Here is a 52,016-nt window from a genome sequence, read left to right as displayed (position 1 = left end):
AACAACTAACCAGCTAGGTTTGCCCTCATATTCATACACCCCGGCAGCCATTAATCAAAGTACTCAAGCCTTTTGTCCAGCCCAGGAACTAACCAATGGAATCTTTGTCCTAACTGCCAGGCAGGGTCCTCTGCCTCAGGGCACAAATTTACCTATAAAGGTAGGCCCCAGCCTCATACACATCGTGCAAGCTTCCTGGCTTCTCCCTTAGGGTCACTTCCCTGAGTCTCTCTCTGTTCACACTTGCTCACTTTCCTGGATCCACAAGCGCTGTTCCACATCTCTCTCTCTGGGCTGATGATGCGGGACATTTAAAGCTTCTCTCTAGACACCCCCTCTACAGGAGATTCGGTTTCGTTTTCTCAGCCATGCCGGACGCTCCTCTCGGCTGGTCCGGGAGGAAACGACCGGGCACCCTGACCGGGTGGCTGATCCGCAAGGATTAGCCCCCAGGACTCCCAGGGAGGGAGCCAGGGTCCGGGACGCGGCGGGAAGAACTCCCCGAAATCAATGCGGGGGGGAATTGCCCGTTTGTCCCTATGGAGGCCGGCAGATGTGCGCGGCGCCTCGAGTGCCGCCGGGCAACGAGAAACGGCAAGTAAAAGAAACAGGCGGAAGCCTGTAAACAAGCGAATCCCTTCTGTTTTACAAGAGTTTGTGAAGGAGAGGTTGATCTGAAGAAGACTCGCTCTTCCCCTTCGTTGAGTTCCAGAATTTTGTTGGCGCCCCCCCCCAAATGGCAGCAAAGAAGCAAAGTCCCGCTCTTGGTAAGTCAATCTCGGCTACTTTGAAGGGGGAGTCGCTCGAAGAGTTGGTGCGCAGGGCGGTGGTGGAAGCCATAAAACCCTTTGTTGACAAGCTGAACGAAACTGATCAAAGGGTGGGTTTAATTGAAAGCGAGGTGAAAACCATTAAGGCAGCAGCGGGGGGGGGCAGAAAAGTCTGCTCTGGAAAGTGCGTCACTTGTGAAGGCTACAAAAAAGGAGCTGAAGTTGGTGGAGAACCAGCTGATCGGGCTACAGGTGGAACGAACGCAGACAATTTTGCGTCTCCAAAACGTGAAAGAGGAGGAAAATGAGGATCTGTGGGATTTGGTCTCGGAACTACTGGCGACACCCGCGAGGACGACTAAAGAAGAGGTTAAAAGCGCCATTTTGGAGGTCCGTCGGGCTTCTTCAAAATATGCAACAAAGCGACAGTTGCCTCGTGAGATCATTATTGACTTTTCATCTAAAAAGATTCGGGACACCATCCTATATAACTCATACAATGCGGATTTGGACTTTATGGGTTTGAAAGTCAAGACTTTGAAGGACGTTCCATTTCTAGTCCGGAAACGGCGTTTTAAATATAAAAAGTTTGCAGCTCTTCTGAGGGACCATGGAATAAAGTACAAATGGTTATTCCCGGAAGGAATATGGTTCAGATATAAAGATCAGGCCTATAAGATAGTATCAGAAGATCAACTAAAGGATTTTGAGAATAAAAACCCAGAACTCTGCTGCACCAAGAACGAAGAAAAGGAGGAGCCGGAGGGGGGGGGAGGAGGAGGAGAGCATCGCAACAGCAGTTGCACAGAGAGAACTGCGTTCGGGACCTAGAAGGGGGAGGAAAGTTTAATCAGAATTTGAAATGTTTATTCTCTGTATGATTAACCACTCCATCATTACTCTATGGAGCTATTTTTGTATTATGACAGTATGAAGGGAAACATTGAAGTGTAGTGTTTAGTGTTTGTAGTTCATTCCCCCCCTTTTCTTTTTCCACCCCCCTTTGTCCCTTCCCTCTCCCCTTTCCTTGTGATAGTCTGGTGTAGTGTCTTGTAGTTATGAAAATAAAAAAAAATTATATAAAAAAAAATAGACACCCCCTCTACAGGATAGGTAGATATAATTACTCCCTTTTACTCTATTTCCACACCTTCAGCTATATTTCCTAGGACTCTGTGTGGGTGGGTGTGCGTGATTATTTTCCCCCAGTAATTTGTGTACATGTGCATAAAGTTCTGTTCTTTAAGTTATTGATTGATTTGAAGCACCAGACTCGCTTGGCTTATTGGGATTGGGACCCCATAGACAAAGGTGATTCAATTCCAGTTACCACCTTTCGTATAACCGTCTTCCTTGCCAGCTAATTCCCCCCATAAATCATATTTAAGCAAGGAGACCACTTCAGGTAACAGAGTCTCCTGAGGGCTCTCTGTTCCTAGACCTCAGAAAGAGTCAGCCAGTCGCTGAGTGCCAAGATTCCAGGTTGTCGTGCTCCACCAGCAAAGCTATCCCTTAGCTTCAAGGATAGACCTGAGTACTCTCCTCCTAGGCCTGAGTCTAAAATCCCCCTCTGCCTTCCAAGGGGTGCCACCCAGGGCCAATTCTGCATCCCAGCTGCCCACCAGGCAACCAGGAAGGTGCTGCTCGTTCCTCACCACCAGGGGAATGGAAGCCGGCGGGCGTTCTGTCAGGCTGGGGTCACTGCAGGGCTTGGATGTGACCTGCACTCAGGGCCAAGGAAATGCTTTGCACCTGACCAGATGCCAGCAGGCAGAAGGCCTGGCTCCAAGAGGGTCCTCACGTGGGTCCTTTTGGTAAGCAGCAGCTGCAGAAGAATCCCCCTCCCTCCCATGCTGACTTTTCTCCCCTCGTGCCCTGAAGTTTCATCCCTCAGACCGAGAGCCTGCCTGCCTACATCTTGCAAGAGATGCTATTGAGCTAGTGCCCGTCCATTCATTTTCCTTTACGGCCTTGCAGTCGCACCCCCTCCCTGCCTGCTGTGCCCTTCTGTTTACTCGCGTTGGACTGGGGGTCACTGTGGGGCTCGCAGGTGCCCTTCCCCTTTGGACTGCCTTTGCCTGCGGCTTGCTGGCCCCTGCCCACGGCCAGCCCCGGGCCCCGTGCTGTAGAGTGGGGGGCAGAGGCCCCTGCGGGCGGTGACCCAAGGGTTCTTGGGCGTCCTGAGGGCGGCACGGCCCCTGCCTGCCTCTTGCAGCGAGGATGCAGTGCGTGCGCCGGCCACCCAGGCAACAGGTGGGGTGGGGCTTCATTTCTTCCCCGCCAAATCAGCGGGCAGCCGGAGGAGATTGACAAGCAGTTGCTAGGCGATGGCAGCGTCTCCCTCCCAGAGGGACCCACGGGCTTTGCGCTGGCTGGTCGGCGCGTCCTGCAAAACAACTCGCCTCCTTGAGGGGCGCCCAGCCGGCCCGAGTGGCACGCAGCCTGAGCTGTCGGCAGCCGGGCACCTTCCGCGGTGGCCCAGGGCACGGCGGCAGGGTCGGGAGAGCAGCGCAGCCCCTGAGAGCGCCTCCTGGACACGCGGCCAGATGGGCGGCAGGCAGGCGCGGGAGGCTGAGAAGCCCCCTAGCCCCGCCCAGGAAAGCGCCGCCGGACATGCCCTGCCAGGCTGCCTGCCCGTCTTGGCGGGCCACAAAAAACTCTGTAGCGGGCTGCAATTTGCCCACCCCTGCCCTATGGCAGTATAGAATTAGCTGGTTGCTGGTCACCAGGGGCAGGTAGGAATTTTCCCTCCTTTTCCCAAATTGGGAGAGCTGTTTTTCACCTACCTTACATTGTTATCTGGGTGTGATATTTGAATTAGTGGAGCTGTTACCTAGGTTTCTGACAGGTTAGATTTAGGTAGACATAGCGAGCCAGTGAACACCCTTGGCACATCCCCATTGGTGGGGAATTGGGGTCTTAGGGATCGACTGGCAAGCTTCACAGCTGCCAGCTGAGAGGACAGACTGCCTGTGGGACCCCCTGTATAAGTCCTTTTCTCAGGCTGCATGGCTTGAGGTGTTTGGAGCTTTAAGGGGGGAGCCATTTGCCTATCTGGCTGGATTACAGTATTTTGCATGGATTGCTCACACCTGGCACAGTGGGTGCTCATCCGAACAGTTCGAGGAGGAAGCCCAGAGGAAATTGCTTGGCTTGACCTGTACCACTAGTATGCTCTTGCCATTATTAAGTTTAATGTTGGTCAATAAATGGCCAAGTTTTATACCCAAATCTTGTGTCTGTCTTTTCATTCTGAACGGGGGGTGGAATATATCCAGTCCTTCATGTGCATCTTTTACATGTTGAATACAACTCTCCCTGAATCCACTGCCTCCACTCATCACAGTACACTTTAGTTGGACAAAAGTCCATGATGTAAAACACAAGCATGTATCCTTCCCAAGGGTGATGTCATTCCCTAGGAATATGCATTTTTATTATGGCATACTTTTCCCTGATGGAAACAATTAGGTATCTGGGAGACAATCTGTAATTCTATGCACCTTTCCACCTATGGCAGCAACTGAATTATAAAACTAAATTGTTCCCTGAGAATTCCAGTTACACTATTATCTGAACATGGGACAGGTAGATTTTTGGATCATCCCCAATGAAGAGAAAAAGAGAAACACGGATTGTAGGTTTCCTTCTGAGTTTATATTTTTTTATCTGATTTCATCTATATGAATGCATTCTGTGTAGACCAGCTCAAGCAGGGAACCGGGGTTTCTAGGTAAGTTTCCTGACTAAAATAATGGGTTTAAACTAACGCTTCAGGAAATGATAATTACAGTAGACAAATGCACAGTAACTTAGCAGTCTCTGCTTCAGATGAACACAAGATGAGATGGATGTAAAATAGCAGAGGGAGGGGGGACTTGACAAGAATCGTTCGTGAAGAATGGTAAATTTAGATTGAGGACTTGATGGTCTTACGGGACTCCTGTTTAGATGGCAATGATTACTGGTATGCAAAACTAAAGCCTGCTATTGCCTTCTGCAATGCACTTCTTCTGATGCACCAAGTTAATACCAGCCTGCTAATCATACTAATTGCCAAGCCCTGCCACTATGGGACATTGTGGTTATGGGCCGATTTTTGTTCATGACTTGTAAGTTTTGTAGTCCTGATTCACTCACTGTGTTCCTTATACTTACGCTAAGAAGGAACAGTTCCATAGACCCCAAATAATGCTACCTTGTAAAAGAGAGAACATAAGAACTGGAATGCAATGTAAAATATATGGATTGGCACTTAAAACTCCTGTCCTCAGTTTCGCCAAGAAACTGTTTGATGAAAGTCTATTAGAGGAAATATCTACACTGACAAGGCCCAGTCCTTATAAGCAGCTTGTACTTGTCTTCACATTGGATGAGTGCTATTTGACCCAGTTCTTAGCACCCCATAACTCATGTAGAATTACAGGGATTGAGTCAGTTATTGCCACCCCAGTCGGAATGAAGAGGCAGACACAGGAGTTGAAACAAAAGGGCCACTTTATTAATATAACATCAACCATTAAATATGGCAAGGGCTAACTAGGGGTACAGGTCAAGCCATGGGATCACCCCAGGACCACCGCCTTGACCTGTCTGGGCGAGCCCCACAGCCCCGGGTAGGAGCCATCCATGTAATGGCTTTTCCCCGGCCAGCCAGGCAAAATGGTTCTCCCCTTCAAGCTCCTAAAGCCTCAGCCATACAGCATGAGGGAAGGACTTACACATGGGGTTCACTGCAGGCAGTCTCCAGGTGGTAGTAGCCATCACAAGCATACCATCCACTCCTGGTAGACCCCATTTCCCCACCAATGGGGAATTGCCAAGGGGTGCTCACCAGCCCACTCCCTATCCCCAAACTCTCTCCTGCCAGTGACTTGTAACGATGCACCACCATTGCCAATTACCTCAAACCTTTGCCTGCAGTGCAAGGTAGGCAAAAAACCACCTCTCCCACCTTGCCAATATGGGGAGAGGAGAAAAAATTCCTACCTGTCTCTGGGAACAGCAGCCGGCTAATCCTGCACTACTACAGGGTGAGGTGGGTGGGCCGAGCACGCAGAGCAACTGCCAGCAGGGAGGGCGGAGCCGTCTTCTGAAGGTTTTGTCTCCACCCCCGCCCCCCCAGCTATATCCCCATATGCCTGAGAGATGTCTCTGCCTGCTTCTCCTTCCGAAGTGGCAAAGTACGGTCCCCAGCTCAAGCCACTGTGTGGCAGCCGGGAGTACCACATTTTTGGTCCATTCAGCGTCAAGATGCAGGGGTTCTTTTTACTGAAATTCTTTCATAAATGCCAGGTAGAAGAATCCCATACATAGTTCTGCCTTTTTCCCTGTGTAATACGTAGTAAGACTTAACTTATGCACTGCCTTCTTTAGTGTACATTCTTCAAAACTGAGGGTTGATGAGTGCTCAAGAGGATGTCGTGAATATGAGGTAAAATGTACCCATAGAATATTGAAGGGAACTTGACGCACCTGCCATTTTCATTGGACTGCAATAACCTGAACTTCACCCAGAAATGCAATATCTGAGTCCAGTAGCACCTTAAAATGTGCACAAGATATCCAGTGCATAAGCTTTCGAGATTCAAAGCTTCCTTCTTCAAATATTTGTATCATACAAAGGGAGCTTCAACTCTCAAAAGCTCATACCCTAGAAATCTTGCTGGTCTTTTAAGGTGCTTCTGGACTCAAATCTTGCTCTTCTAATGAAGAAAATTTTAGATACCTACTTGCTCCCTGAAATGTAGCCATTGAACCATATTTAACTCAATTATTTTGTTTTTGCAGTTTTTATTTTTTCTGAACAAAGAAATGGAAAATCAGACCACAGTGACTTATTTTGTCCTCTTGGGATTTTCATACAACCCACCAGTACAGATTTTCCTCTTTTTGACATTTTTATTTATGTATGCAACAACCCTGCTGGGAAACACAGTGATTATGACAATAATAGTAAGCAACGATCACCTCCGGAGCCCCATGTACTTCTTCCTGAGTCACCTGTCTTTCCTCGATATCTGCTTCTCTTCAGTCACTGTGCCAAAGTTGTTACTTAACTTCTGTTCAAGCCAGACAATATCATACAGTGGCTGTATTGCCCAGATGTTCTTAATCCTTCAGACAGGATGGACTGAAGTTTATATTCTTTCAGCAATGGCTTTTGACCGATACACTGCTATATGCAAGCCCCTTCACTATGTGCAAATCATGAGCAGAATGTTCTGCAGATGTCTGGTGGGAGGTGCATGGGGCATTGGATACATATATGCTATGGTGAATGCTTTACCTGTATTAAAACTAACATTCTGTGGTCAAAATGTTATCAGGCACTTCAGCTGTGAACACCCATCTTTACTTGCTTTGTCCTGCACAGAAACTTTCCCAAATGTGGTTACTTTCTTCATTTCTGGATCTACTATAGTTGTTTCTTCAATCCTAGTTATTCTGTTCTCCTATGTCCACATTGTCTCCACTGTCCTGAAGATGCAGTCAACAGAAGCGAAAAAGAAAACTTTCTCCACGTGCAGTGCCCACCTTATTGTTGTGGTGCTATATTATGCTACAGGCTCTTTTAGGTATCTGCGGCCAAACTCTGCTTCTTCAAAAATTCTGGATGATATTTTCTCTATCCAGTATAGCATTACAACACCCATGTTGAACCCTATTATCTACAGCTTGAGAACCAGGGAAATCAGAGAGATCTTAAAGAAGTTAATGGGTTACAAATCATTGATGTCTCATGTTATGTAAAATGTTATTAAATAGTAACCAAATCAATAAAAAGACACTAATAAATAAATGTTTTGACAATCAACTGATTTCAAAATATTGGTGCTTTGTTTTCAGTAGACCTGAACTTACTTGAGTTGTGCTCCATATCTGTTTAAGATATTTTAATCCTACAATGATTTTTAATGGATTTCTGCCACTTTAATTTATAGTGAACCCTGACCTGGATAGCCCAGGTGAGCCTGATCTCATCTGGTCTCAGAAGATAAGCAGGGTCGGCCTTGGTTAGTAATTGGGTGGGAGACCTCCAACGAAAATCAGGGTTGTAGAGGCAGGCAATGGAAATCCACCTCTATTTATCTCATGCCAAGAAAATCATAAGTCAACTATAACTTGAGGGCAATCTCTACCACGAATTTATAGTGAGCTTAGAGGTCTATGCACATGTTTATCAGTTAATGACTACTAAGGGGACAATTTAGGTCTAACTGCTCTCTCGAATTTCCTCCAAAGTCTTTTCTTCTCCTCTTGATCTTCTGGCATATCCTACAACTTATTTTTTTGTTTCTATTCACTGATCATAATGTGAATAAGCTGGAGGAGAATATCAATGATGAACAAACCACAGTAAAGAGAGGACAGTCACTGTAATTGTTGACTCTGAAAGTAGCCGAAGCAGAACATTTCCAGGGGACTCAATACCGCCACCATTCTCACATTGCTTCTGTTTTTCCCCCTGAGAGAACCTGAAATTTGCAAAGTCCACATCTAGTAGACCCACTGTGTTCTAAGGCCCCTAGAGCTGGAAGCCAGTACTGGGCAGAATATAGTAGCTGCTGAATTCTAAGAAAAGCCAAACAAAGGTAAGAAGAAATGGGAGTAAACCATACACAGGCATAAAAAATGGATGTGAAAAGATGTCAATGCCAGAGATTCCAAGGGGACAAGAAGATGGAGGATTTATTCCAGTCTTGTGGGAATCACCTTTGTCGATGAACATTTTCTTGCCTGGAATCTTTAAGAGCTTCCTGCCATCAACCAGGAAGCCTCTATTTGCATTTCAGAACATGCTCTGTGTTGGGTTGCTAGTTCAAAATTGGTGTCACAGTACTGCTGGTGGTATTCTGCTGGTGTTACCATCAGGAGAGATGAGAAATTGGAATTCTTCCTTACATTTGTACTGTGTGTTTGGGGGTGTTATGTAAGATTTGTGTCAGCTCATAAATTAATCATACAGTGAGAATGGTTATTTGACTTCTAGATGTAAGTGGACTGTGTGATATGGGGTCATCCCGTTAATCACTTCTTATTTTAAGTATGAGCCAGCAGCCTACCAAAGGCTCAGTCATGGAAGAAATGAGTCTGAATCTCCAAGATGATCAGATGATCCAAGATGGACTAGAAACAGAAGGGGACAGTCTTTCTTGCAAGCCCATGTTCTATTATGGCATTTTGGAAATAAAATAAAACTTTTTCCTCCATGACTCATAAGATTTTATATATCAGATGAGATCATTTGTGGAAGGGTCCTAAAGATGGTACATAGTATTATCAAACAAAGCTTTTCTGTCTGAGCCAAATGAAATAGTCTGTGAGACAGAGTTCAGTTCTCCCAGGCTTCTTACTGTAGATGATTTCATTTTTCATACTAAGGCCAGATTTTCATTTATAGCACCTGTATGGCCATATAATATGGCCTGTTCCTCAAAAAAATGGTTTATCACGCACTAATATTAGCTTTCTACATAAAAGAGGAGTCTGGATGGGTGAGAATTTAAGCCACACTCAAATTCATGGCATTTCTGTGACTTGCAATGGGGGAAGAAGAATGTCAGGATTCAGCCTTCCTTTTTCTGGTGAGCCTGCTTTAGAAAGGAAGTGTTTACTGGAATGTAAGGGGTATATTTTGACCCACAGCTTTCTACCTTGGGATCCTTGTTACATTCCCGGAGGGGGGGGGCAGTAGTGGACTCCTGATAGTTAACCATCTCCTATCCCATATTCCTCTGATTTTATTAGTGGTTTTCAAAACTCTGTATGTCAGTGGAATGCGAAACTTTCATTTAGGGCCAAGCTACAAGTGACAAATGACACTTGAATGGCAAGTGTATTTCTCCCTGTTCACTTGCCCTCCACTCAATCCACTTGCCAGGCAAGTGTCTTTCGTGTAGCTTGGCCCTTAGATGCCAGTAGGCTCTACTTACTTCCCCGCTGCATCCCCATATGATGCAATATAGAAGAATGTGTCTTTTGAATTGCACAATATTAGAGGTAGGCATGAACCGAAATATGAACCAAAATTCATCATCAACCGAGGTGGATCGTGGTTTGCGAACTGATGGTTAGTCAGACCACATTTCTGATGAACTGCCATGAACTTTAGGCCAGTTTGTTCGGTTTGTTTTTCAGTTCATCACTGCAGACAGCCTGGTGCCAATCAATCAGTTTCCTAGGCAATGGGAGGATGGGCTTTATGCAGACCTTCTGACCTAGAAGTGACTTTTTCTGACCCAGAAGTGACATTTTCATGAACTAAAAGAACCAGTTTGTGAACCAAGACAAGTTCTGAAAGTTCATGGTTCGTGGTTCATGAAATGTGATGAACCATGAACCGCAAGTTTCTTTTTTTCCCGCTTCATGCCCACTTCTACACAACATTCTTGCACTTCCGTCCCATATTGAGTTGCAATATACCACAGAGTTGATAAATGCTACTTCCCTGCATCACTGCTCTGTTTTGAGCTCATTTGGAGTACTGTGGCTTGACTAGAGCAGAAAGTATCATCTGTAGTGATTAAAATCCTATCTCTGCATTCAGGTCTCTGGATTCCCTTTTTGTGAGTTTGTAAATGAACCCAAGCTCAGCAATCTCATGTTGTGATCTGCCCTTTAAGGATCTTTGTCTGAAGATAGCCTCTTCTACATCAGCTCTGGAATGTCCTGGAAATGTTATCCCTCTGGTTTTTGAGTGTTGTGATTTTTAATGGCAGATTTACGTCCATTTATTCTTTTGTGAATAAAGATTTCTCTCCAATGATTGTGAGAGAAGAGTATCAACCAGCATTGGTTGCAAGCCGTTGATGAGGCATTGAACTGGTTTGAGCTGAGACCTGTATGTGACCACCAGTGGCATTTTTTATTGTTCTGTTTGGGCCTGTCTTGTAGCAGGTCATCCTTTGATATTCTTCTGGCTATGTAGATCTGTTGTATTAGTACATCACATGGTTCTTACAATTCCAAAATTGTCTGTTGCATATCTTGCAAGTGAGAGAGAATTGTGAGGGGATCTAGTCCCAAGAAGATAGGTGGAAGGAGCTGTGTATGTTGATCCTGGAGAGAAAATGACTATAGCTATCTTCAACTATTTGAAGGGCTATCATATAGAGGATAGAGTGGAGTTGTTTTCTGTTACTCCAGAGGGACATGCCAAAGACAGCAGGTTAGAATTAAACCAAAATAAATTTTGACTGAACATTAGGAAGATGTTCTTGACAATAAGAGCAGTTCCTCAGTGGAGCAGGCTTCCTTGGGACATGGTGAGCTCTCCTTCCTTAGAGATTTTTAAGTAAAGGCAAGAAGTCCATCTGTCAGCAGTGCTGATTCTATAACTAGGTATAAAATCAGGCAGATGTTGAGAAGGAGGGCTGGAAGGAATAAGTGAGGATTTGACTTTTTTTACTCTTTCTTATGTGGCCAGGGTAATGCCGATCACCACTTTGGGATCAGGAAGGAATTTTCCTTCAGGCCAGATTGGCCAGGAAGCCTTCATCAGGGCATTGAACAGGGATCACTGAGGGAATAAAGAGGAGGTAGCAGTGGATTTTTGTGTGTGTGCGGGGGTGGAATAAATGAGCCTTTGTGATACCTTCCAGCCATGGACCAGAGAGTACACTTATCCATGACCTTGATACCATATGACAGGATCACTGAAACGAACTAGGCAACACCTGCTTTTCTTATATTAATATATGAAATAAATATTCTGTAGTGAGGTACATAAAATATATCCAATACTTCATGTGGATATTTTACATTTTGAATCCAACTCTTCCTGAGACCACTGCCCCTCCTCACCACACCACACTTTTGGGGGGAGGAGTCCATGGTGTAAAACATATGCATGTATCCTTCCCAAGGGCGATGTTGTCCCCTCAGAACATGCATTTTTTATTACGACATACTTTTCCCAATGGAAACAATTAGGTGTCTAAGAGAAAATCTGAGATTCTATGAACTTTCTCACCTATGGGAGCAACTGAGTTATAAAACTGAAATGTTACCTGAGAATTCCAGTTAGACAATTATCTGATCATGGGATCATTAGTTTGGATCATCCACAACGAAGAGAAAAAGACTGGTTATAGGTTTCCTTTGGCCTTTATTTTTTCCTCTGATTTTATCTATAGGAATGCATTGTATATAGACCAGCCCAAGCAGGGAACCAGAGATTCTAGGTAAGTTTCCTGACTAAAGCAATGGGTTTAAACTAATACTCCAGGATTTGGAAATTAAAGTAAACAGTAGCTTGGCAATCTTTATGTCAAGTGAGCACAAGATGGGGTGGATGTAAAATAGTAGGGAGACAGGAGATGTGCCAAGAATTTCCATTAGTGAAGATTGGTGAGTTTAGACTGTGGACTTATAAAATGAATATTTTCTTCCATATACATGTCTCCCTTATAGTCACCTAATAATAGTGGGGACTTGTGGGATACACTGCTGATATAGAATATTCCAATAAGAATACTAATAACCTTAGCTAACTTCACTTAGCATATCTGCATATTATTGATGCTTGCATATTAATCAAATATGTCCTTGACTGTTACAATAAGCACATATGCACATATATCTAGTAGAATCAAAGTATATAAGCATCTGATTCTACCTTTATGCATGCATATCCATATGGATCTGTCTCTCTTCCTCTCACTCATACAAAGGGGTCATTGATAGAGTCCCTCCCTGCCCCATAACTGTGTGCACTCCCATGGACAGATGGGTTACCAACTGTACTTTAGTGAAATGTATGATGACCATAATGTCTACCCTTCATTAGATGATGCTCCAAAGTGGTCCCCTGTAAAAACTGGACAGATTGAATCTCTCATTAGCAGATTGAAGATCGCCAAAGCTCCAGGCATTGATGGCATCCCACCAGAACTTTTGAAAGAGAATAAAGTCTGGTGGGCCTCCTTTCTAGCTCCCCCTTTTACATATATTGATAATACAGGCTGTAACCCCAAGTCTTGGGGTATAGCCATAGTGGTTCCACTATATAAGAAGGGTATGAAGGAGGATCCCTCCAATTACAGACCAATCAGCCTGTTAAATATTATAAGCAATCAGCCTGTTAAATATTATAAGCAAGCTTTATGCATGTCATCTATTAGAATAATTCAAGGCTTGGTTAGAACAAGAAAATATACTGGCTGATGAACAGGCGGGCTTTAGGTCAGGCAGGTCCACGCTTGACCGTTCTCTGACTTTACAGCATCTTATTGAAAAATACTCAGCCAAGGGAACAATATCATTATACGCTGCTTTTGTTGACCTTAAGTCTGTGTTCGATTCAATATCTAGACCTCGGCTTTGGAATAAGCTCCTATGTGCAAATATAGACAAAAGACTTCTGTTCTTATTGTGGGCCTTGCATGAACATACCTTCCTAAGAGTTAGATATAGTAGACTTGGTCAGCTCACTGACTCCATTAGAACTCTAAGAGGTGTTAGACAGGGTTGCCTACTAGCCCCAGTCTTATTTAGTTTCTACATCAATAATATGGTTAGCTGGCTCAGTACTCTAGATCTTCACCCCTCTAAACTGCCAGTTTATCGATATGTTTAAACTTTTCAGCCAGTTAGGTGGCTTTCATTGTAATTTTGCCAATGAATCCAAAGGGATAACATTTTCTGTATTTGCTTTAGAAGGAAAGAAGAATGGGTCTCTGGGTACCTTTTTGCCCTTGCCTAAAATCTTCTTCATTGCTTGTACAACCAACACATTTTTCTCCTTTATTAGACTTCATTCTCTGTGTGTGTTCATTTCTGTTAATAGTTACACAGACACACATATTTTTGTGTACAACAGACTTGATGGTCTTGTCGGGCCCCTGTTTAGATGGTAATAATTATTTGTATGCAAACTACAGCCTACTATTTCCCTCCGCAAGGTACCTATTATGATGCACCAAGTTAAAGTCAGCTTGCTAATCATATACATTGCCAGGTCCTGCACCATGGGACATTGTAGTTGTGGGCCATTTTTTTTTAATGACTCACTTTTTGCAGTCCTGATTCACTCACTGTGTTCCTTATATGTAGGCTGACAAGGAACATTTCCATGGACCCCAAGTAATGCTGACTTGTAAATGAGAAAATATAAGAACTGGAATGTAATGTAAAATCCTTGGATCTGGGCCTAAAGCTCCTGTCCTCAGTTTTATGGAGAAAACGTTTCCTGTTTCATGAAAGTTTTGTCTATTAGAGCAAACACCTGCACCGACAAAACCCAGTTAACTTATAAGCAGCTTGTCCTTCTCTTCTTTCTGACCCAGGCATTAGAACTCATGTAAAACTATAGGGGTTCTGTCAGACATTGGTTCAGTAACATCAAGATGTAGGGGTTTTTTTTTTACTGAAATTCCTTGATAAACGCTGGATAGAAGGATCCCATACATAGTTCTCCCTCACCCTTATGCCCTGCCATCTCTACTATATAATCTGACAAACAGAGCTTCAAGTCTCAAAAGCTCACACCCTAGAAATATTGTTAGTCTTTCAATGTGCTATTGGACTCAAATCTTGCTCTTACTCAGATGGCAGCCCATCTGCACCCTGAAAAGTATCCTTCATACCCTATTAACACAATCATTTTATTTGTTTTTGCAGTTTACATTTTTGCTGAAGAAGGAAATGGATAATCAGACCACAGTGACTTATTTTGTCCTCTTGGGATTTTCATACAACCCACCAACCCAGATTTTCCTCTTCTTCATTTTTTCATTTATATATGCAACAACTGTGTTGGGAAACACAGTGATTATGACAATAATATGGAGCAACGATCACCTCCGGAGCCCCATGTACTTCTTCCTGAATCACTTGTCTTTCCTCGATATCTGCTTCTCTTCAATCACTGTGCCAAAGTTATTAGTTAACTTAAATTCCAGCCAGACAATATCATATAGTGGCTGCATTGCCCAGATGTTCTTAATCCTTCAGTCAGGGTGCACTGAAATTTATATTCTTGCAGCAATGGCTTTTGATCGATACACTGCCATATGCAAGCCCTTGCATTATGTGCAAATAATGAATAGAGTGTTTTGCAGATGGCTGGTGGGAGCTGCATGGGCTATTGGATCCACACATGCTATGGTGAATTCATTACCTATATTAAAACTAACATTCTGCAGTCAAAATATCATCAGGCACTTCAGCTGTGAACAGCCATCTTTACTTGCTTTGTCCTGCACAGAAACATTCTTATGTGTCATCACTTCTTTTATTTCTGGTTTTACAATAGGAGTTTCTTCATCCCTTGTTATCGTTTACTCCTATTTCCACATTGTCTCTACTGTCCTGAAAATGCAGTCAGCAGAGGCAAAAAAGAAGACCTTCTCCACTTGCAGTGCCCACCTTATTGTCTTAATTTTGTACTATAGTACAAGCTGTACTAGGTATATGAGACCGACCTCTGTCTCCTCAGCAATTCTAGATGAACTTTTCAGCATCCAGTATAGTATTTTGACCCCAATGCTGAACCCCATTATTTACAGCTTGAAAACCGGGGAAATAAGAGAAGCCTTAAAAAAACTATTGGGATACAAACCATTGAGGTCTTGTGTTTTGTAAACTGTTGTTACGTAGTAACTAAACTCATAAAACTATTCAAACCATTGCATTCTAAGACAATCCAGTCAAAGGCCTAAAGAAATCGGGGGCAAACCATGCACATATTTAAAAGAAGGGAATGAAGAGATGTCACTCCATTTGCATTTCAAACCATATTCTATGTTGGATTACTAGACCAAAATTGGTGATGCAGCACTGCTGGTGGTATTCTGCTGGTGTTGCCATCAGCAGATACAATACATTAGAATTCTCCCTCATATTTGTATTGTGTGTTTGGGGGTGTTATATAAGTTTTCGTGTCAACCCATCAATTAAGCACACAATGAGAATGGGTGATTTGACTTGTACATGTAAGTGGACTCTTTGATATGGGAATGTCCCTTAATCCCCTCTTATTTTATGTACGAGCCAGCCACCTACTGAGGGCTCAATCATGGAAGAACTAAGTCTGAATCTCCAAAGGAGCTCTTCCCTTCTTGCAAGCCCATTTTGTATTTTGGCATTTCAGAAACAAAATAGATCTTTTTCATCCATGACTTATAAGAGTCTATGTATCAGATGGAATGATGTGTGGAAGTGTCCCAAAGTTTGGTACATGATGTTATCAAACACAGCTTTCTTGTCTAAGCCAAATGAAATAGTCTTTAGGACAGAGTTCATATCTCCCAGACTTCTTACTGTAGATTATTTCAATTTCCATACCAAGGCCAGCTTTTCATTTATAGCATCTGTGGCAAGTATGGCCATATCATAGATGTTCCCCGTCCCTCAAAAAACTTATTTCTGAAATAAAAGGCAAAGTTTCTCTCTCACACTAAAATTAGCTTTTCTCCATGAAAGCATAAAGAGTCCAGTAGCACCTTTAAGAATAACCAACTTTATTGTAGCATAAACTTTTTAGAACCACAGCTCTCTTCATCAGATGCATTAAAGGTAAAAGGTAAAGGTAGTCCCCTGTGCAAGCAACCAAGTCATTACTGACCCATGTGGGGACGTCTCTTCATGACGTTTTCTTGGCAGATTTTTTTTTACGGGGTGATTTGCCATTGCCTTCCCCATTAAGAATGAAGAATTTAAGCCGCACTCAAATTCATGCCAGTTCTCAGTTCTGTGACTTGCAGTGAGAGAAGAAGAATATCAAGATTAAGCCTTCCCTTTCTGTTGAGCCTGCTTTGAAAAGGAGCTGTTTACTGGATTGAGGAGTTGTATTTTGGCCCACTGCAGCTACTTTGTGATCTCTGTTACATGCCCAGAGTGGGGAAGGAATATTATCCAGTGGATCCCTGAGAGTCAACTGCCTCATATCCCAAATTACTCTGAACTTATCAGTGGTTTGCAAAACATTGTGCTTCAGTGGAATGCAACACTTTCATTTGCATGCAAGTAGGCTCTACTGTGAGCAGTCTGTCTAGCCTCCACCATTTTTAATAACTGCTTATGATATAAAATCATACGCTTCTGAATCCAATGTGCTTTATGCCACAATAAGCCAAATTGATCAGCAGGCCAAAACTTTGTCAGCTCCTTCCTCGGAGACTGAAACTCACATACCATGCCAATGGAATGCCAAGTTATTAGGCGTCCTTGTCTCCTGCCTCCCACGCCTTTGAGCAAAGCTCTATTGACAAGTTAGGTGCTTGAGGGCTCTGAACTTCCCATCTCCCCTCGAACATTCCAATCTCCTTTCTCCCCATTGAACACATCCCAGCTAAGATCCTGTCCCTCAATCAAGGACCATCAATCAGCTCTGAGAATATTTAATCAAAACTCTAAATTCAATTTCCAAGCTTGGAGACGTTCAATTAAAGTTACAGTTTCTTTGTTAAGCACCAGGAGCAAGCAAACTTCCTCCTTTGTCATGCCCTGCAGCACCAATCAAGGTAATCAAACCTTTGTCCATCCCAGAAGATGACCTTTAAGGTCTTTTGTCTTACTGGCTGAAGTCACTCTTCAGCCTCAGGGTCTATTTTTCCTATAAAAAGGCTGGCTCTGCCCCAGCCAAATTGTGCAGTATGGTGCACACCTACTGGAATCCAAGCACTGCTACCTCAGAGACCCTCTGAGCCTGTCATGGCAGACAACGGTGGCTGTTTGAAGCCCTCTTCCTCATCGGACTTCTGTCATCTGACTTCTCTCATCTGATTATGCAAACTCCAATCTCTATTCCAACTTTTACCTACTTTTCCTAGGGACCTCGTATGCTTGTGAATCTACTGGTGTGTGTTTGAAATTCTCTGTTAATAAAGCAATCTTTAATTTGGAACTATACCTGCTTTGTTGGTTTCCTCTGGGAAGGGGCCTCGTAAAAATTGATGGAAAATCTCACTTGTTACTCCTCTTACTAAGCCTTCTCCTTGCTGCTAATTCTCCCCGTCTTGCAAGGAGACCAATTCCGGTAACACTACTCACTTCCCCCTGCATCCCTGTATGATGCAATATAGAACAATGTCAATTTTGAATTGCACAACATTCTTGCACATTCATTCCAAATTGAATTCTAATATACTGCAGAGTTGATACATGCTATTTCACTGCACCACTTTTCTGACTGGAGCTCATTTGGAGTACTGGCTTGACTAGAGCAGAAATTATCTTCTGTAGTGGTATGAGAATTCTATCTCTCCATCCTGGATTTTTTTTTTTTTGCCTTCACTGGAGCATTGAGCAGGGACCACTGAGGGAATGGACGGGGTAGTTGTGGGTTTCCTGTATAGTGGAGGGGGTTTGACTAGATGACTCTTAGAGTTAACTTTCAGTCTTATAATCCTATTCTTTTGGGATGTCAGGTAGGGTTCTACTAGAGCCACCATATTAAACAAGCTTTGCAAAACCACATGCAGTGGAGTTTTTGCCAGCCTGTATGTCATTGCACATGGTCAGAATGAATTATAGAGGCTGATCCAATTTCATCCACCTAGTCTCTCACTGAACCATTAGGTCCACCACTACCACCCCCAATAAAGATGGCAGCCAAGGTTTTCCACACAAACATGAACATGAGTGTGCATGTTTCCTTGCAGGAATGGACTTTATCATTCTTACCTGACCTTGATATTATATACTGGGAGAACTGAAATGAACTATCTTCATCTGTTTTTCTTATATCAACAGATGAGAAAAAACATTCTGTAGAGAGGTACATAAAGTATATCTTGTACGTCATGGTAATGTTTTACATTTTGAATGAAACTTTTCCTGGGTCTAGTCCCCCCCTAATCCGCACATCGCACTACACTTCAGTTGGGCAAAAGCCCATGGTGTAAAACACACGCATGTATCCTTCCCAAAGGTGATGTTGTCCCCTCAGAATGTGCATTTTTATTACAACCAACTTTTCCCCGATGGAAACAATTAGCTGTCTGGGAGACAATCTGTGATTCTATGCACTTTCCCACCTATAGCAGGAACTGAACTATAAAACTAAATTGTTACCTGAGAATTCCAGTTAGACTGATCATGAGATGGGCAGATTTTTGGATCATCCCCAATGAAGAGAAAAAGAGAAATATAGATTGTAAGTTTCCTTCGTTTTTTTTAAAAAAATCTAATTTCATCTATATGAATACATTCTGTAAAGACAAGCTCAAGCAGAGGACAAGAGATTCTAGGTAAGTTTCCTGAATAAAGCAATGATTTTAAACTAATTCTCAGAATTTAGAAATTAAAGTAGACAGATGCACAGTAACTTACCAGTCTCTGTTCCATATGAACATGGGGTGGTTGTAAAATAGCAGGGGGAGGGGGGACTTGACAAGGATCTTTGTTAGTGAAGATTGGTGAATTTAGATTGTGTCTTATGGGAGCCCTGTTTAGATGGTAATAATTATTTGTATGCAAAACTGCAGTCTGTTACTACCTTCCACAATGAATCTCTTCTCATGCACCAAATTAAAACCAGCCTACTAATCATATAGATCACCAAACCCTGTCACCATGGGATATTGTGGCCATTTTTTGTTCATGAATCGTAAGCTTTGTAGTCCTGATTCACTCACCGTATTCCTTATACTTAGGCTAACAAGAAACATTTCCACAGACTCCAAGTAATGCTGACTTGTAAATGAGAAAATGTAAGAACTGGAATGTAATGTAAAATACAAGGATTGGGGCTTAAAACTCCTGTCCTCAGTTTCATTGAGAAAACTTTTGTTGTTTCATTAAAATCTTGTATATTAGAGGAAATACCTGCACTGACAAGGCACAGTGCACTTACAATCGGCTTGTACTTGTCTTCACATTGGATGGGTGCTATCTGACCCAGGCATTAGCACAATTCATCTCACGTAAAACTGTACAGTTGAGTCAGTCATTTTTGGCCCATTGAGTATCAAGAAGTAGTTTTTCTACTGAAGTTTCTTCATAAATGCTGGATAGGAGAGTCCCATACATAGTTTTCCTTCTCCCTTATGTCCTGCTAATTTGGTCTAGTGGTTAAGAGCAGCGGCACTGTAATCCGGAGAACTGGGTTTGATTCCCCACTCCTACATTTGAAGCCAGCTGGGTGACCTTGCCTCAGTCACAGCTCTCTTAGAGCTCTCTCAGTCCCACCCACCTCACAACATGATAGTTGTGGGGATAATAATAACATACTTTGTAAACTGCTCTGAGTGGGTGTTAAGTTGTCTTGAAGGGTGGTATATAAATCAAATATTATTATTATTATTATTATTACTGTACATTCTTCAAAAGTGAGAGTTGATGAGTGCTAAAAGGATGTCATGAATATGGGGTAAAATATACCCACATAATATTGAAGGGAACTTGACACACCTATCATTTTCATTAGACTGCCATAACCTCAACTGCACCCTGGAATGCAATATTTGAGAACACTACCACTTTAAAATACCAACAAAATATCCAGAGTATGAGCTTTCGAGAGTCAAAGCTCCCTTACTCTAATATTTGTATCTGACAAAAGGAGCTTCAATTCTCAAAAACTCATACCCTAGAAATCTTGATGGTCTTTTAAGGTGTTACTGGACTCAAATCTTGCTCCTCTGCAGACTAATATAGCTACCCACCTGCAACCTGAAATGTATCCACTGTACCCTATTTAACTCAATCATTCTATTTGTTTTTGCAGTTTAAATTTTTGCCGAAGAAGGAAATGGAAAATCAGACCACATTGACTTATTTTGTCCTCTTGGGATTTTCATACAACCTACCAGTCCAGATTTTCCTCTTCTTGATGTTTTTATTTATCTATGCAACAACTGTGCTGGGAAATACAGTGATTATAACTATTATAACAACCAACAATCACCTCCGGAGCCCCATGTACTTTTTCCTGAGTCACCTGTCTTTCCTCGATATCTGTTTCTCTTCAGTCACTCTGCCAAATTTGCTACTTAACTTCTATTCAAGCCAGACAATATCATACAGTGGCTGTATTGCCCAGATGTTCTTAATCCTTCAGTCAGGGTGGACTGAAGTTTATATTCTTGCAGCAATGGCTTTTGACCGATACACTGCCATATGCAAGCCCCTTCACTATGTGCAAATAATGAACAGAGTGTTTTGCAGATGGCTGGTGGGAGCTGCATGGGTCATTGGATACATGTATTCTATGGTGAATTCATTACCTATATTAAAACTAACATTCTGTGGTCAAAACGTTATCAGGCACTTCAGCTGTGAATACCCATCTTTACTTGCTTTGTCCTGCACAGAAACATTCCTGTATGTGACCACTTTTTTCATATCTGGTTTTACAATAGGAGTTTCTTCATCCCTTGTTATCCTTTGCTCCTATGTTCGCATTGTCTCTACTGTCCTCAAGATGCAGTCAGCAGAGGCAAGAAAGAAAACTTTCTCCACTTGCAGTGCCCACCTTATTGTTGTAATTTTGTACTATGGTACAGGCTGTACTAGGTATATGAGGCCCATGTCTGTCTCCTTAGCAATTCTAGATGAACTTTTCAGCATCCAGTATAGTATTTTGACCCCAATGCTGAACCCCATTATTTACAGCTTGAAAACCAGGGAAATAAGAGAAGCCTTAAAAAAAATATTGGGATACAAACCATTGACATCATGTATAGCTTAAAATGTTACTACATAGTAATTGAACCCATTAAACTATTCGAACTGCTGAATATTAAAACAATCCAGTCAAAGGTCAGAAGAAATGGGGGCAAGACATGCACATTGCACAGGCTTAAAAGAAAGGAGTGAAGAGATGTCAGTGCCAGATATTCCAAGAGGACAAGAGCATGGAGAGTTTATTCCAGCTCTGTGAGAATCATCTTTGTCAATAAAAGTTTTCTTGCGTGGAATATTTATGAGCTTCGAACCATCCCTTGACCATGAAGCCTCTATTTGCATTTCATACTATGCTGTAGGTTGGATTGTTAGACCAAGACTGATGTTGCAGCACTTCAGATGGTATTCTGTTGGTGGTAACATCAGAAGATACCACAAATTGGAATTCTCTCTTACATTTTACTGTGTGGTTGGGGGTGTTATGTAAGTTGTGTCAGCCCATAGATTAATCATACAATGGGAATGGGTTAATTGACTTATAGATGTAAGTGGATGTATGAGATGGGATGATGTGTGGAAGGGATTGTGGAATTTGGTCCAAGGTGTAAGGAAATCTCCATCATCTGTTTTTCTTATATCACTATATGAAATAAGCATTCTATAGGGAGGGACAGAAAATATATTCACTACTTAATATGGATGTTTTTTTTGTTTTTTTTTGAGTGCCCCTAAATTCTACTCTTATACGCCAGAGAATAAAAGCTCTCTGTATTTACTGTCTCCACCCCATGCATAATTTTATTTACCTCTCCTATTCCCGCCTCCCTTAGTCATCTTCTGTTCTAAACTGAAAGGTCTCAGATGTTCCGAAGGCATTGGACTGTCATTTTATACTGAAATGGTTGTGTAACTATTGATTGCTTTGGTATATACCATTTATTAATATTGGAGCCTATTAAGAAGTAGATTATGAAATGGGACTGAAGATATGCTTGCACTGCCCATTGGCTCTTGAATTTGTAATTGGTCCTTAGTATCTCCTTTCAGTTCTTCAGCCAGTTTTAGAGGGTTGTCCTGAAATTTAGCCTACATGAGCGGCAACGACTCACACTGAATAGAGAAGCTACAACAGAAAATTCATTGACAAAAAATGAGAGCAGCAATGAATTATACAGAATGAAGCAATTACAACTGCTTGATATACTTCATTATACTGTGAAGACTTTCCTGTCTTTACCTTCCAAACGAGATTCTTCCTATATATATTGTGGGACTCTTCGTCTGTTGGATGTTCTTAGGAATTAATTGTATGAATTCAAATTATTTTTGTAATTATTGTATTTATTTTTATTTATTTATTTTGTTTAGTGTTTTTGTAATTTATTGTATTTATTGTTGTATTTATTGTTGAGAACTGATGAATTGATGTTCAGTATGTTTGTAGGGATATTAGACTTACAATGGTTGATTATTGTACACTAGAGTAACTGATTAGCACTATTGTACTTTATACATAAAGAGTATAAAATTATAATTATATAGTACGTGTGAATTTAACTCTTTACCTCTGAGTGGGTGTTGTTTTTGGTTAAGTGGTACATGGTACCTGGAGGAGCCCTCATAGTTGGACATCTCCTGATAGGAAAACTGCTCCAACCCCTTAATCATGTTGGTTGCCCACTTCTGAATTTTTCCAGGCCTGCTATGTTATTTTTGAGATACAACAAAAAGAAATGGCCATAGTACTCCAAATGAGGTTTCTCCATAGATCTATAAAGCGCTTTATCATTGTTAGCTCCATGTTTATTTTGGCTGTGAGAGATGACTGTGGCTACTTCTCTGGAATTGTCAGTTCCATATGTCTCTTTAATGCAGGGCTGCACCTCTTCTGATGCCCCAAGTGGACATGCTTTTCACACACGTGCTCTTGGCCATGCACGTAGTGCTGTCACCAGGACTTTTTTTTCTGGGAAAAGAGGTGGTGGAACTCAGTGGGTTGCCCTCAGAGAAAATGGTCACATGGCTGGTGGCCCCGCCCCCTGATCTCCAGACAGAGGGGAGTTTAGATTGTCCTCCATGCCAGTGGTGCGGAGGGTAATCTAAACTCCCCTCTGTCTGGAGATCAGGGGGCAGGGCCACCAGCCATGTGACCATTTTCAAGAGGTTCCAGAACCCTGTTCCACCGCATTCCAGCTGAAAAAAAGCCCTGGCTGTCACTTCTGGAAGTAATGTTATTCCAAGGAGTGCAAGAGTGCACGTGTGCTTCATGCCAGGGCCAATTCTTAAGGAATCATCCCAAAAGAGTGTTTGGGCCCAATTCTTTTAAAAAAATTAGTCTTGGCACAAAGAGCTGTGCATCTCTCAGAGCACAGTCATGCTCTGAGTAATAACATCATTTCAGGAAGTGACAGTATTTTGGAAAGGGCTGGGATCTCATGCAAACATTCATCAGGACTGTCTGTTAGTGGCAGGCAATTACTAGCTGACATTCCTGCTCCTGCCAATTGCCAGCATTCACCAGGCAGGTGGGGCAAAGTGCCAGAAGGCTGGCATCTTACAACCATATTCTGAGTCAAAAGAAATTTTGTTGGGTCAAAGCTCTTACCAAGCATCTTTCCAGTAGGAGATGAATAAGGCAGTCTTTCAGAAAATATTGAGGTCCCCCAGCCTTGTTAACTTGGAAAGATTTCAACTTCCATATCAAGGGCACCAAAATTTGCATGCATGCTATTCACAGCAGCCATGGAAGGGCATGACATAGCTACCATTTTCAGGAGTATCCAACAACCTATGTGGCAAACATAAGCATTGTGCTATTTACAAGTAAAACTTTTGGTTTGTTTTTGCAGCTTAAATTTTTACTGAAGAAGGAAATGGAAAATCAGACTTCAGTGATTATTTTGTCCTCTTGGGATTTTCAGCTAGCCCACCAATACAAATTTTCCTCTTCTTGATATTTTTACTTTTTTTATTTATGCAGCAATTCTGCCGAGAAATATAGTGATCATATCAATAATAGTGACCAGCATACCTACAGTATGAGATTGTCTGCTTTGAGTATAAATTCTCTAGAAGCTTAGGTAGAGAGATTGAAGAAAAGAAGATACCGAGAAAAGATAGATGACTCAGGAAAAAGTACATGGGGCTCCTCTTACAAGTTTCTCACGGTAGTAATTGTTAAGTGGTGTATTGCCCTGATTGGCTGGATTTGCCTTAAGATGTGACTGTTTCCAACCATGGAGGCGGCTTTTTCCTATGGATGCTGCTGGACCATTACTTTGATTTGAACACTGCAAGCCCCTGCATTCTGTGCAAATCATGAGCAAAGTGTTTTGTAGATGGCTGGTGGGAAGTACATGGACTATTGGTTTCAATATGCATTTATCAATACATTACCTGTATTGAAGTTACTGTTCTGTGGTCCAGATATTATCTGGCATTTCAGCTGTGAATGCCTGTCTTTATTTGCTTTGCCCTGCACAGAACCTTTTGCAAATGTGGTTACTTTTTTTTAATTTCTGGAACTACTATAGCAGTTTCTTCAATTCTTATTATTCTGTTCTCTTTTATCCATATTGTCTCTACTGTCTTGAAGATGCAGTCAGGAGAGGCAAAGAAGAAAATCTTCACCACTTGCAGTGCCCACCTTATTGTGGTCCTTCTATATTATGGCACAGGCTGCTTTAGGTATAGAAGACCCAGTTCTGTCTCCTTAGCAATCCTGGATGATCTTTTTTCCATTGGTGTAGCATTTCAACTCCCATGCAGAATCCCATTATTTACAGCTTGAAAATGAAGGAAATCAAGGCAGACTTAATTTATTAACTTATTTATTTTATTTGACTTATATCCTGCCCTCCCCATGAATGGGCTCATGGCAGCTCACATCATCAATAAAATACAATAAGTTAAGAATTAACTTTAAAAACACATTTAAAACTTACACTAAAATACTCCAGGCACCATTATACATAGGGTACTTTAGATACTGATCAAAAACCTGCATAGGTCATAGCTGTGGGCAGAACGTGTAGCTGAGGGCAGTCATAGAAGAGGTGGTTAGGTGGACTAAGGGGGGACTCCTGCTAGTCCTCAACCAAAGCCCGGCAGAATATCTCCATTTTACAGGCCATTTGGATTTGTAATAGTTCCCATATGGCCTGGATCTCCAGCAGGAGAGCATTTTACCAGGCTGGGGCCAAGGCAGGAAAAGCCCTGGCCCTGATAGAGGCCAGACGGATGTCCCTTGGGCCAGGGACCACCAGGTCCACAAAGTGCAGCCCCATGCAAGGGACGTGATGGGAGAGGCAGTTCCATAGGCATGCCGGTCTCAGTCTGTGGAGGTCTTTAAAAATCAATGTTAACACCTTGAACCATATCTGGAACATCTGGACCTGGCAGCAGTCGTGACCTGGGCCTCCATTGAAAGTGTGGCATCCCAAGTCACACCCAGGCTTCTCACCATCAATGAAGGATTCAGTTATACCCTGTTGAGAGTTGGGAGCTGGGTCCCCAATCCCATTGCTCCACGACCCAGACACAGAACCTCCATCTTCAGGGGATTCAATTTCAGATGACTCTGATGTAGCCATACCATCATAGCCTTAAGACCCTTGGCCAAGGAATCCAGAGCACAGTCAGACTGATTGTCCATCAACAGATAGAGCTGGCTGTCATCCACATACTGGTGGCAACCCAGCCCAAAATTGTGGACTACCTGGGTGAGGGGGTGAATATAGATGTTAAATAGCATTGGGGAAACAATTGCCCCCTGAGGGATGGCACATACCAAAAAATGGCAGGCAGACATCTGTTCCCCGAGAGCCACTCTCTATCCCTGACTGTGGAGGAAGGAGCTCAGCCATTGCAGGGCTATCCCACAAATCTCCACGTTGGTGAGCCAGTGGGCCAAGAAATTGTGATTGACCATGTCAAACACAGCTATAAGATCTAAAAGTATCAGCAGTGCCAACCCACCTCAATCCAGGTGCCACCGCAGATCATCTATGAAAGCGTCCAGAGCTGTCTCCATACCATGGCCAGGCCTGAAGCTGGACTGCAGTGGGTCCAAGGTAGAGGCATCATCCAGGTATACGTATAACTGTTCTGCTACCCCCCTCTCAATTACCTTATCCAGGAATGGAAGATTTGAAACTGGGCAGTAATTGGCTGGATCAACAGGATCCAATTACGGTTTCTTTAATAAGGGCCACACCACTGCCTCCTCAATGAGTCTGGGAAAAACCCAGAACTCAGAGAAATATTAATGATGTCAGCTAATGGGACCCCAATCTCAGCACCACCAGTTTTCACCAGCCATGATGGACATGCGTCCAGTGGGCATGTGGTAGGTTTCACAACACTCAGAATCATGTCTATCTCCTCTTTGGACAGTGGCCTGAACTGATTTAATATCAACCCTGAAGATGGCCAAGGGGCCTCCAGTTCACATACTGCATCAACTGAAGTGGACACGTTCCGGCAGAGTGACAAGATCTTATCTGCAAAATAGTCTTCAAAAGCCTCACAGTTTATCACCGAATTCACATTTTTATTTGTCCCATGTGCAAGGGACATTAAAGTCCAAATCACTCCAAAAAGTTGTTCTCGGTGAGAACTAGCAGATGCAATGGAGGCTGCATAGTAATCTCTCTTTGCAGTTTTCTCTGCCACCTCATAGGCATAAACATCCTATAAGATGTTCTTGTCACTTTGTCACGGAGTCGCAGCCATGCTCACTCTAGCCGTCTCAGTTCCCCATTTCATCTGTCATAGCTCCTCAGTATACTAGGGAGTTATTCTGGTTCGGGGTGGGAAGAAGAGGATGATTGGGAGCAATCTTGTTGATGGCATCAGAGAGATGGCATTCTAGTCCTCTATCAGCTTGTCCAATGAGCTACCAGGGGCATCAGATCCCGCAGAACATTATCAATCCAACTAGATCCATTTGACTTCGCAGGTGAGCATAAATCAGCTTGTTGCCCTAGCAGGAGGGGGTGCCCAGATGGCCTGTCAGTACGAGGTGGTCTGACCATGGCATTTACTGTAGGTTCATCCAGATCCATCTGTATTCCCACCCCAAGGATTATGTCCAGCATGTGTCCTGCTCAATGTGTGGGCGCTGATACAAACTGGGAGAGTCCTAATGCTGCCATGGAAGCTATCAGGTCCATGGCCCATGCGTCCCCTTGCCCAGTTGGTACGAAGTTTTGAACTGGCCTACCACCAGTATGCGGATAACACCCAGTTGTATCTTTTAATGGGTAGTCAGCCTGTCTCCGCCCCAGATTCCTTGGCCAAAACTCTGGAGTCCATCTCTTTATAGTTGAAGCAGAGTCAACTGAAACTGCATCCCAAAAAGATGAATCCCCTGTACTTAAGTCATGGACCATTGGGTTTAGGGATCCAGCTCCTGGCCCTCGATGGAGTGCCCCTTTTGCCCATCCCAACAGTTAGGAGTCTGAAGGTGATTTTGGATACCTCGTCAATGATCTAAGCCCAGATCTCAGTGGTTGCCAGGTCATCTTTTTCCATCTGTGATGGACCAGGCAACTTTCACCTTACCTTTCAACTCACAACCTAATGACAGTAATCCAGGCAACAGTTACCTCCAGATTTTACTATTGTAACTCACTCTACATAGGGCTTCCTTTGGGTCTAGTCCAGAAATTACAGTGTGCCCAGAATGGAGTCATGACTGTCCTTAATGGAAACCCCATATAGGGTGTATATTAAAGTAGCTGCACTGGCTCCTGTGGAGTTTTGGATCAGATTCAAGGTTCTGGTTCTAACCTATTAAGCTCTTAGTGGACTGGGACCAGCATATCTGCGAGACCGGAGGGTGCTCCAATCAGATGTCAAAATAACTGCTGGTAGTCCCTGGCCCCACGGAGGCTTGCCTGGCCTCAACCTGAGCCTGGGCCTTCTCAGTTCTGGCACCAACCTGGTGTAACTCTCTGTTGAAAGCAGTGCCCAAGAAGATCTATTATCTTTTTGCCAGGCTTTTATGACGGAATGTTCCTCCAGGCATATGGTTGAGGCTGGATTATGGGCGAACCTTCCTACTGGTCTTCTCTTGGGGGGGAGTAGTGCGATACCCACCCTGATCTTTTTCACCTGCTGGACCACTGCCGACCCTCTATCACCCACCCATATAATGGCTGGTTGGGGTGTAAATATGAGCCTCAGCTAGAGTTTTCCTGAATTATATGTCTATTTATGGTTTTTACGTGATTTTATTATAAATTTTAATATGATATCTGCTCTGAGCCTGTTCGCGGGGAGAGCGGATTATAAATTGAATAAATCAAATCAATTAATGTATCTTAATTATTTGCTTTTCATGTATCAGCCAGAGGGTTCAAATATGAAAGGTATGCATCTGGAGATCCAGGGGAACTATTTCTTGTTGTAAACCCATGATTTATTTATACCATTTAAAAATAAGGGTTTTTTTTTCAATTTATAACCCATTTGATTCTGTAAATTGGATGGAATGATGTGTGCATGGGCCTATATTAATGGTTTATCCTGGCGTAGAGTTGCCAAGTCTTTCTGGCAATGGGTAGGACTGTGAGGGGGCAGTACTTACTTCAATTTCACTTCTGAACATTATTGTGCTGAGAGTGGGAGTGTGCATGTCTTTTGCACCACAACCAGTTCCTTTAGAACCAGGCCTACATATAGCATTTTGCCAAACAATGATGGAGATTCCACGGATATCCATGCACAGGAGAGTGCATGTTTCTTTGCAAGGATGGGTTTTTTGCATTTCTTCCATCTCAATAGCTGTATGCTATGATAATTGAAATGAACTAGTCAGGATCTTTAAAAAAAATCAGTATAAGAAATAAGCAATTGGCAGTGAGGTCTAAAAATGTATTCACTACTCCATGTGGATGTTTCTCATTTCAACTATAACTCTTCTTGATACTTTGCCAACTACCCTGCCCTTTGCATTACACTTAAGTTAGACAGAAGTCTAATTAAAACAGGGCAAAAGTCAAATATATATTTCCTGTACAAAAAACATCCCTCACCCTGAGTATACACATTGTTAATTTCATATAATTTTCCCCAAGGGAATAATTAGGAATTTCGACATCATTCTGAGATTGTATATATTTTGCCACCAAAGACAACAAATGCACTAGAAAATTAAACTAATGGCCAAGTAGTCCTGTTAGACTATTTCTGATTGTGATCTGAATTGGTTTTCCAGCTTTCCAAAAAGATGTGAAACAGCATAAAATGTATTGAAGGAATCCTTCTTGGCTCATCTTTTTATCTAACTTCATTTATTGTAATATATCCTTCCTGTGTAGTCCAAACTGACTAACAGGTAAGTTTTCTGACTAAAGCAATGAGTTCCAGCTAATTGTCTCAAATTAAAGCAGATGGATTTGCAACAGTTCAGCAGTCTATGTTTTGAATGAGCACTAGATGGGAATGATGTTTAAAGTAAGCTGGCTTATCAAAAACAGACACGGATGATAGTTGTTAAATTTAAACACTGGATTTTATGGCTATATGTGTCTCTGTTTCATAGTAATGTTAATAATACATGCAAAGCTGCAGGTTGCTTCACTGCTCGAAGAGATCATGAGCCAGAAACCTAAAAGTCTTCCCCAATGACCGTTCCTGAAGACCTCATTGTGTAAAGCATTAGCTTGGCAAACATTATTAGATAAATGTTGGAAGTTAATCTAAGCAGGTCTACTCAGAATCCTACCCAGGTGTATTCCATAGAGTTTACTCCCATGAAAGTGTTTAGAGGAATGAACTGTAAAAGGCGATGAAGTACAATGAATAGTAACATGCAAACAATAAAACATCAGAGACATAACCGTTATCATAAAGAAGAAAAACAAAAATTCCAAAACAGTGTGCCTCCTAATTTTAAACTAAAATTATTATTTTTTTAATTAAATAGGTATTAGAGGTGACACTGACAAAAATTCCATTTCAGTTTCAAATCCGGAGTTCCCAAACTAACTCTGTATTGTCCCTGTTGTTGTTTTTTCTTCTGGGTGGAGCATTACCAGTTTGGATCTGATCCATTTGGTTTTGCTCAGGAGTTTCAGACCTGTTCTTTGCAATGAGCGCTTCCTGGCCCTTTGGGGCAGCTGCTTATGAAGTTAAGGGCACCAAAGTCACACAAAATACAGTCCTCCCTCTATACTATTAACCTATTGAGTTTGCGCATACACCACAGATTCTGAAGAATGCTTGAGGAAGGGAAGTGTTGGTGGTGTATGGGCACACTCTTCTTTTCAAAAGAGGTTGGGGAAATGAGGCTCTGGAGCAGTTATTTCATTCTTAACCAAAAACCTCATTGACTCCTAGTATCTCATCCTCTAAGCCATCAATCCACTGAGTTTTTCCTCAGTTACAGTACACACACAACAACAGTGGCTGCTGAAGAAGGCAAGTGTCAGTGGGTGCACACTATAGCAGGAAACTGCCGGGCAAACTGGTAGCAGAGTGGCAGCGGCATTTTAAAAAATCCTGCTTCACATTTGCTTTTTCTAAGGGCCAAGCTACACATGACGAATGACACTTGAATGGCAAGTGTATTTCTCCCTGTTCACTTGCCCTCCACTCAATCCACTTGCCGTTCAAGTGTCATTCGTCATGTGTAGCTTGGCCCTAAGTGATGATAGTGCCAAAAAATCATTATCATTGCATCCTTCTGTTGCTGCCATGTTTCCTTATACTTTGCAATTTCATTCCTATGGCGAAGGGCATATCCTTCCTTTTGACACTCAACGTCCTAATGCAAATGTTTGTGTGTCCTCAGATTAATTATTGCCAATCTCCATCAGTCAGGCAGGCAGGCAGCATAATTGTTTGAACCCCTCTCCCCCCAACCTATATTTTTCCTTTTGCTGTGTGGAGGTAGGATAGTTTTTCAAAGAGGAGAGTAGGCAAATGGCTCACAGACTTAAGCTTCATGTGGAGAATGTGTTTCTGAATAATGTTTTAGTAGATGCTGGATGGGGAAATCAATCCTAAATAGGTCTACTCAGATGTAAGTCCCATGTTTATTCAATCGTGCTTACTCCCAGGGAAGTGTGTTGAGAATTGCAGCCTATGAATGAAGTTTTCCAGCGTTTTTATCAAGTTTGAATTACTAAACTGACTTCATGCACTCCCTCTTGCTCCCCCTGTGGCACTTTTCCTCTCAGTGACTTACTATCCAAGTGGCCTGATAAGGGTGGAGGGGACAGATGAGTGTCTGGGTAGCATTGTAAAACCAACCAAGATGCACATTCCCCCTTAAACAGGTCTACTCAGATGTAAGCCCCATGTTACTCATTGGTGATTGTTTTTAGAATTGCAGCCTATGATTGGAAGTCTTACAGCACTTTTATCAAGTTCGATTGATCAAACATGCCTCTTGCCTCTCGCTTCCCCAGCAGAGTTTCTCCTCATAGTGACTAACCTTCCAGGAGCCCTGATGGATATGGGGGAGAAAAACAAGTGCCCATATAGCATCAGCTGATTGGTAGGGAGACAATGTTATTGCCCTGGTAGCTCTGGGGAAAAAAAGATGCACTCATGCACATTGTACATATTCCCCCTTCCTGTCAATGAAGTTAACATAAGGGCTCGATCCTGTTGGCATCTGATTAGGGAATGTCTGTCTCCCTGCTGCTGCCACTCCGAGGTAAGAACCAAAATGAAACACACAAGTCTTTTGTAGGAGGAAGTTATAATTTGGTTTCTCAGATTTGGTTCACTGTTCCAGAAGCCACTTTAAATGAAGCCACAGTTTCCATGTGTATTTCTGTCTTGTTTGTTCAATTTTGCACACTTCTTGTATGTGTCCATTGAAGAAAAAAATGGGTATGAAGTAGAAAAGATTTGTGATAAGATCAGCTTGATATTTCTGAATTGGATAATGATGCTTCTTATCTCATTTGTGAATGACCTCAGAAAATTAGTCAAGCAACCTTTTTCCTGAAAAAACACGGAGTGGTAGGTTTTAAGAAAAGAATTTGCCATGTAAATCTGCTGAAGGCATAAATAGGCCACTTATGCAGTATTGATATGATGGTATGTGAGATGTGTTTCTTGTCAAAGAACTGTACCAGCACTTGCTCTTGCATCAGCAAAACACCTACCCAAATGGAGGCATGGCATAATATATATATGGGTTAAACCAGGGTCATTAATTTATTGGCTATCCCATATCATATCATAAACTATGAATTTCCAGGGGTTTTCATGATGCAAGCAATACCAACATGGCTCCAATCAATCAATCGCTAATATTTGGTCAAAGACAAGCACAATATCATCTAACATTCATTGTACACTTGTACAGTAAATATGACAATTAATTTTTTTTTAGCTAAAATTTGATTCTATGTGCATAATTTACTTGCAGATTTTACAGGCTGCCACAAAAAAATTTGCACAACAAATTGTAAACTAGGGGGTTGATGTCCTCCAAAACAATCTAAAAATATTGTAATCTGAACGGCCAGGGAGCCTCCTAATCAAAGGGAAACTAATTTTCAAACCATGGCTCTGAACTTGGCCATTACTAAGGAGTGCAAGTGAATGGCACAAGTGCATGACAAGTGAACAGGGAGGAATACATGTGAGTCTGTTCACTTGCCAGGCAAGTGTCATTCATCACTTGTAGCTTGGCCCTAAGGCTCCTTTAATGCCAGATTCTTAATTCTAGGTTAAGGTTAAAAAGAGCTCCTCCATTTGAAGATCCAGAGGAAAAAAATCCTTTTTGGCTGTTGAACACTTGGCACTAATTTCATGCTAATATGAAAGAGTGAGGAGTTATCAGAATGCAGCAAATACCTGCACTGACAAGGCAGATTTCACTTCTAAGTGGCTTGTCCTAGACTTCTCATTCAATGTATGCTAGCTCAGCCAGCAAATAACATCTCATGACTAATTTTAAAGTATAAGGTCTAAGCCATCAGCATTTGGGGCTCAATCAGAGACAGGAAATGGGTTTGTTACTATAGGCACTTTTAGAAAATAGTGATGTTAACCCCTTTATTGATCTGAATTCCTCTGGACATTTAATGTTATGAAAATATATTTACTTGGAAAAAAAAGTCATGCAAAGGTTTAACATTGTCAATGCATGTTATATTCATTGCTTATAATATATAATTCTGAACATATGAGATCAGAGTTACATGTACTTAACAAATGTTGGACATCAAAGTTCCGTACAGAATTCTCCCCTTTCCCCAGTGAAATATGCAGTGAAATGTAGCTTACAGTCTGCCTTCTTTACTGTACTGTCTTCAAAAGTGCGGGTTGATGATTGCTCAAGAGAATGTAATCAATTAGAGATGGGCACAAACCAGGAAAACGGTGGTTTGTGGCGGTTTGTGGTTCCAGGTAAAAGACTACAAACTTATTTGAATATGTCCCAGTTCATGAAATTCGGTTTGTGGCTCATCACTTCCAGCTGATAAAGCAGCTGCAACACCTTTTTAGCTGTTTGCATTTGCAAAAAGCAAGACAAGTTTGAAACTTCCTTCCCCATCTCTTTTTTCACCTGAGTGAAAAAGCAGGGTGGGAAATTTGAAAATAAGACTTTTCTTGCCACCTGCAAACAGCAAGAAAAGTGTAGCTTTCAAATTCTGGCGGCTTCTCAGCTGATGGGAGGGGAATCCCCCTCCTGACAGCTGTAAAAAGCTGCCAGCATTTGAAAGCAGCCTTTTTCAGCTGATGAGGGCTGCTTTCAACCCCCACAGCTTTTTTCAGTTGAGGGGTGAGGAAGGAGGGACTTCTTCCCCCCTCCCCTCAGCAGAAATAAGTGGTGGGCATTTGAAAGCAGCAACACTTCCATGCCACACCTAGCAGCTTTTTTCTGCTGACAGGAGGAGAATTCCCCTCCTATCAGTTGTATAAAGCTGCTTTGAAACCGCTGTCACTTTTTTCAGCTGAGGGGAGAGGGAGCAGCTCCCCTCAGCTGAAAAAAAGAGGTGGGCACTTGAAAGCAGCAAAACTTTTCTTGTTGCACAAGAAAATTGTTGCTGTTTTCAAAGTCAGCAGCTTTTTCAGCTGACATAAGGGGGATTCCTCCCCCATCAGCTGAGTAGCAGCCTGTGTTTGAAAGCAACACTTTTCATGCCGTTTGCAAATTGCAACAAAAGTGCTGCTTTGAGCTTCAATGTGCTCCTTAAGCATTCCTGAGTCCTTAGGGGGTATACCTAAGCAGTTAAACACCTTGCTCGGAACCGAGGGGGTGCACAAAATGAACCAAATAAATCAGATTAAATTTCATCACAGTTAGTCAGAAATGGGCTCTGAAGAACTGGTTTGCAGACCAGAAACTGGCTTGGTTCGTGACGAACTTTGGTTTGTATTTTGGTTTGTGCCAATCTCTATTGTCAATAGTAGGTAACATATATATATATATCACCACATTATTGAGGGGAACTTCACACACCTGCCATTTTCATCAAAATCCAGTAACCTGAGCTGTATCCTAAAATGTAGCCATTGTAGCATATTTATCTCAATCATTTTTGGTTTTGTTTTTGCAGCTTACATTTTTGCTGAAGAAGGAAATGGACAATCAGACCACAGCGACTTATTTTGTCCTCTTGGGATTTTCATACAATCCACCAGTCCAAATTTTCCTCTTCTTGATCTTTTTCTTTATGTATGCAGCAACGTTGCTGGGAAATATAGTGATTATAGCAGTAGTAGTGACTAGTGATCAGCTTCAGAGCCCCATGTACTTTTTCCTTAGTCACCTGTCTTTCCTTGATATTTGCTTCTCTTCCGTCACTCTGCCAAAGTTGTTAGTTAACCTCTGTTCAAGGCCAACAATATCATACAATGGCTGCATTGCCCAGATGTTCTCAAGCATTCTGTTAGCTTGCACAGAAGCTTTTATTCTTACAGCAATGGCTTTTGACCGATACACTGCTATATGCAAGCCCCTTCAGTATGTGCAAATCATGAACAGAGTGTTCTGCAGATGTCTGGTGGGAGGTGCATGGGTTATTGGAACTGTGCAAACTCTAGTAAATTCCTTACCTATATTAAAACTAACTTTCTGTGGTTCAAATATTATCAGGCATTTCAGCTGTGAACACCCATCCTTACTTGCTTTATCCTGCACTGAAACATTCCCAAATGTGGTTACTTTCTTCATTTCTTTTTTTATAGTAGGATCTTCTTCATTCCTTGTTATTCTCTTCTCCTACATCCACATTGTCTCTACTGTCCTGAAGATGCAGTCAACGGAAACGAAAAAGAAAACTTTCTCCACTTGCAGTGCCCACCTTATTGTGGTTGTTCTATACTATGGCACAGGCTGCTTTAGGTATATGAGACCGAACTCTGTCTCCTCAGCAATCCTTGATGAAATTTTTTCCATCCATTATAGCATTTCAACCCCCATGCTGAATCCCATTATTTACAGCTTTAAAACCAAGGAAATCAAGGGACGCTTAAAAAAATTAATGGGGTTCAAGTAACAGATAACTCATGTTGTGCAAAATGTTTATATACTCTACAAATAAATAAAAAGTTGCCGCAGTAGGGAGAAATATGTTCAAATCACCCCCCTCATCTGTCACCTGCAGAAATTTAGGCAGGATCCAAACCTTTCTATCTTATCCTACTATCTGTTTTTTCCTTCTGTTCATACACCATCATATAAATAACTTTTAATGTACAAAGGCATTTGATTTATTCTTTTTGAAGGTGGTTAAGCTGGAAATTTGCCAGACCCATGAAGCTGCCACTTTTCTTGCTTTGTGCATATTACTGAATGGAGCAAGATGCAGGAGCAAGACGCATTGTAAGAAAAAGTTGTTGTGATTCACAAAGTCCACTCCCTTTCAGGGGGAGAACTCACATTATTCTAAGGCTGCTAGATAATAGAAGCCAACACTGGGGAGAATATAATACTTGTGGGGGGATGCTGAATCCCAAGACCATGTGGTCAGCAAGCCGAACAAACTTGGACAAATTAGGCACAGGTTTAGAACAAAAGATTCGAAAGCTGTCAGAACCAAAGATTCCTAAGAGGACGAGAACCTAGAGAGTTTACTCTGCCCCTCTGAGAATCATCTCTGTTCATGTCCACTTTATTGTTTGGGATCTTTAAAATCTTCTTGCCATGGACTAAATCCCCAGATCTTAGCTATGAGTTCTTGTGTTTTAAAGCAAGTTCTGTGTGGGGTTGTTACACCCAGATTGGTGTCCTGGGAACTGTTTGTGGTGTGCTGGTAGTGTTACCATCCAAACGTATGACCTAGTTAAATTCTCCCTTAGGTTTGTCTTGTTGGCATGGTTTTCATTGTTGGCATGGTTTTTATTGTTGGCATGGTCCAAGAATAAATTATACGGCAAATTATACGGCAGCAGCACAGAAAAGGGCATTGTAAAACCCAGTCGGCTTGCATCAGCTGCTTGGCAGGGACTTCCCCACCAAACAGCTGATCCCAGGGTTTAAATACCCCTGTCATGCCGCTATGCAGTGGCATGGAAAGGGGCATTGCAAGACATTCCCCCGCTCCCTTGGATCAGCTGCCTGGCCAAGGGGAGGGTAGCTCCTTTCCCCACCGCTTTGGAGCGACAGAGAAAGGAACATTTAAATGTCCTTTCCCTGTTGATGCAAAGAGGCAGGGGAAGGGCACTCCCCGCCCTTGGATCAGCTGCCTGGCCAAGCAGCTGATACAAGGGGAGGGTAGCTCCTTTCCCTGCCGCTTTAGATCAACAGAAAACGGAATATTTAAATGGACATTTAACATTTAAAAGGGCATTCCCTCCATTTGGATCAGCTGCCTGCCTAGGCAGCTGATCCAAGTGGCGGGTAGCAATGCTCTTTCCATGTCACTGCGAAGTAGCAAGGAAAGGGCATTCCCCCCCCCCACTTGGATCAGCTGCCTGGCCAGGCCGCTGAACCAAGGGGAGGGTAGCTCCTTTCCTCACCACTTTAAATGCTCTTTCCCCGTATTATATTCTTGAAGAGGCAGGGAAAGGGCATTTCCCCCCTTTGATCAGCTGCTTGGCAGGGATTTCCAAAGAGCTGTTCCTGAGGTTTAAATGCCTCTTTCTGTGCTGTTTCACAGTGGCCTGGAAAGGGGCATTTAAATCCCAGCTGGCTTGGATCAGCTGCTTGGCACTGATTTCCCTGCCAATCAGCTTATCCCGGGGTTTTATTTCCCTTTCCCTGCTGCTTTGCAGCAGCATAGAAAGGGGCATTTAAACCCCCTGTCCTGAAGCTTCCTGAAGCAATACAAATCGCTTCAAGAAGGTTTGATTTGAGGTTTCCGAATTGGGCCCAGCATGGTGGAGCCAGTTATGATATCCTGAATCTTCATGAATCGGGTCCGATTCAGGTATTTTACCTGAATTAGAAACCTGAATCGCACATCCCTAATGGCAAATATATTTTTTATGATCTACAAATGTACTTGGATTTTTTAATTTGGGGATATCCCACCAACAAGAAGTCTCTCCAAAATCTTTTGTTTGTGTGTAAGAGCCAGAGAGCCCAAAAATGGAAGCTTTGGACTTCCAGGCAGCATTGTTTTTGTTGCACGCATATGTATATTTAGGCTATTTTAAATTAAAATGTATTTCCTCCATGTATATCCCATAAGCTTGTATGAATTGGATGGAATGATGTGTGTAGAGGCATATGGGATAGATTTGCCAGGTCTTCTTAGAGATTGGTGATATAGGGGTAGTACTTACCAGGACTTCCCTGGTGGGCAGGATTTGCCCTTCTGCATACTTGGCCCTGCACATGGTGATGTCACGTCTGGAAGTCATGGTATCGCGTGGAACACAAGAATGCACATGTAATTTGTACCAGTGCCAGTTCTTAAGGAATCAGTCCAAAAGAGTGTTTGGCTCCAACTCTTAAAGAATCAATCCTGGTACAGACCACAGGACTACATGGATGTGCTCTGAGTGATAACATCTGTCAAGATCTCAGACGCCCCCTGCTGATCTTGGCAGGTCCGTCTCCGGGAGAGGTGTGTCGAGCAGGTCTGTCTCCCCAGCTTAGCAGTGGCTGCCTGTTCAGCCGGAGTTTCTCCCCAGGGGCTTCCAGGACCCCTGGGTGAAGGCTCCCCCAGTGGGCCTCAAAAAGGGTGGCTGGTCGAGAAGTTGCATCACTCCATCACTCAAAACCACTGGAGGTAGACTTGTCCTCTCTTCAGGCCTCAGCCTCCCTCAGCTTTCTCCCTCGGCCTGGGTTTGGAGCCTTGCTTAAAAACCCTCCCTCTCTCACCATCACTGCCCTGCCTCCAATAAGCCTGCACCTAATATGCTCCCCAGGGCTCATTTGCTCCCACCTGACTTTTGGCCATTTGGGGCCTTTTCAGCCTCGATTGGGAATGATTGGGCCTGGATTGGGGGCCCGTATTTCGGGCTGAAATGGGCCCAAAATGGCCTAAAATGGCCATTTTGGGCCCATTTCTTCAGGGATAAGGGCTGAAACGGTGGGGCTTGGGTTGGTGCTGGGTGTGGGAACCCTCCCTTGCCCAGCACTGACCCAGTCCCAGACAGGAAACAAGACCAAAATGGCCATTTTGGGCCCGTTTCAGCCTGGATTGGGTCTGAAACAGCAGTGATCGGATCGGTGCTGGGCAAGAGAGGGTTCCCCCACTATGCATCGACCTGATCCCAGCCATTTTGGCCCCTATCCAGACCCAAAAGATCACAAGATGGAAACTTTTGGCCATATTGGGCCATTTTTTGCCGGGATCTGGGCAGAAACGGCCAGGATCGGGTTGGTACCGGGTGGCAGAACTCTCCCCTGCCCGGTACTGACCAGGTCCAGGCTGTTTTGGCCCTGATCCAGGCCCAAATGGGCCCCAAATGGCCCTTTTGAGCCATTTTGGGCTCATTTCAGCCTGGATTGGGGCCAAAATGGCCCTGATCAGGCCACTGCCCCACCTGGCAGTAGCCAAATCCTGATTGACACTGAGAGATCTCTGTCTTTTGGTGCTACACCTCTGAAGATGCCAGCCACAGCTGCTGGCGAAACGTCAGGAACTACAATGCCAAGACCATGGCAATACAACCCGGAAAACCCACAACAACCATCAAATCCTGATTGTTTCAGCCTGATCAAGGGGCATGGCATATGCTAATTATTTATGCTAATGAGTTCCTTCAGCTCTTTTTCTACCAAATGACCCCTGGTGCTCCCCATCACCCAGGCCAGATCTGGCCATACCCCCATGCCCCCTTCTGACTGGCCCTTGTCCCTGGCATTCTTTCTTGTCAATCCCTCCTCCCACCTATCCTGCCTTTCCTCAAATGATGGAGGCAGCTGTCACAGCCCCTCCTGAGCTTGCTGTGTCTTGTCCCAGCCACCTCCCAGCTGGGAAGGGCATGGACAGTTGAGTCGCGCCTGCACCAGCCTTCATTGGGCTGTCTGACCCTTCCTGCCTGCACCGTCCCCTTGCCGTGGTGCCAGTCCACCATCCAGCTGGGGAGGGGTGCATGCCCATCCCCCCATGTCAGCCTCTGCGGAGCCTGCCCCCGCCTGTTGACCCTCACTCTGGAGGATCCTCCAAGGGTTCGGTATGCTTCGCCTTCTTCCCGCCGTACCCTGTTGGGGTAAGAGCTCTCCTGTGTGGTCCAGCAGCCATTAGGGGAAGGGTTTGGGGAGTCCATGGATGGACAGGAGGCCATCCCTGGACAACATCACTTCTAGAAATGACAGTGATGTTATCACTGGAAGCATGCATGTCCATTTGTCAGGGCTGTCTGCCGTTGGCGGGCAATCACCTAATACCTCCTGCCAATTGCAAGCAAACCACAGGCAGGAAGGCAAAATGCCAGAAATTTTCTCACCAACAGCAGGCATCTGCCCCCCCCCCAAAAAAAATTGGGCTCAAATTCTGAGCCCAAAGAAATTTTGTTAGGTAAAAGTTCCTACCAAGAATCTTTCCAGTAGGAGATGAATAAGATAGTCTTTGAGAAAGTATTGAGATCTTCCAACCTTGTTAACTTTGAAGGTTACAACATCCATATCAAGGACACCTAAACTAGCATACATCCTATTCACAGCAGCCATGGCAACTATTGCCCTGTACATGACATTACCTGTCCCCAGAAGACATACAAATCTCCCACGCACCACAGTGGCCCAATCCAGATACAAATGTCAGTGCCAGCCTTCCCATCTCCCATCTGGCAACCCTAAAAAAAGGGTACAATTTGCCCTGTCACTAAAGTTATGTTTTCTATATTAGACAGGAGTAGGGATGAGACAAAAGTTTAAGCCACACTGGAATTCATACCACAATTATGACTTCTAGTGAGGGAAGAATAATTTGAGGAGTGAACTTTCCTTTCCTGGTGAACTTGCTTTGGAAAACAATCACTTAGTAAACAAAGGAGTCAGGTTTTATCGTACTTGAACCAGCAGTGGACTCACTGCAGGATAGCATTTAGGGCACCCCTAACAGTCCACTAACTCATATCCTGAATTCCTCTGATCTAATGAGAAGTACATAAAAACGATTCGGTTTTGTTTTCTCAGCCATGTCGGATGCTCCTCTTTGCAGGTCCGAGAGGAAGCGCCCGAGCACCCAGGCTCCGCAGAGGCTGACATGGGGGGATGGGCATGCACCCCTCCCCAGCTGATCTGCGAAGATTAGCCCCCAAAACTCCCAGTGAGGGAGGCTGGGTCCGGGACGCTGCGGGAAGAGCCCCCCAGAATCAATGCGGGGGGTTAATTGCCCGTTTGTCCCTACGGAGGCCGGCAGACGTGCGCGGCGCCTCGAGTGCTGCCGGGCCATGGAAAATGGCAAACAGCAGAATTAGGCGAAAGCCTGCAAGTAAGCGAATCCCTTCTGTTATTACAAGCGCACGCGAAGGAGTGGTGGGATCTGAAGCTAAGAAGGCTCGTTCTTCCCCTTCACTGAGTTTCAGAATCTGGTTGGCGGTTCCCCCCCCCCCCTAAAATGGCAACAAAAAAACAAAGTCCTGCTCTGGGCAAGTCAGTTTCGGCTGCCCTGAGGGGAGAGTCATTGGAGGAAGTAGTGCGGAGGGCGGTTGGTGAAGCCATAAAACCCTTTGTTGACAAGCTGAACGAAACAGATCAAAGGGTGGGCTTAATTGAGAGCAAAGTGAAAACCATTAAGGAAGCAGCGGGGGGGCAGAGAAGTCTGCTCGGGAAAGTGCGTCACTCGTGAAGGCTACGAATAAAGAGCTTAAGCTGGTGGAGAGCCAGCTGATCGGGCTACAAGTGGAACGAACACAGACAATTTTGCGCCTCCAGAATGTGAAAGAGGAGGAAAATGAGGATTTACGGGGTCTGGTCTCGGAACTACTGGCGACACCCGCGAGGGCAACTAAAGAAGAAGTAAAAAGCACCATTTTGGAAGTCCGTCGGGCTACTTCAAAATATGCAATGAAGCGTCAGCTGCCTCGCGAGATCATCATTGATTTTTCATCTAAGAGGATCCGGGACACTATCCTATATAATTCATACAATGCAGATTTGGACTTTTTGGGTAATAAAGTTAAGATATTGAAAGACGTCCCATTTCTAGTTCAGAAAAGACGTTTTAAGTATAAAAAGTTCGCAGCTCTTCTGAGAGAACGTGGAATAAAGTACAAATGGTTATTTCCGGAAGGAATCTGGTTCAGTCACAAAGATCAAGCTTTCAAGATATTATCAGAAGATCAACTAAGGGATTTTGAGGATAAAAATCCGGAATTTCAGTGCACCAAGCAAGACGAAAAGGAGAAGTCTGAGGGGGGGGGAGGAAACGAGCACTGCGGCTGCAGTTGCTCAGAGAGAATTGCATCCGGGACCCAGGAGGGGAAGGAAAATTTAATTTGAATTTAAATTGTAATTTGCATTTAGTAAGGTCAACCAATCCATCAATATAACATAAAGCTTTAACTTTTGAATAATGGCAGTATGAAGGGTAAACATTTTGTGTAGTATAGTTGTTACATGTTGTAGTTGTTGTGTTTTTTTTCCTTCCTCCCCTTGTTCCCTTTCTTCCCTTTGTATTGTTAGTTAATGTAGTTAATAAAAAAAAAAGAGAGAGAAGTACATAAAAACATTTTCCATCACTGGAAAGAAGTTGCTGTAAGTCTGCATCCTCATACGATGCAGTATGCTGCTATTAGAGATGGGCACGATCCACATTATGATTGAAAAAACCCCACAATAATGGCAATCAAGCGATCGCGATCCGGCGGATCGTTATCGTCCACGGCCAACAATCTAGTGATCAGGAGAGGCCTGGATCAGGGCGTTCAGCCTCAGATCGGGGATTCAGACACTCAGGCGCCAGCAATCTATTCCCCTGGCAACGGAGCCAGGGGGATGCCTGAGCTCTGTTTGCCCTCCTTCTGTCGCCCTGGAAACCCGAATGGAAGCCCAGCTTTCCTTGATCAGCAGGGCTTCCTTCCAACCACGGAGCAGCAAAGCAGTCACCAGTTGGGAGAAGACACCCAGGAGAGGGAGGGGGAAGGGGGTGTTCTGTTGCCATGGGCACTCCAATCTCGTCCCTGCAAACCCTGATAGGCAGCTCTGACAGCCAAACACAGACCTCGTCGCTGCCTCCCTGTGCCCACCAGGCCCAGCGGCCGCCAGCACCACCCATCTTCCCACATAGCTGGGAATACCAGCGTGCCCCGCTTTGGCCTCCATGATCCACGATCACAATGCACGGATCGGGAACAGGAGATGATCGGCACAGATCATTGATTCGGGATCGGCGGTGGCGCCGATCCACAATCCGCTGGATCGTTAAATTTTTTTGAATCTCATCTCTAGCTGCAATATTTCTATTAGCTCTGTGGAATATTTCTAGCACATGTACTGGATTGTGAAGTGCAACAGAAATAATAAATACTGTGGTTGTTGGGGGTTTTCCGGGCTGTCTTGCCGTGGTCTTGGCACTGTAGTTCCTGACGTTTCGCCAGCAGCTGTGGCTGGCATCTTCAGAGGTGTAGCACCAAAAGACAGAGATCTCTCAGTGTCATAGTGTGGAAAAGATGTAGGTCATTTGTATCTACTCAGGAGGGGTGGGGTTGAGCTGAGTCATTCTGTAAGAGTTTCCCAGGGTGTGGAATGCTAATGGCGGGAGGCTTCACTGTATCCTGAGGCGGTTCTTTTGCATATGGATTGGTGCTTGATGTGCTAATCTTCTCTGCAGGGCTATTGTCGGGTGTGGAGTGTTTTGTTGGCCTGGTGTTTTTCAGAACTGGAGCCCATGCTCTGTTCATTCTTAAGGTTTCTTCTTTCCTGTTGAAGTTTTGCTTATGCTTGTGAATTTCAATGGCTTCCCTGTGCAGTCTGACAAAGTAGTTGGAAGTGTTGTCCAGTATTTTGGTGTCCTGGAATAAGATACTGTGCCCTGTTTGAGTTAGGCTATGTTCAGCCACTGCTGATTTTTCAGGCTGTCCAAGTCTGCAGTGTCTTTCATGTTCTTTTATTCTTGTCTGGATGCTACGCTTTGTGGTCCCGATGTAAACTTGTCCACAGCTGCAGGGTATACGGTATACTCCTGCAGAGGTGAGGGGATCTCTGCTGTCTTTTGCTGATCGTAGCATCTGTTGTATTTTTCGGGTGGGTCTGAATACTGCTTGAAGGTTATGCTTTTTCATAAGCTTTCCCATCTGATCAGTAATTCCTTTGATATATGGAAAAAACACTTTTCCTGTGGGAGACTGTTTTTCTTTGGTTGTTTGCTTCATCCTGGGTTTGATTGCTCTTCGGATTTCATTTCTGGAGTAGCCATTTGCCTGAAGTGCGTGGTTTAGATGATTAATTTCCTCATTGAGAAAGCGCGGCTCACATATCCGTCTTGCACGATCCACTAATGTTTTCATTATGCCTCTTTTCTGTCGGGGGTGGTGATTGGAGTTTTTGTGTAAGTACCGATCAGTGTGAGTTGGTTTCCTGTAGACCTTGTGACCTAACTGAAAGTTTGCTTTGCGGATGACCAAGGTATCCAGGAATGAGAGTTTTCCCTCACTTTCTTTCTCCATTGTGAATTGTATGTTCAGGTGGATGTTGTTGAGATGATTCAAAAACTCCATCAATTCTTCCTCCCCATGGCTCCAAATGATGAATGTATCATCCACAAACCGGAACCATACACTGGGTTTGTGGGGTGCTGATTCTAGAGCTGTTTTTTCAAAATGTTCCATGTAGAAGTTTGCTATAACTGGGCTGAGTGGGCTCCCCATGGCCACCCCATCCATCTGTTCATAGAATTCGTTGTCCCATTGGAAGTAACTGGTTGTCAGACAATGATGGAATAAGGCTGTTACATCCTCTGGGAAAATCTGATTAATCAGTGCAATAGTGTCTTTTACTGGAACCTTGGTAAACAGGGATACAACATCAAAACTGACAAGTATGTCTTGTGGATTGAGTTTCAGAGAACTGATTTTGTTGATGAAATCTGCTGAATCTGTGGACAAGTTTACATCGGGACCACAAAGCGTAGCATCCAGACAAGAATAAAAGAACATGAAAGACACTGCAGACTTGGACAGCCTGAAAAATCAGCAGTGGCTGAACATAGCCTAACTCAAACAGGGCACAGTATCTTATTCCAGGACACCAAAATACTGGACAACACTTCCAACTACTTTGTCAGACTGCACAGGGAAGCCATTGAAATTCACAAGCATAAGCAAAACTTCAACAGGAAAGAAGAAACCTTAAGAATGAACAGAGCATGGGCTCCAGTTCTGAAAAACACCAGGCCAACAAAACACTCCACACCCGACAATAGCCCTGCAGAGAAGATTAGCACATCAAGCACCAATCCATATGCAAAAGAACCGCCTCAGGATACAGTGAAGCCTCCCGCCATTAGCATTCCACACCCTGGGAAACTCTTACAGAATGACTCAGCTCAACCCCACCCCTCCTGAGTAGATACAAATGACCTACATCTTTTCCACACTGTGACACTGAGAGATCTCTGTCTTTTGGTGCTACACCTCTGAAGATGCCAGCCACAGCTGCTGGCGAAACGTCAGGAACTACAGTGCCAAGACCACGGCAAGACAGCCCGGAAAACCCCCAACAACCATCGTTCTCCGGCCGTGAAAGCCTTCGACAATACAATAAATACTGTATCACAGCAGGACGTGAGATGATGTTCTCTAAAAATCACTATATTACATTAGCTTTGCAAAACATGTAGGGACTTTTTCCAGTATGTATGACTTTGCAGTTGTCCAGAATGATCCGTGCGGGCCAAATCAATTTTGACAATCTAAACTTTCACAACAGAAAAATGGATCTATTGTGGTTTTTGCCAGACAATAATGCAGAACAATTCTCATTTCTTTTCTATTTGACTTTGTCTGTGTCTTGTGCAGGTGGAATCAGATGGGTTGAAAATACCATGGAACCAGAGACCCAACAAGGAACCAGTTATTCAGAACCTTTGTTTCCAATTCATAACTTCCTCAGGAGTTGCTACTATGCATCCAAGCTGGCGCGTAGTTACTTTCAAGCAGCAGCCAGGTGCACCCTTCCTTTGGCTGTGCGCCTGGCTGTTCTACTACAGCTTGACTATTATGTCTAAGATTTATAGTCAATTATTGGGGAGTCCCTTTGGATTGCTCCGATATTCTCGCACCTACCATTAAGAACTTTTAGAGAAGAAGAGACTTTGTTTGGCCATTTATCCTTGATGAATTAGTGAATATCCTTGTGTTGTTTATTGCATTTTGTAATTAGATTGTATTTTTGTATGTATTGTATAATTGCTGTATTTATGGTTAAGTAGCACTTGGTCACTTTAAACCACGAGAAATATACAAAATTACTTATTTTCATAAATATATTTACTTTCTTTGACTGATTCACAATACTCCCTTAGATGTGGTTTCCACTCTGGATTTTGGCTGCTGACTCTAAGGGTGCTTCTTTGTTGCTTTGGGATCAGGAGTGGAGCAGGTGACAATATCCATCCCTCGCCTTCACCCAGCTGGGATCAGAAGCGGAGTAGGCAGCAATGCCCACCCCCACTGTCACCCAGCTGGGATCAGGAGTGGAGCAGGTGGCAATGCCCACCCCCCACCTTCACCCAGTTGGGAACAGGAGTGAAGCAGGTGGTAATGCCTTCTCCCTTTCATCACCCAGCTGGGATCAGGAGCAGAGAGGGGGCAAGGCTTCTGCTTGCCTTCACCCAGCTGGGATCAGGAGCAAAGCAGGTGGCAATGCCCACTCCCACCTTCTCCTGGCCAAGATCAGGAGTGGAGCAGGTGACAATGCACACTCCTGCGTTCACCTAGCTAGGATCAGGCACAGAGCAAGTGGCAATGACCCTCCCCCACCTTCACCTAGCTGATTTCAGGAGCAGAGCAGGTGGCAATGCCTGCCCCTCTTCACCCAGCCAGAATCAGCTGCAGAGCAGGAGGAAATGTCCTCCTCCCCCCCATGCAGCTGGGATCAGAAGCTGAGAAGGTGGTAATGCCTGCCCCCCTTCACCCAGCTGGGATCAGGTGAGGAGCAGGTGATAATGCCTGCCCCCTTCACCTGGCCAGGATCAGGATCAGAGCATGAGGCAATGCCCATCCCCCTTCACCCAGCCTGGATCTGATGCAGAGCAGGAGGTAATGCCCGCCCCCAACTTCACCAAGCAGGGATCAGGAGTGGAGCAGGTAGCATTGCCCCCCTCACCTGGCCAGGATCAGGAGTGAAGCAGGAGGCAAAGCCTGTTCAACTTGCCAGAATTAGGTGCAGAGCAGGAGGCAATGCCCACCCACTTCACCCAGCTGGAATCAGGCACAAAGTAGGAGGAAATGCCCATACCTTCTTGACTCAGCTAGGATCAGGCGCAGAGCAGGTGGCAAGATCTCTCTTTCAGCTGGGATCAGGAGCAGAGGACGTGGCCATGCCTGCCCCATGCCTTAATCTGGCCGGGATCAGTGACTGCCTGCCCGCCCTCCCCTTTCTAGAGCCCGTTGTATTTTTTTCACAACAGGTTTGTTGCCAGTAGATCTATAAAGTACACTATTATTGTTAGCTTCATGTTTATTTTGGCTACAACTGATGACTGTGGCTACTGGAATTGTCAGTTCCATATGTCTCTTTAATGCAGGGCTGAACCTCTTCTAATACACCAAGTTAAAATAAGCCTCCTAACCATATAAGGCAATAATAAACATTTTTTTTGTGGCCTGCAGAGAAATTGCTAAGCCCTGCCACATTAAGATTGTGGGAAATTTTTTGTTCATGAATCATAAGTTTTGCAGCCCTGCTTCAGTCACTCGGGTCCTTATCCCTAGGCTAACAGAAAATACTTCCATGGAAATCAAATAATGCTGATTTGCAAAAGAGAAACTATAAGAATTGGAATGTAATGTAAAATGCATGAATTGAGGCCTAAAACTCCTGTCCTCGATGGTGCAATCCACTTCTAAGCAGTTTGTCCTAGGCTTCCCATTGAATGGGTGCTAGCCTAGGCAGCCAATAGCACCCCATGCCTCATTAAAAGTATAGGGGCTTTCAAAACAACATTTGGAGCCCAATCTGAATCTACAAATGGATTCCTTTCTTAAATTTTGTGGATTCTTCCAATAGTGGACACCAGCTTCTTATTCCTGTGATATTTAGATCTTTCAGTCCCTCACAACATTAAATGAAAATGAAGTATTTCACTACTTCATGTGGATGTTTCTCATTTCAACTATAACTCTTCTTGATACCTTGCCAACTTCACCACCCTTTGCACTACACTTAAGTTCGACAGAAGTCTAATTAAAATGGGGCAAAAATCAAGCGTATGTTCCTGTACAAACATCGTCCCTTACCCTGAGTATACACATTGTTAATTTCATATAATTTCCCCCCAGGAAATAATTAGGAATTTCAACGTCATCTTGAGATTGTATACACTTTGCCACCAAAGACAACAAATTCCCTAGAAAATTAATCTAATGGCCAAGTAGTTCTGTTACACTATTTATGATCATGGTGTAAATGAGTTTTCCAGCTCTCCAAAAAGCAGTGAAACAGCAAAAAGGATTATGAAAGAACCCTTCTTGGTTTAATCTAACTTCACCTATTATAATACATCCTGTGCAGACACACCCAAACTGACTAAGAGAGGTTGTAGGTAAGTTTTTTTTCTAAAGCAATGAATTTAAGAAAATTCCACCAAATTGGGCAATTAAAACAGATGGATTCACAGCAGCTCAGTGGTCTAGGTTTTGAATGAACAATAGATGGGACAAAGTTTAAAATAAGCTGTCTTATCAAAAAAAACTCAATGGCGATATTTGTTAAACTTAAACACTGTATTTGATGGGTGTATGGATCTCTGTTTCATTGTAAAGATAATAATACATTCCAGATTACAGACTGCTTCCCCCACCCACAAACACCTGAGCCAGAAACCTAAAGGTCTTCCCCAAAGATCATTCCTGAAGCCATCACTGTATAGTAAAAGGTTTTGCTGTAGAGACCAAAGGATCAATGTGTTTCCACCTTCCTTTGATGCCCAGAAACTCTATATGATTTTTGAACTTGATTAGAAATAGTTTGGGGCAGCTGTTTGTGCAATTAACAGCACCAAAACCACATGGAACACAGTCTTCCCTCTCAACGATTGACCTGTGAAGTTTGAGCACAGACAACAGGGGTTGGCATTTATGGATCCTTAAGAATGTTTGAGGAAGGTGAGTGTCAGTGGTGTACACTGTACATGCACACTGTTTTTATTATGTAAATAGGCAATCAGTTTAGCCATTGATGTGTATTCATAAATCTTGTGCCTCCACTCTAACACATCAGGGCAGATAATCTGTTTTCCATTTTGCAGCAAATAATTCTCTTGCTGCCGTCACCATGTAATGGAAAAGATCTCCCCGTTCTTTTCCAACATTAATTGGAAGGATATTTAAGAGCATACTTTTCGGATTTAATTCGAATCTAAGTTTAAGGATCTTTTGCATCTCTTCATGTATCTTTATTCAAGGTCTTGTTTACTTGGCATTTATGAATCGTGAAGAATGCTTGGGGAAAGTGTGTGTTAGTGTACGGGCACATTGTTCTTTTCAAAGTGGGGTTGGGGAAATGAGGCTCTGGGGCAGTTATTTTTGCTTATAACCAAAACTTCATTGACCCTTAGTTCCCCACCCTCTACCATCGATCAACTGAGTTTTATCTCAGCTACAGTATACACACATACACACAAAAAGGACGCTGAAGAAGGCAAGTGTTGATGGGTGTACATTATGGCAGGAAACTGGCTGGCAAAGTGATAGTGGGGTAGCAGTGACATTAAACAAATCCATCTTCATGTTCACTTTTTTCTTTTTCTAAGTGAGAACAGTGCCAAGAAATTATTATCTTTACATCCTCCTGTTGCTACCAGGTTTCCTTGTACTTCGCAGTTTCGTTCCCATGACGAGGGTCATCATAGTCTTCCTTTTGATGCTCAACTTTCCACTGCAAAACATGTATGTGTGTTCTCACATTAATTGTTCCCAATCTCCATTGCCTAGGCAGGCAGACCTTTGTTTTCCCCGTAAGTTTTCCTTTTGCTGTGGGCAAGCAGGATTATTTTTGGAAGACCACAGTAGGCCAGTGGCTCTCAGGAGGCTTGACTTCAGTTCGATGTGGAGAATTTCTTTTTGAAAAATGTTTTGATGGATGCTGGATTGGGAGAAACGATCCTAAACAGGTCTACTCAGATGTAATTCCTATGTTATTCAACAGTGCTTACCGTGTACAGTGCTTCAATTCAGTCTATGATTGAATTGCAGCCTATGATTGAAGTCTTCCAACACTTTTATCAATTTTGATTTATTAAACAGACCTAGTGCAGCCTCTCTTGCATCCCTGTGGCACTTTTCCTCACAGTGACCAACCATCCAATTGCCCTGATGTGGGTGTGGGAGACAGATCAGTGTCTGGGTAGCATTCCGAAACAAAGGGGCACATCCTCCCTTAAACAGGTATATTCAAATGCAAGTCCCATGTTATTCAATAGTGCCTATTCTCAGGGAAGTGTCTTTAGAATCCCCACACACACACACACGCACACAAAACAGGCCAATGTTTTTTCCATAAGTTTTCCTTTTGCTATGGGCAAGCAGGATTTTTTGAAAAAAGAAAGTTGGAGAATGAGTCTCAGGGGGCTTGACTTAAACTTGATGTGGATAATTTGTTTTTGAATAATGTTTTGGTGGCTGCTGGATGGGGGAAGCAATCCTAAACAGGTCAACTCAGATGTAAGTCCCATATTATTCAGCAGTGCCTACTCCCAGGGAAGTGTCTTTAGAATTGCAGCCTATGATTGAAGTCTTTTACCAAGTTTGATTGATCGAACTGGCCTCTTATACCTCTCTCCACAAGCAGCGCTTCTCCTCACAATGACTAAGCTTCCAAGTCCCCTGATGGGTGTGGGAAAGAAAGACCAGTGCCCAGGTAACATCACCCAATTGGCAGGGGCACAATGCCATTGTCCTGGCAGATCTGGGAAAAAAAGATGCACTCCTGCACATTCCACACATTCCCCCATCGCTAATGGAGTTAATAACAAGGTCACTCTTCCCTTGGGATCTGATTGATGAATGCCTGCCTGTTGCGGCCATTTCGAGGTAAGAACCAGAATAAAACATACAAACTTTTTGGTGGGAGGGTATAAATATAATTTGGTTCACCATTCCCAGATTTGATTCACCATTTCATACGTTGTTTTAGCTAAATAAAACAGCGATTTCTATGTTTATTTCCGGTTCATTTGTTTAGTTTTCCACATCACTTGTGGAAGAAAAAAATAGATACATATATCATAAAAAAGATTTGTGATAAGATCAGCTTGATATTTCTGGATTTGATAATGATGGTTCCTACATCATTTATGAATGGCCACAGAGTATTAGTTTAGCAATTTTTTATTGAAGAAATAGTAAGACTTTGCCATGTGAATGTGCTAAAGGTATAAATGGGCCATGTATGTAGTACTTAGATGATGGTATGTGAAATGTTTCTTGTCAAAGAACTGCACCAGCACTTGCTCTTCCATCAGCAAACCACCTATCCAAATAAAGACATGGTCTAAAATATATATGGGTTGAATTAGGTTTATTAATTAAAAGGCTTACTTGTATAATGAACTATGAATTTCCATGGGTTGCCACAAGCCAGCATGATTTAAGCAACACCACCATGGCTGTAAACTTGACGATTACTATGTGTGACTCTATCAATGCCAGATTCTTATTCTAGCCTACACATGAATTGTTCTGTGGACTGCTCAGCACTAGGGGTGTGCAAGCCAAAAATTTTTGGCTAAAGCCGAAAGCAGAAAGCCGAAAGAGGATTCTCTTTCATATAAGCTGAAAGCCGAAACGGCCAGCCGTTTCGGCTTTCGGCTTTCGGCTTACTTTCGGCTTTCGGCTTTCGGCTTTTTCAATGGGAAAATGCCTCCGGCGTCTTCCCGGACGTCTGGGGGAGGCATTTTCCCACCGAATCAGCCCAAAATTGGTGGGAACCTTCCTCTAACCCCTCTCTACAAACCCCCCAAGTTTCAGACCGATTGGACTTTGGGGGGCCATGTTATGGCCCCCCAAAGCAGGTCCCCCTATCCTCCCATAAGAAAGCGAAGGAGCAGCATATTGTTAGCATGCTGCTGCTCATCTTCTTCATTATTTCCTATGGGGAAAAATGAAGAAGCAGGCTTCCTTTGCCAGGGGTGGCATTTT

The 52,016-nt window shown here is 43.4% G+C and overlaps 4 protein-coding genes across 4 annotated transcripts; all 4 read left to right on the top strand.

Annotated features, from left to right (window-relative positions):
- The first annotated feature begins 6,578 nt into the window (after positions 1 to 6,578).
- LOC129339302 (olfactory receptor 2D3-like) lies at positions 6,579 to 7,523 on the top strand. The gene has a single exon (XM_054993889.1). It carries the CDS (start codon positions 6,585 to 6,587, stop codon positions 7,521 to 7,523), a length of 939 nt encoding a protein of 312 aa, XP_054849864.1. The 5' UTR covers positions 6,579 to 6,584.
- Positions 7,524 to 14,417: 6,894 nt separating this feature from the next.
- LOC129339301 (olfactory receptor 2D3-like) lies at positions 14,418 to 15,356 on the top strand. Its single transcript, XM_054993888.1, has one exon. It carries the CDS (start codon positions 14,418 to 14,420, stop codon positions 15,354 to 15,356), a length of 939 nt encoding a protein of 312 aa, XP_054849863.1.
- Positions 15,357 to 20,466: 5,110 nt separating this feature from the next.
- LOC129339300 (olfactory receptor 2D3-like) lies at positions 20,467 to 21,405 on the top strand. Its single transcript, XM_054993887.1, has one exon. It carries the CDS (start codon positions 20,467 to 20,469, stop codon positions 21,403 to 21,405), a length of 939 nt encoding a protein of 312 aa, XP_054849862.1.
- Positions 21,406 to 34,897: 13,492 nt separating this feature from the next.
- LOC129340634 (olfactory receptor 8S1-like) lies at positions 34,898 to 35,815 on the top strand. The gene has a single exon (XM_054995534.1). The coding sequence runs from the start codon at positions 34,898 to 34,900 to the stop codon at positions 35,813 to 35,815; it is 918 nt and encodes a 305-aa protein (XP_054851509.1).
- Positions 35,816 to 52,016: the final 16,201 nt, after the last annotated feature.

The sequence above is a fragment of the Eublepharis macularius genome, chromosome 12 (assembly GCF_028583425.1).
Source record: "Eublepharis macularius isolate TG4126 chromosome 12, MPM_Emac_v1.0, whole genome shotgun sequence".
In the NCBI taxonomy this organism is placed as follows: Eukaryota; Metazoa; Chordata; class Lepidosauria; order Squamata; family Eublepharidae; genus Eublepharis; species Eublepharis macularius.
This window is presented reverse-complemented; position numbering and strand designations above follow the sequence as displayed.

What these genes read in the sequence shown, in the direction of transcription:
- LOC129339302 (XM_054993889.1), top strand. Translation starts at nt 6,585, where the DNA reads ATGGAAAATCAGACCACAGTGACTTATTTTGTCCTCTTGGGATTTTCA.
- LOC129339301 (XM_054993888.1), top strand. Translation starts at nt 14,418, where the DNA reads ATGGATAATCAGACCACAGTGACTTATTTTGTCCTCTTGGGATTTTCA.
- LOC129339300 (XM_054993887.1), top strand. Translation starts at nt 20,467, where the DNA reads ATGGAAAATCAGACCACATTGACTTATTTTGTCCTCTTGGGATTTTCA.
- LOC129340634 (XM_054995534.1), top strand. Translation starts at nt 34,898, where the DNA reads ATGGACAATCAGACCACAGCGACTTATTTTGTCCTCTTGGGATTTTCA.